We start from the raw sequence: 69634 nt of genomic DNA, 5'->3' as shown, positions 1-69634 counted from the left end.
GCCTCTCGGGATTCCTCTCCCATCGATACCGGGGCCAAAAACCTTGTGTGGAGTTAGGGCCGGAACCGAGGATTACTTTCAGGGGCTGATATGGATCTTTGGGTACTTCTGGAGTCTCCCCAGGGGAGTCAGGCCTCATCTCGAGTGTGGGCATGCACGTGCGCTTTCCTTCCAGGCTGTAACAGCAATGTCACGCTTCCCGTCGAGTGGATCAAAGGATCTGTGGTTTTCCCTCGAGGCTTTCCCTCGAGGCTTTCCCACAGGGCTGTCCCACGTGCCACCGTGGTGTGAGTCGATCCTCGGCGTGAAAGATGAGCCAGTGCAGGGCAAAGAGCTTCCTCTGGAATGGACTGAGACATCTGGGGGACTCTTGGAATGGTGGTACGACCATGGAGTTCCTCTCGCCTTTCCTGTTGAGAGTGCCTCCTCTTGAGATGCGACGGGAACGCCGGGAATTCTTTCCCGTTGAAAGCAGGGAAAGGATCCCTCATCTCGAGCTACGAGGGGGAAACGGGGCTCCTCTGGATGTGGGCGGGACTATCGTGCTTCCTCTCGAGTGGAGACGGGTATGGCGGTGAACTTCTTGAGTTGCAGCAAGGGTGTGAAAGACCCTTTCGAAGTTCCAGAGGTTAGGTGTCATTAGTCTCCAGACGCCTCATCGGAAATAGGCCTCATCTCGCCTGGAAGGGAGAACTTCCTGGATTTTCTCGAGTTGCGGCAGGTGTTCTCGAGTTACGACGGGGACCTCAGGGACCAGCCCTGGTGGCCTCAGGAGAGGCCAGTCCCCATGCGACTTGCTAGGGGCCCTCTCGGGATTCCTCTCCCGTCGATACTGGGGCCAAAAACCTTGTGTGGTGTCAGGGCCGGAACCGAGGATTTCTCTCAGGGGCTGACATGGATCTTTGGGTACTTCTGGAGTCTCCCCAGGGGAGTCAGGCCTTGTCTCGAGTCGGGGCATGCACGTGCGCTTTCCTTCCAGGCTGTAGCAGCAATGTCACGCTACCCATCGCGTGGATCAAAGGATCTGTGGTTTTCCCTCGAGGCTTTCCCACAGTTCTGTCCCACGTGCCACCGTGGTGTGAGTCGATCCTCGGCGTGAAAGATGAGCCAGTGCAGGGCAAAGAGGTTCCTCTGGAATGGACTGAGACATCTGGGGGACTCTTGGAATGGTGGTACGACCATGGAGTTCCTCTCGCCTTTCCTGTTGAGAGTGCCTCCTCTTGAGATGCGACGGGAACGCCGGGAATTTTTTCCCGTTGAAAGCAGGGAAAGGATCGCTCATCTCGAGCTAGGAGGGGGAAACGGGGCTCCTCTGGATGTGGGCGGGACCATCGTGCTTCCTCTCGAGTGGAGACGGGTATGGCGGTGAACTTCTTGAGTTGCAGCAAGGGTGTGAAAGACCCTTTCGAAGTTCCAGAGGTTAGGTGTCATTAGTCTCCAGACGCCTCATCGGAAATAGGCCTCACCTCGCCTGGAAGGGAGAACTTCCTGGATTTTCTCGAGTTGCGGCAGGTGTTCTCGAGTTACGACGGGGACCTCAGGGACCCGCCCTGGTGGCCTCAGAAGAGGCCAGTCCCCATGCGAGTTGATAGGGGGCCTCTCGGTATTCCTCTCCCATCGATACCGGGGCCAAAAACCTTGTGTGGAGTTAGGGCCGGAACCGAGGATTCCTTTCAGTGGCTGATATGGATCTTTGGGTACTTCTGGAGTCTCGCCAGGGGAGACAGGCCTCATCTCGAGTGGGGGCATGCACGTGCGCTTTCCTTCCAGGCTGTAGCAGCAATGTCACGCTTCCCATCGCGTGGATCAAAGGATCTGTGGTTTTCCCTCGAGGCTTTCCCTCGAGGCTTTCCCACAGGGCTGTACCACGTGCCACCGTGGTGTGAGTCGATCCTCGGCGTGAAAGATGAGCCAGTGCAGGGCAAAGAGGTTCCTCTGGAATGGACTGAGACATCTGGGGGACTCTTGAAATGGTGGTACGACCATGCAGTTCCTGTCGCCTTTCTTGTTGAGAGTGCCTCCTCTTGAGATGCGACGGGAACGCCGGGAATTCTTTCCCGTTGAAAGCAGGGAAAGGATCCCTCATCTCGAGCTACGAGGGGGAAACGGGGCTCCTCTGGATGTGGGCGGGACCATCGTGCTTCCTCTCGAGTGGAGACGGGTATGGCGGTGAACTTCTTGAGTTGCAGCAAGGGTGTGAAAAACCCTTTCGAAGTTCCAGAGCTTAGGTGTCATTAGTCTCCAGACGCCTGATCGGAAATAGGCCTCATCTCGCCTGGAAGGGAGAAATTCCTGGATTTTCTCGAGTTGCGGCAGGTGTTCTCGAGTTACGACGGGGACCACAGGGACCCGCCCTGATGGCCTCAGGAGAGGCCAGTCCCCATGCGAGTTGCTAGGGGGCCTCTCGGGATTCCTCTCCCGTCGATACCGGGGCCAAAAACCTTGTGTGGAGTCAGGGCCGGAACCGAGGATTCCTCTCAGGGGCTGACATGGATGTTTGGGTACTTCTGGAGTCTCCCCAGGGGAGTCAGGCCTCGGCTCGAGTGGGGGCATGCACGTGCGCTTTCCTTCCAGGCTGTAGCAGCAATGTCACGCTTCCCGTGGCGTGGATCAAAGGATCTGTGGTTTTCCCTCGAGGCTTTCCCTCGAGGCTTTTCCACTGGGCTGTCCCACGTGCCACCGTGGTGTGAGTCGATCCTCGGCGTGAAAGATGAGCCAGTGCAGGGCAAAGAGGTTCCTCTGGAATGGACTGAGACATCTGGGGGACTCTTGGAATGGTGGTAAGACCATGGAGTTCCTCTCGCCTTTCCTGTTGAGAGTGCCTCCTCTTGAGATGCGACGGGAACGCCGGGAATTCTTTCCCGTTGAAAGCAGGGAAAGGATCGCTCATCCCGAGCTAGGAGGGGGAAAGGGGGCTCCTCTGGATGTGGGCGGGACGATCGTGCTTCCTCTCGAGTGGAGACGGGTATGGCGGTGAACTTCTTGAGTTGCAGCAAGGGTGTGAAAGACCCTTTCGAAGTTCCAGAGTTTAGGTGTCATTAGTCTCCAGACGCCTCATCGGAAATAGGACTCATCTCGCCTGGAAGGGAGAACTTCCTGGATTTTCGCGAGTTGCGGCAGGTGTTCTCGAGTTACGACGGGGACATCAGGGAACCGCCCTGGTGGCCTCAGGAGAGGCCAGTCCCCAGGCGAGTTGCTAGGGGGCCTCTCGGGATTCCTCTCCCGTCGATACCGGGGCCAAAATCCTTGTGTGGAGTCAGGGCCGGAAACGAGGATTCCTCTCAGGGGCTGACATGGATCTTTGGGTACTTCTGGAGTCTCCCCAGGGGAGTCAGGCCTCGGCTCGAGTGGGGCCATGCACGTGCGCTTTCCTTCCAGGCTGTAGCAGCAATGTCACGCTTCCCATCGCGTGGATCAAAGGATCTGTGGTTTTCCCTCGAGGCTTTCCCTCGAGTCTTTCCCACAGGGCTGTCCCATGTGCCACCGTGGTGTGAGTCGATCCTCGGCGTGAAAGATGAGCCAGTGCAGGGCAAAGAGGTTCCTCTGGAATGGACTGAGACATCTGGGGGACTCTTGGAATGGTGGTACGACCATGGAGTTCCTCTCGCCTTTTCTGTTGAGAGTGCCTCCTCTTGAGAAGCGACGGGAACGCCTGGAATTCTTTCCCGTTGAAAGCAGGGAAAGGATCGCTCATCTCGAGCTACGAGGGGGAAACGGGGCTCCTCTGGATGTGGGCGGGACCATCGTGCTTCCTCTAGAGTGGAGACGGGTATGGCGGTGAACTTCTTGAGTTGCAGCAAGGGTGTGAAAGACCCTTTCGAAGTTCCAGAGTTTAGGTGTCATTAGTCTCCAGACGCCTGATCGGAAATAGGCCTCATCTCGCCTGGAAGGGAGAACTTCCTGGATTTTCTCGAGTTGCGGCAGGTGTTCTCGAGTTACGACGGGGACCTCAGGGACCCGCCCTGGTGGCCTCAGGAGAGGCCAGTCCCCATGCGAGTTGCTAGGGGGCCTCTCGGGATTACTCTCCCGTCGATACCGCGGCCAAAAACCTTGTGTGGAGTCAGGGCCGGAACCGAGGATTCCTCTCAGGGGCTGACATGGATCTTTGGGTACTTCTGGAGTCTCCCCAGGGGAGTCAGGCCTCGTCTCGTGTCGGGGCATGCACGTGCACTTTCCTTCCAGGCTGTAGCAGCAATGTCACGCTTCCCGTGGCGTGGATCAAAGGATCTGTGGTTTTCCCTCGAGGCTTTCCCTCGAGGCTTTCCCACAGGGCTGTCCCACGTGCCACCGTGGTGTGAGTCGATCCTCGGCGTGAAAGATGAGCCAGTGCAGGGCAAAGAGGTTCCTCTGGAATGGACTGAGACAACTGGGGGACTCTTGGAATGGTGGTACGACCATGGAGTTCCTCTCGCCTTTCCTGTTGAGAGTGCCTCCGCTTGAGATGCGACGGGAACGCCGGGAATTCTTTCCCATTGAAAGCAGGGAAAGGATTCCTCATCTCGAGCAACGAGGGGGAAAGGGGGCTCCTCTGGATGTGGGCGGGACGATCGTGCTTCCTCTCGAGTGGAGACGGGTATGGCGGTGAACTTCTTGAGTTGCAGCAAGGGTGTGAAAGACCCTTTCGAAGTTCCAGAGGTTAGGTGTCATTAGTCTCCAGACGCCTCATCGGAAATAGGCCTCATCTCGCCTGGAAGGGAGAACTTCCTGGATTTTCTCGAGTTGCGGCAGGTGTTCTCGAGTTACGACGGGGACCTCAGGGACCCGCCCTGGTGGCCTCCGGAGAGGCCAGTCCCCATGCGAGTTGCTAGGGGGCCTCTCGGTATTCCTCTCCCGTCGATACCCGGGCCAAAAACCTTGTGTGGAGTCAGGGCCGGAACCGAGGATTCCTCTCACGGGCTGATATGGATCTTTGGGTACTTCTGGAGTCTCGCCAGGGGAGACAGGCCTTATCTCGAGTGGGTGCATGCACGTGCGCTTTCCTTCCAGGCTGTAGCAGCAATGTCACGCTTCCCATCGCCTGGATCAAAGGATCTGTGGTTTTCCCTCGAGGCTTTCCCTCGAGGCTTTCCCACAGGGATGTCCCACGTGCCACCGTGGTGTGAGTCGATCCTCGGCGTGAAAGATGAGCCAGTGCAGGGCAAAGAGGTTCCTCTGAAATGGACTGAGACATCTGGGGGACTCTTGGAATGGTGGTACGACCATGGAGTTCCTCTCGCCTTTCCTGTTGAGAGTGCCTCCTCTTGAGATGCGACGGGAACGCCGGGAATTCTTTCCCGTTGAAAGCAGGGAAAGGATCGCTCATCTCGAGCTAGGAGGGGGAAACGGGGCTCCTCTGGATGTGGGCGGGACCATCGTGCTTCCTCTAGAGTGGAGACGGGTATGGCGGTGAACTTCTTGAGTTGCAGCAAGGGTGTGAAAGACCCTTTCGAAGTTCCAGAGGTTAGGTGTCATTAGTCTCCAGACGCCTCATCGGAAATAGGCCTCATCTCGCCTGGAAGGGAGAACTTCCTGGATTTTCTCGAGTTGCGGCAGGTGTTCTCGAGTTACGACGGGGACCTAAGGGACCCGCCCTGGTGGCCTCAGGAGAGGCCAGTCCCCATGCGAGTTGCTAGGGGGCCTCTCGGGATTCCTCTCCCGTCGATACCGGGGCCAAAAACCTTGTGTGGAGTCACGGCCGGAACCGAGGATTCCTCTCAGGGGCTGACATGGATCTTTGGGTACTTCTGGAGTCTCCCCATGGGAGTATGGCCTCGTCTCGAGTGGGGGCATGCACGTGCGCTTTCCTTCCAGGCTGTAGCAGCAATGTCACGCTTCCCGTGGCGTGGATCAAAGGATCTGTGGTTTTCCCTCGAAGCTTTCCCTCGAGGCTTTCCCACAGGGCTGTCCCACGTGCCACCGTGGTGTGAGTCGATCCTCGGCGTGAAAGATGAGCCAGTGCAGGGCAAAGAGGTTCCTCTGGAATGGACTGAGACATCTGGGGGACTCTTGGAATGGTGGTACGACCATGGAGTTCCCCTCGCCTTTCCTGTTGAGAGTGCCTCCTCTTGAGATGCGACGGGAACGCCAGGAATTCTTTCCCGTTGAAAGTAGGGAAAGGATCCCTCATCTCGAGCTACGAGGGGGAAACGGGGCTCCTCTGGATGTGGGCGGGACCATCGTGCTTCCTCTCGAGTGGAGACGGGTGTGGCGGTGAACTTCTTGAGTTGCAGCAAGGGTGTGAAAGACCCTTTCGAAGTTCCAGAGGTTAGGTGTCATTAGTCTCCAGACGCCTCATCGGAAATAGGCCTCATCTCGCCTGGAAGGGGGAACTTCCTGGAATATCTCGAGTTGTGGCAGGTGTTCTCGAGTTACGACGGGGGCCTCAGGGACCCGCCCTGGTGGCCTCAGGAGAGGCCAGTCCCCATGCGAGTTGCTAGGGGGCCTCTCGGGATTCCTCTCCCGTCGATACCGGGGCAAAAACCTTGTGTGGAGTCAGGGCCGGAACCGAGGATTCCTCTCAGGGGCTGACATGGATCTTTGGGTACTTCTGGAGTCTCCCCAGGGGAGTCAGGCCTCGTCTCGAGTCGGGGCATGCACGTGCACTTTCCTTCCCGGCTGTAGCATCAATGTCACGCTTCCCGTGGCGTGGATCAAAGGATCTGTGGTTTTCCCTCGAGGCTTTCCCTCGAGGCTTTCCCACAGGGCTGTCCCACGTGCCACCGTGGTGTGAGTCGATCCTCGGCGTGAAAGATGAGCCAGTGCAGGGCAAAGAGTTTCCTCTGGAATGGACTGAGACATCTGGGGGACTCTTGGAATGGTTGTACGACCATGGAGTTCCTCTCGCCTTTCCTGTTGAGAGTGCCTCCGCTTGAGATGCGACGGGAACGCCGGGAATTCTTTCCCGTTGAAAGCAGGGAAAGGATCGCTCATTTCAAGCTAGGAGGGGGAAACGGGGCTCCTCTGGATGTGGGCGGGACCATCGTGCTTCCTCTAGAGTGGAGACGGGTATGGCGGTGAAATTCTTGAGTTGCAGCAAGGTTGTGAAAGACCCTTTCGAAGTTCCAGAGTTTAGGTGTCATTAGTCTCCAGACGCCTCATCGGAAATAGGCCTCATCTCGCCTGGAAGGGAGAACTTCCTGGATTTTCTCGAGTTGTGGCAGGTGTTCTCGAGTTACGACGGGGACCTCAGGGACCCGCCCTGGTGGCCTCAGGAGAGGCCAGTCCCCATGCGAGTTGCTAGGGGCCCTCTCGGGATTCCTCTCCCGTCGATACTGGGGCCAAAAACCTTGTGTGGTGTCAAGGCCGGAACCGAGGATTTCTCTCAGGGGCTGACATGGATCTTTGGGTACTTCTGGAGTCTCCCCAGGGGAGTGAGGCCTTGTCTCGAGTCGGGGCATGCACGTGCGCTTTCCTTCCAGGCTGTAGCAGCAATGTCACGCTTCCCGTCGCGTGGATCAAAGGATCTGTGGTTTTCCCTCGAGGCTTTCCCTCGAGGCTTTCCTACAGGGCTGTCCCACGTGCCACCGTGGTGTGAGTCGATCCTCGGCGTGAAAGATGAGCCAGTGTAGGGCAAAGAGCTTCCTCTGGAATGGACTGAGACATCTGGGGGCTCTTGGAATGGTGGTACGACCATGGAGTTCCTCTCGCCTTTTCTGTTGAGAGTGCCTCCTCTTGAGAAGCGACGGGAACGCCGGGAATTCTTTCCCGTTGAAAGCAGGGAAAGGATCGCACATCTCGAGCTACGAGGGGGAAACGGGGCTCCTCTGGATGTGGGCGGGACCATCGTCCTTCCTCTGGAGTGGAGACGGGTATGGCGGTGAACTTCTTGAGTTGCAGCAAGGGTGTGAAAGACCCTTTCGAAGTTCCAGAGTTTAGGTGTCATTAGTCTCCAGACGCCTGATCGGAAATAGGCCTCATCTCGCCTGGAAGGGAGAACTTCCTGGATTTTCTCGAGTTGCGGCAGGTGTTCTCGAGTTACGACGGGGACCTCAGGGACCCGCCCTGGTGGCCTCAGGAGAGGCCAGTCCCCATGCGAGTTGCTAGGGGCCCTCTCGGGATTCCTCTCCCGTCGATACTGGGGCCAAAAACCTTGTGTGGTGTCAAGGCCGGAACCGAGGATTTCTCTCAGGGGCTGACATGGATCTTTGGGTACTTCTGGAGTCTCCCCAGGGGAGTCAGGCCTTGTCTCGAGTCGGGGCATGCACGTGCGCTTTCCTTCCAGGCTGTAGCAGCAATGTCCCGCTTCCCGTCGCGTGGATCAAAGGATCTGTGGTTTTCCCTCGAGGCTTTCCCTCGAGGCTTTCCCACAGGGCTGTCCCACGTGCCACCGTGGTGTGAGTCGATCCTCGGCGTGAAAGATGAGCCAGTGTAGGGCAAAGAGGTTCCTCTGGAATGGACTGAGACATCTGGGGGACTCTTGGAATGGTGGTACGACCATGGAGTTCCTCTCGCCTTTCCTGTTGAGAGTGTCTCCTCTTGAGATGCGACGGGAACGCCGGGAATTCTTTCCCGATGAAAGCAGGGAAAGGATCCCTCATCTCGAGCTACGAGGGGAAACGGGGCTCCTCTGGATGTGGGCGGGACTATCGTGCTTCCTCTCGAGTGGAGACGGGTATGGCGGTGAACTTCTTGAGTTGCAGCAAGGGTGTGAAAGACCCTTTCGAAGTTCCAGAGGTTAGGTGTCATTAGTCTCCAGACGCCTCATCGGAAATAGGCCTCATCTCGCCTGGAAGGGAGCACTTCCTGGATTTTCTCGAGTTGCGGCAGGTGTTCTCGAGTTACGACGGGGACCTCAGGGACCCGCCCTGGTGGCCTCAGAAGAGGCCAGTCCCCATGCGAGTTGCTAGGGGGCCTCTCGGTATTCCTCTCCGATCGATACCGGGGCCAAAAACCTTGTGTGGAGTTAGGGCCCGAACCGAGGATTCCTTTCAGTGGCTGATATGGATCTTTGGGTACTTCTGGAGACTCGCCAGGGGAGACAGGCCTCATCTCGAGTGGGGGCATGCACGTGCGTTTTCCTTCCAGGCTGTAGCAGCAATGTCACGCTTCCCATCGCGTGGATCAAAGGATCTGTGGTTTTCCCTCGAGGCTTTCCCACAGGGCTGTCCCACGTGCCACCGTGGTGTGAGTCGATCCTCGGCGTGAAAGATGAGCCAGTGCAGGGCAAAGAGGTTCCTCTGGAATGGACTGAGACATCTGGGGGACTCTTGAAATGGTGGTACGACCATGCAGTTCCTCTCGCCTTTCTTGTTGAGAGTGCCTCCTCTTGAGATGCGACGGGAACGCCGGGAATTCTTTCCCGTTGAAAGCAGGGAAAGGATCCCTCATCTCGAGCTACGAGGGGGAAACGGGGCTCCTCTGGATGTGGGCGGGACCATCGTGCTTCCTCTCGAGTGGAGACGGGTATGGCGGTGAACTTCTTGAGTTGCAGCAAGGGTGTGAAAGACCCTTTCGAAGTTCCAGAGGTTAGGTGTCATTAGTCACCAGACGCCTCATCGGAAATAGGCCTCATCTCGCCTGGAAGGGAGAACTTCCTGGATTTTCTCGAGTTGCGGCAGGTGTTCTCGAGTTACGACGGGGACCTCAGGGACCCGCCCTGGTGGCCTCAGGAGAGGCCAGTCCCCATGCGAGTTGCTAGGGGGCCTCTCGGGATTCCTCTCCCGTCGATACCGGGGCCAAAAACCTTGTGTGGAGTCACGGCCGGAACGGAGGATTCCTCTCAGGGGCTGACATGGCTCTTTGGGTACTTCTGGAGTCTCCCCATGGGAGTATGGCCTCGTCTCGAGTGGGAGCATGCACGTGCGCTTTCCTTCCAGGCTGTAGCAGCAATGTCACGCTTCCCGTGGCGTGGATCAAAGGATCTGTGGTTTTCCCTCGAGGCTTTCCCTCGAGGCTTTCCCACAGGGCTGTCCCACGTGCCACCGTGGTGTGAGTCGATCCTCGGCGTGAAAGATGAGCCAGTGCAGGGCAAAGAGGTTCCTCGGGAATGGACTGAGACATCTGGGGGACTCTTGGAATGGTGGTACGACCATGGAGTTCCCCTCGCCTTTCCTGTTGAGAGTGCCTCCTCTTGAGATGCGACGGGAACGCCAGGAATTCTTTCCCGTTGAAAGCAGGGAAAGGATCCCTCATCTCGAGCTACGAGGGGGAAACGGGGCTCCTCTGGATGTGGGCGGGACCATCGTGCTTCCTCTCGAGTGGAGACGGGTGTGGCGATGAACTTCTTGAGTTGCAGCAAGGGTGTGAAAGACCCTTTCGAAGTTCCAGAGGTTAGGTGTCATTAGTCTCCAGATGCCTCATCGGAAATAGGCCTCATCTCGCCTGGAAGGGGGAACTTCCTGGAATTTCTCGAGTTGTGGCAGGTGTTCTCGAGTTACGACGGGGACCTCAGGGACCCGCCCTGGTGGCCTCAGGAGAGGCCAGTCCCCATGCAAGTTGCTAGGGGGCCTCTCGGGATTCCTCTCCCGTCGATACCGGGGCAAAAACCTTGTGTGGAGTCAGGGCCGGAACTGAGGATTCCTCTCAGGGGCTGACATGGATCTTTGGGTACTTCTGGAGTCTCCCCAGGGGAGTCAGGCCTCGTCTCGAGTCGGGGCATGCACGTGCACTTTCCTTCCAGGCTGTAGCAGCAATGTCACGCTTCCCGTGGCGTGGATCAAAGGATCTGTGGTTTTCCCTCGAGGCTTTCCCACAGGGCTGTCCCACGTGCCACCGTGGTGTGAGTCGATCCTCGGCGTGAAAGATGAGCCAGTGCAGGGCAAAGAGGTTCCTCTGGAATGGACTGAGACATCTGGGGGACTCTTGAAATGGTGGTACGACCATGCAGTTCCTCTCGCCTTTCTTGTTGAGAGTGCCTCCTCTTGAGATGCGACGGGAACGCCGGGAATTCTTTCCCGTTGAAAGCAGGGAAAGGATCCCTCATCTCGAGCTACGAGGGGGAAACGGGGCTCCCCTGGATGTGGGCGGGACCATCGTGCTTCCTCTCGAGTGGAGACGGGTATGGCGGTGAACTTCTTGAGTGGCAGAAAGTGTGTGAAAGACCCTTTCGAAGTTCCAGAGGTTAGGTGTCATTAGTCCCTAGACGCCTGATCGGAAATAGCCCTCATCTCGCCTGGAAGGGAGAAATTCCTGGATTTTCTCGAGTTGCGGCAGGTGTTCTCGAGTTACGACGGGGACCACAGGGACCCGCCCTGATGGCCTCAGGAGAGGCCAGTCCCCATGCGAGTTGCTAGGGGGCCTCTCGGGATTCCTCTCCCGTCGATACCGGGGCCAAAAACCTTGTGTGGAGTCAGGGCCGGAACCGAGGATTCCTCTCAGGGGCTGACATGGATGTTTGGGTACTTCTGGAGTCTCCCCAGGGGAGTCAGGCCCCGGCTCGAGTGGGGGCATGCACGTGCGCTTTCCTTCCAGGCTGTAGCAGCAATGTCACGCTTCCCGTGGCGTGGATCAAAGGATCTGTGGTTTTCCCTCGAGGCTTTCCCTCGAGGCTTTCCCACTGGGCTGTCCCACGTGCCACCGTGGTGTGAGTCGATCCTCGGCGTGAAAGATGAGCCAGTGCAGGGCAAAGAGGTTCCTCTGGAATGGACTGAGACATCTGGGGGACTCTTGGAATGGTGGTACGACCATGGAGTTCCTCTCGCCTTTCCTGTTGAGAGTGCCTCCTCTTGAGATGCGACGGGAACGCCGGGAATTCTTTCCCGTTGAAAGCAGGGAAAGGATCGCTCATCTCGAGCTAGGAGGGGGAAAGGGGGCTCCTCTGGATGTGGGCGGGACGATCGTGCTTCCTCTCGAGTGGAGACGGGTATGGCGGTGAACATCTTGAGTTGCAGCAAGGGTGTGAAAGACCCTTTCGAAGTTCCAGAGTTTAGGTGTCATTAGTCTCCAGACGCCTCATCGGATATAGGACTCATCTCGCCTGGAAGGGAGAACTTCCTGGATTTTCTCGAGTTGCGGCAGGTGTTCTCGAGTTACGACGGGGACATCAGGGACCCGCCCTGGTGGTCTCAGGAGAGGCCAGTCCCCAGGCGAGTTGCTAGGGGGCCTCTCGGGATTCCTCTCCCGTCGATACCGGGGCCAAAATCCTTGTGTGGAGTCAGGGCCGGAAACGAGGATTCCTCTCAGGGGCTGACATGGATCTTTGGGTACTTCTGGAGTCTCCCCAGGGGAGTCAGGCCTCGGGTCGAGTGGGGCCATGCACGTGCGATTTCCTTCCAGGCTGTAGCAGCAATGTCACGCTTCCCATCGCGTGGATCAAAGGATCTGTGGTTTTCCCTCGAGGCTTTCCCTCGAGGCTTTCCCACAGGGCTGTCCCACGTGCCACCGTGGTGTGAGTCGATCCTCGGCGTGAAAGATGAGCCAGTGCAGGGCAAAGAGGTTCCTCTGGAATGGACTGAGACATCTGGGGGACTCTTGGAATGGTGGTACGACCATGGAGTTCCTCTCGCCTTTTCTGTTGAAAGTGCCTCCACTTGAGAAGCGACGGGAACGCCGGGAATTCTTTCCCGTTGAAAGCAGGGAAAGGATCGCTCATCTCGAGCTACGAGGGGGAAACGGGGCTCCTCTGGATGTGGGCGGGACCATCGTGCTTCCTCTGGAGTGGAGACGGGTATGGCGGTGAACTTTTTGAGTTGCAGCAAGGGTGTGAAAGACCCTTTCGAAGTTCCAGAGGTTAGGTGTCATTAGTCTCCAGACGCCTGATCGGAAATAGGCCTCATCTCGCCTGGAAGGGAGAACTTCCTGGATTTTCTCGAGTTGCGGCAGGTGTTCTCGAGTTACGACGGGGACCTCAGGGACCCGCCCTGGTGGCCTCAGGAGAGGCCAGTGCCCATGCGAGTTGCTAGGGGGCCTCTCGGGATTCCTCTCCCGTCGATACCGGGGCCAAAAACCTTGTGTGGAGTCAGGGCCGGAAACGAGGATTCCTCTCAGGGGCTGACATGGATCTTTGGGTACTTCTGGAGTCTCCCCAGGGGAGTCAGGCCTCGGGTCGAGTGGGGCCATGCACGTGCGATTTCCTTCCAGGCTGTAGCAGCAATGTCACGCTTCCCATCGCGTGGATCAAAGGATCTGTGGTTTTCCCTCGAGGCTTTCCCTCGAGGCTTTCCCACAGGGCTGTCCCACGTGCCACCGTGGTGTGAGTCGATCCTCGGCGTGAAAGATGAGCCAGTGCAGGGCAAAGAGGTTCCTCTGGAATGGACTGAGACATCTGGGGGACTCTTGGAATGGTGGTACGACCATGGAGTTCCTCTCGCCTTTTCTGTTGAAAGTGCCTCCACTTGAGAAGCGACGGGAACGCCGGGAATTCTTTCCCGTTGAAAGCAGGGAAAGGATCGCTCATCTCGAGCTACGAGGGGGAAACGGGGCTCCTCTGGATGTGGGCGGGACCATCGTGCTTCCTCTGGAGTGGAGACGGGTATGGCGGTGAACTTTTTGAGTTGCAGCAAGGGTGTGAAAGACCCTTTCGAAGTTCCAGAGGTTAGGTGTCATTAGTCTCCAGACGCCTGATCGGAAATAGGCCTCATCTCGCCTGGAAGGGAGAACTTCCTGGATTTTCTCGAGTTGCGGCAGGTGTTCTCGAGTTACGACGGGGACCTCAGGGACCCGCCCTGGTGGCCTCAGGAGAGGCCAGTGCCCATGCGAGTTGCTAGGGGGCCTCTCGGGATTTCTCTCCCGTCGATACCGGGGCCAAAAACCTTGTGTGGAGTCAGGGCCGGAACCGAGGATTCCTCTCAGGGGCTGACATGGATGTTTGGGTACTTCTGGAGTCTCCCCAGGGGAGTCAGGCCTCGTCTCGTGTCGGGGCATGCACGTGCACTTTCCTTCCAGGCTGTAGCAGCAATGTCACGCTTCCCGTGGCGTGGATCAAAGGATCTGTGGTTTTCCCTCGAGGCTTTCCCTCGAGGCTTTCCCACAGGGCTGTCCCACGTGCCACCGTGGTGTGAGTCGATCCTCGGCGTGAAAGATGAGCCAGTGCAGGGCAAAGAGGTTCCTCTGGAATGGACTGAGACATCTGGGGGACTCTTGTAATGGTGGTACGACCATCGAGTTCCTCTCGCCTTTCCTGTTGAGAGTGCCTCCGCTTGAGATGCGACGGGAACGCCGGGAATTCTTTCCCATTGAAAGCAGGGAAAGGATTCCTCATCTCGAGCTATGAGGGGGAAAGGGGGCTCCTCTGGATGTGGGCGGGACGATCGTGCTTCCTCTCGAGTGGAGACGGGTATGGCGGTGAACTTCTTGAGCTGCAGCAAGGGTGTGAAAGACCCTTTCGAAGTTCCAGAGGTTAGGTGTCATTAGTCTCCAGACGCCTCATCGGAAATAGGCCTCATCTCGCCTGGAAGGGGGAACTTCCTGGAATTTCTCGAGTTGCGGCAGGTGTTCTCGAGTTACGACGGGGACCTCAGGGACCCGCCGTGGTGGCCTCAGGAGAGGCCAGTCCCCATGCGAATTGCTAGGGGGCCTCTCGGGATTCCTCTCCCGTCGATACCCGGGCCAAAAACCTTGTGTGGAGTCAGGGCCGGAACCGAGGATTTCTCTCACGGGCTGATATGGATCTTTGGGTACTTCTGGAGTCTCGCCAGGGGAGACAGGCCTCATCTCGAGTGGGGGCATGCTCGTGCGCTTTCCTTCCAGGCTGTAGCAGCAATGTCACGCTTCCCATCGCGTGGATCAAAGGATCTGTGGTTTTCCCTCGAGGCTTTCCCTCGAGGCTTTCCCACAGGGCTGTCCCACGTGCCACCGTGGTGTGAGTCGATCCTCGGCGTGAAAGATGAGCCAGTGTAGGGCAAAGAGGTTCCTCTGGAATGGACTGAGACATCTGGGGGACTCTTGGAATGGTGGTACGACCATGGAGTTCCTCTCGCCTTTCCTGTTGAGAGTGTCTCCTCTTGAGATGCGACGGGAACGCCGGGAATTCTTTCCCGATGAAAGCAGGGAAAGGATCCCTCATCTCGAGCTACGAGGGGAAACGGGGCTCCTCTGGATGTGGGCGGGACTATCGTGCTTCCTCTCGAGTGGAGACGGGTATGGCGGTGAACTTCTTGAGTTGCAGCAAGGGTGTGAAAGACCCTTTCGAAGTTCCAGAGGTTCGGTGTCATTAGTCTCCAGACGCCTCATCGGAAATAGGCCTCATCTCGCCTGGAAGGGAGCACTTCCTGGATTTTCTCGAGTTGCGGCAGGTGTTCTCGAGTTACGACGGGGACCTCAGGGACCCGCCCTGGTGGCCTCAGAAGAGGCCAGTCCCCATGCGAGTTGCTAGGGGGCCTCTCGGTATTCCTCTCCCATCGATACCGGGGCCAAAAACCTTGTGTGGAGTTAGGGCCGGAACCGAGGATTCCTTTCAGTGGCTGATATGGATCTTTGGGTACTTCTGGAGTCTCGCCAGGGGAGACAGGCCTCATCTCGAGTGGGGGCATGCACGTGCGCTTTCCTTCCAGGCTGTAGCAGCAATGTCACGCTTCCCATCGCGTGGATCAAAGGATCTGTGGTTTTCCCTCGAGGCTTTCCCACAGGGCTGTCCCACGTTCCACCGTGGTGTGAGTCGATCCTCGGCGTGAAAGATGAGCCAGTGCAGGGCAAAGAGGTTCCTCTGGAATGGACTGAGACATCTGGGGGACTCTTGAAATGGTGGTACGACCATGCAGTTCCTCTCGCCTTTCTTGTTGAGAGTGCCTCCTCTTGAGATGCGACGGGAACGCCGGGAATTCTTTCCCGTTGAAAGCAGGGAAAGGATCCCTCATCTCGAGCTACGAGGGGGAAACGGGGCTCCTCTGGATGTGGGCGGGACCATCGTGTTTCCTCTCGAGTGGAGACGGGTATGGCGGTGAACTTCTTGAGTTGCAGCAAGGGTGTGAAAGACCCTTTCGAAGTTCCAGAGGTTAGGTGTCATTAGTCACCAGACGCCTCATCGGAAATAGGCCTCATCTCGCCTGGAAGGGAGAACTTCCTGGATTTTCTCGAGTTGCGGCAGGTGTTCTCGAGTTACGACGGGGACCTCAGGGACCCGCCCTGGTGGCCTCAGGAGAGGCCAGTCCCCATGCGAGTTGCTAGGGGGCCTCTCGGGATTCCTCTCCCGTCGATACCGGGGCCAAAAACCTTGTGTGGAGTCACGGCCGGAACGGAGGATTCCTCTCAGGGGCTGACATGGCTCTTTGGGTACTTCTGGAGTCTCCCCATGGGAGTATGGCCTCGTCTCGAGTGGGGGCATGCACGTGCGCTTTCCTTCCAGGCTGTAGCAGCAATGTCACGCTTCCCGTGGCGTGGATCAAAGGATCTGTGGTTTTCCCTCGAGGCTTTCCCTCGAGGCTTTCCCACAGGGCTGTCCCACGTGCCACCGTGGTGTGAGTCGATCCTCGGCGTGAAAGATGAGCCAGTGCAGGGCAAAGAGGTTCCTCTGGAATGGACTGAGACATCTGGGGGACTCTTGGAATGGTGGTACGACCATGGAGTTCCCCTCGCCTTTCCTGTTGAGAGTGCCTCCTTTTGAGAAGCGACGGGAACGCCAGGAATTCTTTCCCGTTGAAAGCAGGGAAAGGATCCCTCATCTCGAGGTACGAGGGGGAAACGGGGCTCCTCTGGATGTGGGCGGGACCATCGTGCTTCCTCTCGAGTGGAGACGGGTGTGGCGGTGAACTTCTTGAGTTGCAGCAAGGGTGTGAAAGACCCTTTCGAAGTTCCAGAGGTTAAGTGTCATTAGTCTCCAGACGCCTCATCGGAAATAGGCCTCATCTCGCCTGGAAGGGGGAACTTCCTGGAATTTCTCGAGTTGTGGCAGGTGTTCTCGAGTTACGACGGGGACCTCAGGGACCCGCCCTGGTGGCCTCAGGAGAGGCCAGTCCCCATGCAAGTTGCTAGGGGGCCTCTCGGGATTCCTCTCCCGTCGATACCGGGGCAAAAACCTTGTGTGGAGTCAGGGCCGGAACTGAGGATTCCTCTCAGTGGCTGACATGGATCTTTGGGTACTTCTGGAGTCTCCCCAGGGGAGTCAGGCCTCGTCTCGAGTCGGGGCATGCACGTGCACTTTCCTTCCAGGCTGTAGCAGCAATGTCACGCTTCCCGTGGCGTGGATCAAAGGATCTGTGGTTTTCCCTCGAGGCTTTCCCACAGGGCTGTCCCACGTGCCACTGTGGTGTGAGTCGACTTCTCCGTGAAAGATGAGCCAGTGCAGGGCAAAGAGGTTCCTCTGGAATGGAAAGAGACATCTGGGGGACTCTTGGAATGGTGGTACGGCCATGGAGTTCCTCTCGCCTTTCCTGTTGAGAGTGCCTCCTCTTGAGATGCGACGGGAACGCAGGAATTCTTTCCCGTTGAAAGCAGGGAAAGGATCCCTCATCTCGATCTCCGAGGGGGAAACGGGGCTCCTCTGGATGGGGGCGGGACCATCGTTCTTCCTCTCGAGTGGAGATGGGTATGGCGGTGAACTTCTTGAGTTGCAGCAAGGGTGTGAAAGACCCTTTCGAAGTTCCAGAGGTTAGGTGTCATTAGTCTCCAGACGCCTCATCGGAAATAGGCCTCATCTCGCTGGAAGGGAGAACTTCCTGGATTTTCTCGAGTTGCGGCAGGTGTTCTCGAGTTACGACGGGGACCTCAGGGACCCGCCCTGGTGGCCTCAGGAGAGGCCAGTCCCCATGCGAGTTGCTAGGGGGCCTCTCGGGATTCCTCTCCCGTCGATACCCGGGCCAAAAACCTTGTGTGGAGTCTGGGCCGGAACCGAGGATTCCTCTCACGGGCTGTTATGGATCTTTGGGTACTTCTGGAGTCTCGCCAGGGGAGAAAGGCCTCATCTCGAGTGGGGGCATGCACGTGCCCTTTCCTTCCAGGCTGTAGCAGCAATGTCACGCTTCCCATCGCGTGGATCAAAGGATCTGTGGTTTTCCCTCGAGGCTTTCCCACGAGGCTTTCCCACAGGGCTGTCCCACGTGCCACCGTGGTGTGAGTCGATCCTCGGCGTGAAAGATGAGCCAGTGCAGGGCAAAGAGGTTCCTCTGGAATGGACTGAGACATCTGGGGGACTCTTGGAATGGTGGTACGACCATGGAGTTCCTCTCGCCTTTCCTGTTGAGAGTGCCTCCTCTTGAGATGCGACGAGAACGCCGGGAATTCTTTCCCGTTGAAAGCAGGGAAAGGATCGCTCATCTCGAGCTAGGAGGGGGAAACGGGGCTCCTCTGGATGTGGGCGGGACCATCGTGCTTCCTCTAGAGTGGAGACGGGTATGGCGGTGAACTTCTTGATTTGCAGCAAGGGTGTGAAAGACCCTTTCGAAGTTCCAGAGTTTAGGTGTCATTAGTCTCCAGACGCCTCATCGGAAATAGGCCTCATTTCGCCTGGAAGGGAGAACTTCCTGGATTTTCTCGAGTTGCGGCAGGTGTTCTCGAGTTACGACGGGGACCTCAGGGACCCGCCCTGGTGGCCTCAGGAGAGGCCAGTCCCCATGCGAGTTGCTAGGGGGCCTCTCGGGATTCCTCTCCCGTCGATACCGGGGCCAAAAACCTTGTGTGGAGTCAGGGCCGGAACCGAGGATTCCTCTCAGGGGCTGACATGGATCTTTGGGTACTTCTGGAGTCTCCCCAGGGGAGTCAGGCCTCGTCTCGAGTGGGGGCATGCACGTGCGCTTTCCTTCAAGGCTGTAGCAGCAATGTCACGCTTCCCGTGGCGTGAATCAAACGATCTGTGGTATTCCCTCGAGGCTTTCCCTCGAGGCTTTCCCACAGGGCTGTCCCACGTGCCACCGTGGTGTGAGTCGATCCTCGGCGTGAAAGATGAGCCAGTGCAGGGCAAAGAGGTTCCTCTGGAATGGACTGAGACATCAGGGGGACTCTTGAAATGGTGGTACGACCATGCAGTTCCTCACGCCTTTCTTGTTGAGAGTGCCTCCTCTTGAGATGCGACGGGAACGCCGGGAATTCTTTCCCGTTGAAAGCAGGGAAAGGATCCCTCATCTCGAGCTACGAGGGGGAAACGGGGCTCCTCTGGATGTGGGCGGGACCATCGTGCTTCCTCTCGAGTGGAGACGGGTATGGCGGTGAACTTCTTGAGTTGCAGCAAGGGTGTGAAAGACCCTTTCGAAGTTCCAGAGGTTAGGTGTCATTAGTCTCCAGACGCCTCATCGGAAATAGGCCTCATCTCGCCTGGAAGGGAGAAATTCCTGGATTTTCTCGAGTTGCGGCAGGTGTTCTCGAGTTACGACGGGAACCACAGGGACCCGCCCTGATGGCCTCAGGAGAGGCCAGTCCCCATGCGAGTTGCTAGGGGGCCTCTCGGGATTCCTCTACCGTCGATACCGGCGCCAAAAACCTTGTGTGGAGTCAGGGCCGGAACCGAGGATTCCTCTCAGGGGCTGACATGGATCTTTGGGTACTTCTGGAGTCTCCCCAGGGGAGTCAGGCCTTGTCTGGAGTCGGGGCATGCACGTGCGCTTTCCTTCCAGGCTGTAGCAGCAATGTCACGCTTCCCGTCGCGTGGATCAAAGGATCTGTGGTTTTCCCTCGAGGCTTTCCCTCGAGGCTTTCCCACATGGCTGTCCCACGTGCCACCGTGGTGTGAGTCGATCCTCGGCATGAAAGATGAGCCAGTGTAGGGCAAAGAGGTTCCTCTGGAATGGACTGAGACATCTGGGGGACTCTTGGAATGGTGGTACGACCATGGAGTTCCTCTCGCCTTTCCTGTTGAGAGTGTCTCCTCTTGAGATGCGACGGGAACGCCGGGAATTCTTTCCCGATGAAAGCAGGGAAAGGATCCCTCATCTCGAGCTACGAGGGGAAACGGGGCTCCTCTGGATGTGGGCGGGACTATCGTGCTTCCTCTCGAGTGGAGACGGGTATGGCGGTGAACTTCTTGAGTTGCAGCAAGGGTGTGAAAGACCCTTTCGAAGTTCCAGAGGTTCGGTGTCATTAGTCTCCAGACGCCTCATCGGAAATAGGCCTCATCTCGCCTGGAAGGGAGCACTTCCTGGATTTTCTCGAGTTGCGGCAGGTGTTCTCGAGTTACGACGGGGACCTCAGGGACCCGCCCTGGTGGCCTCAGAAGAGGCCAGTCCCCATGCGAGTTGCTAGGGGGCCTCTCGGTATTCCTCTCCCATCGATACCGGGGCCAAAAACCTTGTGTGGAGTTAGGGCCGGAACCGAGGATTCCTTTCAGTGGCTGATATGGATCTTTGGGTACATCTGGAGTCTCGCCAGGGGAGACAGGCCTCATCTCGAGTGGGGGCATGCACGTGCGCTTTCCTTCCAGGCTGTAGCAGCAATGTCACGCTTCCCATCGCGTGGATCAAAGGATCTGTGGTTTTCCCTCGAGGCTTTCCCACAGGGCTGTCCCACGTGCCACCGTGGTGTGAGTCGATCCTCGGCGTGAAAGATGAGCCAGTGCAGGGCAAAGAGGTTCCTCTGGAATGGACTGAGACATCTGGGGGACTCTTGGAATGGTGGTACGACCATGGAGTTCCCCTCGCCTTTCCTGTTGAGAGTGCCTCCTCTTGAGATGCGACGGGAACGCCAGGAATTCTTTCCCGTTGAAAGCAGGGAAAGGATCCCTCATCTCGAGCTACGAGGGGGAAACGGGGCTCCTCTGGATGTGGGCGGGACCATCGTGCTTCCTCTCGAGTGGAGACGGGTGTGGCGGTGAACTTCTTGAGTTGCAGCAAGGGTGTGAAAGACCCTTTCGAAGTTCCAGAGGTTAGGTGTCATTAGTCTCCAGACGCCTCATCGGAAATAGGCCTCATCTCGCCTGGAAGGGGGAACTTCCTGGAATTTCTCGAGTTGTGGCAGGTGTTCTCGAGTTACGACGGGGACCTCAGGGACCCGCCCTGGTGGCCTCAGGAGAGGCCAGTCCCCATGCAAGTTGCTAGGGGGCCTCTCGGGATTCCTCTCCCGTCGATACCGGGGCAAAAACCTTGTGTGGAGTCAGGGCCGGAACTGAGGATTCCTCTCAGGGGCTGACATGGATCTTTGGGTACTTCTGGAGTCTCCCCAGGGGAGTCAGGCCTCGTCTCGAGTCGGGGCAAGCACGTGCACTTTCCTTCCAGGCTGTAGCAGCAATGTCACGCTTCCCGTGGCGTGGATCAAAGGATCTGTGGTTTTCCCTCGAGGCTTTCCCACAGGGCTGTCCCACGTGCCACTGTGGTGTGAGTCGACTTCTCCGTGAAAGATGAGCCAGTGCAGGGCAAAGAGGTTCCTCTGGAATGGAAAGAGACATCTGGGGGACTCTTGGAATGGTGGTACGGCCATGGAGTTCCTCTCGCCTTTCCTGTTGAGAGTGCCTCCTCTTGAGATGCGACGGGAACGCAGGAATTCTTTCCCGTTGAAAGCAGGGAAAGGATCCCACATCTCGATCTCCGAGGGGGAAACGGGGCTCCTCTGGATGGGGGCGGGACCATCGTTCTTCCTCTCGAGTGGAGATGGGTATGGCGGTGAACTTCTTGAGTTGCAGCAAGGGTGTGAAAGACCCTTTCGAAGTTCCAGAGGTTAGGTGTCATTAGTCTCCAGACGCCTCATCGGAAATAGGCCTCATCTCGCTGGAAGGGAGAACTTCCTGGATTTTCTCGAGTTGCGGCAGGTGTTCTCGAGTTACGACGGGGACCTCAGGGACCCGCCCTGGTGGCCTCAGGAGAGGCCAGTCCCCATGCGAGTTGCTAGGGGGCCTCTCGGGATTCCTCTCCCGTCGATACCCGGGCCAAAAACCTTGTGTGGAGTCTGGGCCGGAACCGAGGATTCCTCTCACGGGCTGTTATGGATCTTTGGGTACTTCTGGAGTCTCGCCAGGGGAGAAAGGCCTCATCTCGAGTGGGGGCATGCACGTGCACTTTCCTTCCAGGCTGTAGCAGCAATGTCACGCTTCCCATCGCGTGGATCAAAGGATCTGTGGTTTTCCCTCGAGGCTTTCCCACGAGGCTTTCCCACAGGGCTGTCCCACGTGCCACCGTGGTGTGATCGATCCTCGACGTGAAAGATGAGCCAGTGCAGGGCAAAGAGTTTCCTCTGGAATGGACTGAGACATCTGGGGGACTCTTGGAATGGTGGTACGACCATGGAGTTCCTCTCGCCTTTCCTGTTGAGAGTGCCTCCTCTTGAGATGCGACGAGAACGCCGGGAATTCTTTCCCGTTGAAAGCAGGGAAAGGATCGCTCATCTCGAGCTAGGAGGGGGAAACGGGGCTCCTCTGGATGTGGGCGGGACCATCGTGCTTCCTCTAGAGTGGAGACGGGTATGGCGGTGAACTTCTTGATTTGCAGCAAGGGTGTGAAAGACCCTTTCGAAGTTCCAGAGTTTAGGTGTCATTAGTCTCCAGACGCCTCATCGGAAATAGGCCTCATCTCGCCTGGAAGGGAGAACTTCCTGGATTTTCTCGAGTTGCGGCAGGTGTTCTCGAGTTACGACGGGGACCTCAGGGACCCGCCCTGGTGGCCTCAGGAGAGGCCAGTCCCCATGCGAGTTGCTAGGGGGCCTCTCGGGATTCCTCTCCCGTCGATACCGGGGCCAAAAACCTTTTGTGGAGTCAGGGCCGGAACCGAGGATTCCTCTCAGTGGCTGACATGGATCTTTGGGTACTTCTGGAGTCTCCCCAGGGGAGTCAGGCCTCGTCTCGAGTGGGGGCATGCACGTGCGCTTTCCTTCAAGGCTGTAGCAGCAATGTCACGCTTCCCGTGGCGTGAATCAAACGATCTGTGATATTCCCTCGAGGTTTTCCCTCGAGGCTTTCCCACAGGGCTGTCCCACGTGCCACCGTGGTGTGAGTCGATCCTCGGCGTGAAAGATGAGCCAGTGCAGGGCAAAGAGGTTCCTCTGGAATGGACTGAGACATCAGGGGGACTCTTGAAATGGTGGTACGACCATGCAGTTCCTCACGCCTTTCTTGTTGAGAGTGCCTCCTCTTGAGATGCGACGGGAACGCCGGGAATTCTTTCCCGTTGAAAGCAGGGAAAGGATCCCTCATCTCGAGCTACGAGGGGGAAACGGGGCTCCTCTGGATGTGGGCGGGACCATCGTGCTTCCTCTCGAGTGGAGACGGGTATGGCGGTGAACTTCTTGAGTTGCAGCAAGGGTGTGAAAGACCCTTTCGAAGTTCCAGAGGTTAGGTGTCATTAGTCTCCAGACGTCTCATCGGAAATAGGCCTCATCTCGCCTGGAAGGGAGAAATTCCTGGATTTTCTCGAGTTGCGGCAGGTGTTCTCGAGTTACGACGGGAACCACAGGGACCCGCCCTGATGGCCTCAGGAGAGGCCAGTCCCCATGCGAGTTGCTAGGGGGCCTCTCGGGATTCCTCTACCGTCGATACCGGCGCCAAAAACCTTGTGTGGAGTCAGGGCCGGAACCGAGGATTCCTCTCAGGTGCTGACATGGATGTTTGGGTACTTCTGGAGTCTCCCCAGGGGAGTCAGGCCTCGGCTCGAGTGGGGGCATGCACGTGCGCTTTCCTTCCAGGCTGTAGCAGCAATGTCACGCGTCCCATCGCGTGGATCAAAGGATCTGTGGTTTTCCCTCGAGGCTTTCCCTCGAGTCTTTCCCACAGGGCTGTCCCACGTGCCACCGTGGTGTGAGTCGATCCTCGGCGTGAAAGATGAGCCAGTGCAGGGCAAAGAGGTTTCTCTGGAATGGACTGAGACATCTGGGGGACTCTTGGAATGGTGGTACGACAATGGAGTTCCTCTCGCCTTTCCTGTTGAGAGTGCCTCCTCTTGAGAAGCGACGGGAACGCCTGGAATTCTTTCCCGTTGAAAGCAGGGAATGGATCGCTCATCTCGAGCTACGAGGGGGAAACGGGGCTCCTCTGGATGTGGGCGGGACCATCGTGCTTCCTCTAGAGTGGAGACGGGTATGGCGGTGAACTTCTTGAGTTGCAGCAAGGGTGTGAAAGACCCTTTCGAAGTTCCAGAGTTTAGGTGTCATTAGTCTCCAGACGCCTGATCGGAAATAGGCCTCATCTCGCCTGGAAGGGAGAACTTCCTGGATTTTCTCGAGTTGCGGCAGGTGTTCTCGAGTTACGACGGGGACCTCAGGGACCCGCCCTGGTGGCCTCAGGAGAGGCCAGTCCCCATGCGAGTTGCTAGGGGGCCTCTCGGGATTACTCTCCCGTCGATACCGGGGCCAAAAACCTTGCGTGGAGTCAGGGCCGGAACCGACGATTCCTCTCAGGGGCTGACATGGATCTTTGGGTACTTCTGGAGTCTCCCCAGGGGAGTCAGGCCTCGTCTCGTGTCGGGGCATGCACGTGCACTTTCCTTCCAGCCTGTAGCAGCAATGTCACGCTTCCCGTGGCGTGGATCAAAGGATCTGTGGTTTTCCCTCGAGGCTTTCCCACAGGGCTGTCCCACGTGCCACTGTGGTGTGAGTCGACTTCTCCGTGAAAGATGAGCCAGTGCAGGGCAAAGAGGTTCCTCTGGAATGGAAAGAGACATCTGGGGGACTCTTGGAATGGTGGTACGGCCATGGAGTTCCTCTCGCCTTTCCTGTTGAGAGTGCCTCCTCTTGAGATGCGAAGGGAACGCAGGAATTCTTTCCCGTTGAAAGCAGGGAAAGGATCCCTCATCTCGATCTCCGAGGGGGAAACGGGGCTCCTCTGGATGGGGGCGGGACCATCGTTCTTCCTCTCGAGTGGAGATGGGTATGGCGGTGAACTTCTTGAGTTGCAGCAAGGGTGTGAAAGACCCTTTCGAAGTTCCAGAGGTTAGGTGTCATTAGTCTCCAGACGCCTCATCGGAAATAGGCCTCATCTCGCTGGAAGGGAGAACTTCCTGGATTTTCTCGAGTTGCGGCAGGTGTTCTCGAGTTACGACGGGGACCTCAGGGACCCGCCCTGGTGGCCTCAAGAGAGGCCAGTCCCCATGCGAGTTGCTAGGGGGCCTCTCGGGATTCCTCTCCCGTCGATACCCGGGCCAAAAACCTTGTGTGGAGTCTGGGCCGGAACCGAGGATTCCTCTCACGGGCTGATATGGAACTTTGGGTACTTCTGGAGTCTCGCCAGGGGAGAAAGGCCTCATCTCGAGTGGGGGCATGCACGTGCACTTTCCTTCCAGGCTGTAGCAGCAATGTCATGCTTCCCATCGCGTGGATCAAAGGATCTGTGGTTTTCCCTCGAGGCTTTCCCTCGAGGCTTTCCCACAGGGCTGTCCCACGTGCCACCGTGGTGTGAGTCGATCCTCGGCGTGAAAGATGAGCCAGTGCAGGGCAAAGAGGTTCCTCTGGAATGGACTGAGACATCTGGGGGACTCTTGGAATGGTGGTACGACCATGGAGTTCCTCTCGCCTTTCCTGTTGAGAGTGCCTCCTCTTGAGATGCGATGAGAACGCCGGGAATTCTTTCCCGTTTAAAGCAGGGAAAGGATCGCTCATCTTGAGCTAGGAGGGGGAAACGGGGCTCCTCTGGATGTGGGCGGGACCATCGTGCTTCCTCTAGAGTGGAGACGGGTATGGCGGTGAACTTCTTGATTTGCAGCAAGGGTGTGAAAGACCCTTTCGAAGTTCCAGAGTTTAGGTGTCATTAGTCTCCAGACGCCTCATCGGAAATAGTCCTCATCTCGCCTGGAAGGGAGAACTTCCTGGATTTTCTCGAGTTGCGGCAGGTGTTCTCGAGTTACGACGGGGACCTCAGGGACCCGCCCTGGTGGCCTCAGGAGAGGCCAGTCCCCATGCGAGTTGCTAGGGGGCCTCTCGGGATTCCTCTCCCGTCGATACCGGGGCCACAAACCTTGTGTGGAGTCAGGGCCGGACCCGAGGATTCCTCTCAGTGGCTGACATGGATGTTTGGGTACTTCTGGAGTCTCCCCAGGGGAGTCAGGCCTCGTCTCGAGTGGGGGCATGCACGTGCGCTTTCCTTCAAGGCTGTAGCAGCAATGTCACGCTTCCCGTGGCGTGAATCAAACGATCTGTGGTTTTCCCTCGAGGCTTTCCCTCGAGGATTTCCCACAGGGCTGTCCCACGTGCCACCGTGGTGTGAGTCGATCCTCGGCGTGAAAGATGAGCCAGTGCAGGGCAAAGAGGTTCCTCTGGAATGGACTGAGACATCTGGGGGACTCTTGAAATGGTGGTACGACCATGCAGTTCCTCACGCCTTTCTTGTTGAGAGTGCCTCCTCTTGAGATGCGACGGGAACGCCGGGAATTCTTTCCCGTTGAAAGCAGGGAAAGGATCCCTCATCTCGAGCTACGAGGGGGAAACGGGGCTCCTCTGGATGTGGGCGGGACCATCGTGCTTCCTCTCGAGTGGAGACGGGTATGGCGGTGAACTTCTTGAGTTGCAGCAAGGGTGTGAAAGACCCTTTCGAAGTTCCAGAGGTTAGGTGTCATTAGTCTCCAGACGCCTCATCGGAAATAGGCCTCATCTCGCCTGGAAGGGAGAAATTCCTGGATTTTCTCGAGTTGCGGCAGGTGTTCTCGAGTTACGACGGGAACCACAGGGACCCGCCCTGATGGCCTCAGGAGAGGCCAGTCCCCATGCGAGTTGCTAGGGGGCCTCTCGGGATTCCTCTACCGTCGATACCGGCGCCAAAAACCTTGTGTGGAGTCAGGGCCGGAACCGAGGATTCCTCTCAGGGGCTGACATGGATGTTTGGGTACTTCTGGAGTCTCCCCAGGGGAGTCAGGCCTCGGCTCGAGTGGGGGCATGCACGTGCGCTTTCCTTCCAGGCTGTAGCAGCAATGTCACGCTTCCCATCGAGTGGATCAAAGGATCTGTGGTTTTCCCTCGAGGCTTTCCCTCGAGTCTTTCCCACAGGGCTGTCCCACGTGCCACCGGGGTGTGAGTCGATCCTCGGCGTGAAAGATGAGCCAGTGCAGGGCAAAGAGGTTCCTCTGGAATGGACTGAGACATCTGGGGGACTCTTGGAATGGTGGTACGACAATGGAGTTCCTCTCGCCTTTTCTGTTGAGAGTGCCTCCTCTTGAGAAGCGAAGGGAACGCCTGGAATTCTTTCCCGTTGAAAGCAGGGAAAGGATCGCTTATCTCGAGCTACGAGAGGGAAACGGGGCTCCTCTGGATGTGGGCGGGACCATCGTGCTTCCTCTAGAGTGGAGACGGGTATGGCGGTGAACTTCTTGAGTTGCAGCAAGGGTGTGAAAGACCCTTTCGAAGTTCCAGAGTTTAGGTGTCATTAGTCTCCAGACGCCTCATCGGAAATAGGCCTCATCTCGCCTGGAAGGGAGAACTTCCTGGATTTTCTCGAGTTGCGGCAGGTGTTCTCGAGTTACGACGGGGACCTCAGGGACCCGCCCTGGTGGCCTCAGGAGAGGCCAGTCCCCATGCGAGTTGCTAGGGGGCCTCTCGGGATTCCTCTCCCGTCGATACCGGGGCCAAAAACCTTGTGTGGAGTCAGGGCCGGAACCGAGGATTCCTCTCAGTGGCTGACATGGATCTTTGGGTACTTCTGGAGTCTCCCCAGGGGAGTCAGGCCTCGTCTCGAGTGGGGGCATGCACGTGCGCTTTCCTTCAAAGCTGTAGCAGCAATGTCACGCTTCCCGTGGCGTGAATCAAACGATCTGTGGTATTCCCTCGAGGCTTTCCCTCGAGGCTTTCCCACAGGGCTGTCCCACGTGCCACCGTGGTGTGAGTCGATCCTCGGCGTGAAAGATGAGCCAGTGCAGGGCAAAGAGGTTCCTCTGGAATGGACTGAGACATCTGGGGGACTCTTGAAATGGTGGTACGACCATGCAGTTCCTCACGCCTTTCTTGTTGAGAGTGCCTCCTCTTGAGATGCGACGGGAACGCCGGGAATTCTTTCCCGTTGAAAGCAGGGAAAGGATCCCTCATCTCGAGCTACGAGGGGGAAACGGGGCTCCTCTGGATGTGGGCGGGACCATCGTGCTTCCTCTCGAGTGGAGACGGGTATGGCGGTGAACTTCTTGAGTTGCAGCAAGGGTGTGAAAGACCCTTTCGAAGTTCCAGAGTTTAGGTGTCATTAGTCTCCAGACGCCTCATCGGAAATAGGCCTCATCTCGCCTGGAAGGGAGAACTTCCTGGATTTTCTCGAGTTGCGGCAGGTGTTCTCGAGTTACGACGGGGACCTCAGGGACCCGCCCTGGTGGCCTCAGGAGAGGCCAGTCCCCATGCGAGTTGCTAGGGGGCCTCTCGGGATTCCTCTCCCGTCGATACCGGGGCCAAAAACCTTGTGTGGAGTCAGGGCCGGAACCGAGGATTCCTCTCAGTGGCTGACATGGATGTTTGGGTACTTCTGGAGTCTCCCCAGGGGAGTCAGGCCTCGTCTCGAGTGGGGGCATGCACGTGCGCTTTCCTTCAAGGCTGTAGCAGCAATGTCACGCTTCCCGTGGCGTGAATCAAACGATCTGTGGTTTTCCCTCGAGGCTTTCCCTCGAGGATTTCCCACAGGGCTGTCCCACGTGCCACCGTGGTGTGAGTCGATCCTCGGCGTGAAAGATGGGCCAGTGCAGGGCAAAGAGGTTCCTCTGGAATGGACTGAGACATCTGGGGGACTCTTGAAATGGTGGTACGACCATGCAGTTCCTCACGCCTTTCTTGTTGAGAGTGCCTCCTCTTGAGATGCGACGGGAACGCCGGGAATTCTTTCCCGTTGAAAGCAGGGAAAGGATCCCTCATCTCGAGCTACGAGGGGGAAACGGGGCTCCTCTGGATGTGGGCGGGACCATCGTGCTTCCTCTCGAGTGGAGACGGGTATGGCGGTGAACTTCTTGAGTTGCAGCAAGGGTGTGAAAGACCCTTTCGAAGTTCCAGAGGTTAGGTGTCATTAGTCTCCAGACGCCTCATCGGAAATAGGCCTCATCTCGCCTGGAAGGGAGAAATTACTGGATTTTCTCGAGTTGCGGCAGGTGTTCTCGAGTTACGACGGGAACCACAGGGACCCGCCCTGATGGCCTCAGGTGAGGCCAGTCCCCATGCGAGTTGCTAGGGGGCCTCTCGGGATTCCTCTACCGTCGATACCGGCGCCAAAAACCTTGTGTGGAGTCAGGGCCGGAACCGAGGATTCCTCTCAGGGGCTGACATGGATGTTTGGGTACTTCTGGAGTCTCCCCAGGGGAGTCAGGCCTCGGCTCGAGTGGGGGCATGCACGTGCGCTTTCCTTCCAGGCTGTAGCAGCAATGTCACGCTTCCCATCGAGTGGATCAAAGGATCTGTGGTTTTCCCTCGAGGCTTTCCCTCGAGTCTTTCCCACAGGGCTGTCCCACGTGCCACCGTGGTGTGAGTCGATCCTCGGCGTGAAAAATGAGCCAGTGCAGGGCAAAGAGGTTCCTCTGGAATGGACTGAGACATCTGGGGGACTCTTGGAATGGTGGTACGACAATGGAGTTCCTCTCGCCTTTTCTGTTGAGAGTGCCTCCTCTTGAGAAGCGACGGGAACGCCTGGAATTCTTTCCCGTTGAAAGCAGGGAAAGGATCGCTCATCTCGAGCTACGAGGGGGAAACGGGGCTCCTCTGGATGTGGGCGGGACCATCGTGCTTCCTCTAGAGTGGAGACGGGTATGGCGGTGAACTTCTTGAGTTGCAGCAAGGGTGTGAAATACCCTTTCGAAGTTCCAGAGTTTAGGTGTCATTAGTCTCCAGACGCCTGATCGGAAATAGGCCTCATCTCGCCTGGAAGGGAGAACTTCCTGGATTTTCTCGAGTTGCGGCAGGTGTTCTCGAATTACGACGGGGACCTCAGGGACCCGCCCTGGTGGCCTCAGGAGAGGCCAGTCCCTATGCGAGTTGCTAGGGGGCCTCTCGGGATTCCTCTCCCGTCGATACCGGGGCCAAAAACCTTGTGTGGAGTCAGGGCCGGAACCGACGATTCCTCTCAGTGGCTGACATGGATCTTTGGGTACTTCTGGAGTCTCCCCAGGGGAGTCAGGCCTCGTCTCGAGTGGGGGCATGCACGTGCGCTTTCCTTCAAAGCTGTAGCAGCAATGTCACGCTTCCCGTGGCGTGAATCAAACGATCTGTGGTATTCCCTCGAGGCTTTCCCTCGAGGCTTTTCCACAGGGCTGTCCCACGTGCCACCGTGGTGTGAGTCGATCCTCGGCGTGAAAGATGAGCCAGTGCAGGGCAAAGAGGTTCCTCTGGAATGGACTGAGACATCTGGGGGACTCTTGAAATGGTGGTACGACCATGCAGTTCCTCACGCCTTTCTTGTTGAGAGTGCCTCCTCTTGAGATGCGACGGGAACGCCGGGAATTCTTTCCCGTTGAAAGCAGGGAAAGGATCCCTCATCTCGAGCTACGAGGGGGAAACGGGGCTCCTCTGGATGTGGGCGGGACCATCGTGCTTCCTCTCGAGTGGAGACGGGTATGGCGGTGAACTTCTTGAGTTGCAGCAAGGGTGTGAAAGACCCTTTCGAAGTTCCAGAGGTTAGGTGTCATTAGTCTCCAGACGCCTCATCGGAAATAGGCCTCATCTCGCCTGGAGGGGAGAAATTCCTGGATTTTCTCGAGTTGCGGCAGGTGTTCTCGAGTTACGACGGGAACCACAGGGACCCGCCCTGATGGCTTCAGGAGAGGCCAGTCCCCATGCGAGTTGCTAGGGGGCCTCTCGGGATTCCTCTACCGTCGATACCGGCGCCAAAAACCTTGTGTGGAGTCAGGGCCGGAACCGAGGATTCCTCTCAGGGGCTGACATGGATCTTTGGGTACTTCTGGAGTCTCCCCAGGGGAGTCAGGCCTCGGCTCGAGTGGGGGCATGCACGTGCGCTTTCCTTCCAGGCTGTAGCAGCAATGTTACGCTTCCCATCGCGTGGATCAAAGGATCTGTGGTTTTCCCTCGAGGCTTTCCCTCGAGTCTTTCCCACAGGGCTGTCCCACGTGCCACCGTGGTGTGAGTCGATCCTCGGCGTGAAAGATGAGCCAGTGCAGGGCAAAGAGGTTCCTCTGGAATGGACTGAGACATCTGGGGGACTCTTGGAATGGTGGTACGACAATGGAGTTCCTCTCGCCTTTTCTGTTGAGAGTGCCTCCTCTTGAGAAGCGACGGGAACGCCGGGAATTCTTTCCCATTGAAAGCAGGGAAAGGATTCCTCATCTCGAGCTACGAGGGGGAAAGGGGGATCCTCTGGATGTGGGCGGGACGATCGTGCTTCCTCTCGAGTGGAGACGGGTATGGCGGTGAACTTCTTGAGTTGCAGCAAGGGTGTGAAAGACCCTTTCGAAGTTCCAGAGGTTAGGTGTCATTAGTCTCCAGACGCCTCATCGGAAATAGGCCTCATCTCGCTGGAAGGGAGAACATCCTGGATTTTCTCGAGTTGCGGGAGGTGTTCTCGAGATACGACGGGGACCTCAGGGACCCGCCCTGGTGGCCTCAGGAGAGGCCAGTCCCCATGCGAGTTGCTAGGGGGCCTCTCGGGATTCCTCTCCCGTCGATACCGGGGCCAAAAACCTTGTGTGGAGTCAGGGCCGGAACCGAGGATTCCTCTCACGGGCTGATATGGATCTTTGGGTACTTCTGGAGTCTCGCCAGGGGAGACAGGCCTTATCTCGAGTGGGTGCATGCACGTGCGCTTTCCTTCCAGGCTGTAGCAGCAATGTCACGCTTCCCATCGCGTGGATCAAAGGATCTGTGGTTTTCCCTCGAGGCTTTCCCTCGAGGCTTTCCCACAGTGCTGTCCCACGTGCCACCGTGGTGTGAGTCGATCCTCGGCGTGAAAGATGAGCCAGTGCAGGGCAAAGAGGTTCCTCTGAAATGGACTGAGACATCTGGGGGACTCTTGGAATGGTGGTACGACCATGGAGTTCCTCTCGCCTTTCCTGTTGAGAGTGCCTCCTCTTGAGATGCGACGGGAACGCCGGGAATTCTTTCCCGTTGAAAGCAGGGAAAGGATCCCTCATCTCGAGCTCCGAGGGGGAAACGGGGCTCCTCTGGATGTGGGCGGGACCATCGTGCTTCCTCTCGAGTGGAGACGGGTATGGCGGTGAACTTCTTGAGTTGCAGCAAGGGTGTGAAAGACCCTTTCGAAGTTCCAGAGGTTAGGTGTCATTAGTCACCAGACGCCTCATCGGAAATAGGCCTCATCTCGCCTGGAAGGGAGAACTTCCTGGATTTTCTCGAGTTGCGGCAGGTGTTCTCGAGTTACGACGGGGACCTCAGGGACCCGCCCTGGTGGCCTCAGGAGAGGCCAGTCCCCATGCGAGTTGCTAGGGGGCCTCTCGGGATTCCTCTCCCGTCGATACCGGGGCCAAAAACCTTGTGTGGAGTCACGGCCGGAACGGAGGATTCCTCTCAGGGGCTGACATGGATCTTTGGGTACTTCTGGAGTCTCCCCATGGGAGTATGGCCTCGTCTCGAGTGGGGGCATGCACGTGCGCTTTCCTTCCAGGCTGTAGCAGCAATGTCACGCTTCCCGGGGCGTGGATCAAAGGATCTGTGGTTTTCCCTCGAGGCTTTCCCTCGAGGCTTTCCCACAGGGCTGTCCCACGTGCCACCGTGGTGTGATTCGATCCTCGGCGTGAAAGATGAGCCAGTGCAGGGCAAAGAGGTTCCTCTGGAATGGACTGAGACATCTGGGGGACTCTTGGAATGGTGGTACGACCATGGAGTTCCCCTCGCCTTTCCTGTTGAGAGTGCCTCCTCTTGAGATGCGACGGGAACGCCAGGAATTCTTTCCCGTTGAAAGCAGGGAAAGGATCCCTCATCTCGAGCTACGAGGGGGAAACGGGGCTCCTCTGGATGTGGGCGGGACCATCGTGCTTCCTCTCGAGTGGAGACGGGTGTGGCGGTGAACTTCTTGAGTTGCAGCAAGGGTGTGAAAGACCCTTTCGAAGTTCCAGAGGTTAGGTGTCATTAGTCTCCAGACGCCTCATCGGAAATAGGCCTCATCTCGCCTGGAAGGGGGAACTTCCTGGAATTTCTCGAGTTGTGGCAGGTGTTCTCGAGTTACGACGGGGACCTCAGGGACCCGCCCTGGTGGCCTCAGGAGAGGCCAGTCCCCATGCGAGTTGCTAGGGGGCCTCTCGGGATTCCTCTCCCGTCGATACCGGGGCAAAAACCTTGTGTGGAGTCAGGGCCGGAACCGAGGATTCCTCTCAGGGGCTGACATGGATCTTTGGGTACTTCTGGAGTCTCCCCAGGGGAGTCAGGCCTCGTCTCGAGTGGGGGCATGCACGTGTGCATTCCTTCCAGGCTGTAGCAGCAATGTCACGCTTCCCGTGGCGTGGATCAAAGGATCTGTGGTTTTCCCTCGAGGCTTTCCCACAGGGCTGTCCCACGTGCCACTGTGGTGTGAGTCGACTTCTCCGTGAAAGATGAGCCAGTGCAGGGCAAAGAGGTTCCTCTGGAATGGAATGAGACATCTGGGGGACTCTTGGAATGGTGGTACGGCCATGGAGTTCCTCTCGCCTTTCCTGTTGAGAGTGCCTCCTCTTGAGATGCGACGGGAACGCAGGAATTCTTTCCCGTTGAAAGCAGGGAAAGGATCCCTCATCTCGATCTCCGAGGGGGAAACGGGGCTCCTCTGGATGGGGGCGGGACCATCGTTCTTCCTCTCGAGTGGAGACGGGTATGGCGGTGAACTTCTTGAGTAGCAGCAAGGGTGTGAAAGACCCTTTCGAAGTTCCAGAGGTTAGGTGTCATTAGTCTCCAGACGCCTCATCGGAAATAGGCCTCATCTCGCTGGAAGGGAGAACTTCCTGGATTTTCTCGAGTTGCGGCAGGTGTTCTCGAGTTACGACGGGGACCTCAGGGACCCGCCCTGGTGGCCTCAGGAGAGGCCAGTCCCCATGCGAGTTGCTAGGGGGCCTCTCGAGATTCCTCTCCCGTCGATACCGGGGCCAAAAACCTTGTGTGGAGTCAGGGCCAGAACCGAGGATTCCTCTCAGGGGCTGACATGGATCTTTGGGTACTTCTGGAGACTCCCCAGGGGAGTCAGGCCTCGTCTCGAGTGGGGGCATGCACGTGCGCTTTCCTTCCAGTCTGTAGCAGCAATGTCACGCTTCCCGTCGCGTGGATCAAAGGATCTGTGGTTTTCCTTCGAGGCTTTCCCTCGAGGCTTTCCCACAGGGCTGTCCCACGTGCCACCGTGGTGTGAGTCGATCCTCGGCGTGAAAGATGAGCCAGTGCAGGGCAAAGAGGTTCCTCTGGAATGGACTGAGACATCTGGGGGACTCTTGGAATGGTGGTACGACCATGGAGTTCCTCTCGCCTTTCCTGTTGAGAGTGCCTCCTCTTGAGATGTGACGGGAAGGCCGGGAATTCTTTGCGTTGAAAGCAGGGAAAGAATCCCTCATCTCGAGCTTCGAGGGGGAAACGGGGCTCCTCTGGATGTGGGCGGGACCATCGTGCTTCCTCTCGAGTGGAGACGGGTATGGCGGTGAACTTCTTGATTTGCAGCAAGGGTGTGAAAGACCCTTTCGAAGTTCCAGAGTTTAGGTGTCATTAGTCTCCAGACGCCTCATCGGAAATAGGCCTCATCTCGCCTGGAAGGGAGAACTTCCTGGATATTCTCGAGTTGCGGCAGGTGTTCTCGAGTTACGACGGGGACCTCAGGGTCCCGCCCTGGTGGCCTCAGGAGAGGCCAGTCCCCATGCGAGTTGCTAGGGGGCCTCTCGGGATTCCTCTCCCGTCGATACCGGGGCCAAAAACCTTGTGTGGAGTCAGGGCCGGAACCGAGGATTCCTCTCAGGGGCTGACATGGATCTTTGGGTACTTCTGGAGTCTCCCCAGGGGAGTCAGGCCTCGTCTCAGTGGGGGCATGCACGTGCGCTTTCCTTCAAGGCTGTAGCAGCAATGTCACGCTTCCCGTGGCGTGAATCAAACGATCTGTGGTTTTCCCTCGAGGCTTTCCCTCGAGGCTTTCCCACAGGGCTGTCCCACGTGCCACCGTGGTGTGAGTCGATCCTCGGCGTGAAAGATGAGCCAGTGCAGGGCAAAGAGGTTCCTCTGGAATGGACTGAGACATCTGGGGGACTCTTGAAATGGTGGTACGACCATGCAGTTCCTCACGCCTTTCTTGTTGAGAGTGCCTCCTCTTGAGATGCGACGGGAACGCCGGGAATTCTTTCCCGTTGAAAGCAGGGAAAGGATCCCTCATCTCGAGCTACGAGGGGGAAACGGGGCTCCTCTGGATGTGGGCGGGACCATCGTGCTTCCTCTCGAGTGGAGACGGGTATGGCGGTGAACTTCTTGAGTTGCAGCAAGGGTGTGAAAGACCCTTTCGAAGTTCCAGAGGTTAGGTGTCATTAGTCTCCAGACGCCTCATCGGAAATAGGCCTCATCTCGCCTGGAAGGGAGAAATTCCTGGATTTTCTCGAGTTGCGGCAGGTGTTCTCGAGTTACGACGGGAACCACAGGGACCCGCCCTGATGGCCTCAGGAGAGGCCAGTCCCCATGCGAGTTGCTAGGGGGCCTCTCGGGATTCCTCTACCGTCGATACCAGCGCCAAAAACCTTGTGTGGAGTCAGGGCCGGAACCGAGGATTCCTCTCAGGGGCTAACATGGATGTTTGGGTACTTCTGGAGTCTCCCCAGGGGAGTCAGGCCTCGGCTCGAGTGGGGGCATGCACGTGCGCTTTCCTTCCAGGCTGTAGCAGCAATGTCACGCTTCCCGTGGCGTGGATCAAAGGATCTGTGGTTTTCCCTCGAGGCTTTCCCTCGAGGCTTTCCCACAGGGCTGTCCCACGTGCCACCGTGGTGTGAGTCGATCCTCGGCGTGAAAGATGAGCCAGTGTACGGCAAAGAGGTTCCTCTGGAATGGACTGAGACATCTGGGGGACTCTTGGAATGGTGGTACGACCATGGAGTTCCTCTCGCCTTTCCTGTTGAGAGTGCCTCCTCTTGAGATGTGACGGGAAGGCCGGGAATTCTTTGCGTTGAAAGCAGGGAAAGAATTCCTCATCTCGAGCTTCGAGGGGGAAACGGGGCTCCTCTGGATGTGGGCGGGACCATCGTGCTTCCTCTTGAGTGGAGACGGGTATGGCGGTGAACTTCTTGAGTTGCAGCAAGGGTGTGAAAGACCCTTTCGAAGTTCCAGAGGTTAGGTGTCATTCGTCTCCAGACGCATCATCGGAAATAGGCCTCATCTCGCCTGGAAGGGAGAACTTCCTGGATATTCTCGAGTTGTGGCAGGTGTTCTCGAGTTATGACGGGGACCTCAGGGACCCGCCCTGGTGTCCTCAGTAAAGGCCAGTCCCCATGCGAGTTGCTAGGTGGCCTCTCGGGATTCCTCTCCCGTCGATACCGGGGCCAAAAACCTTGTGTGGAGTCAGGGCCGGAACCGAGGATTCCTCTCAGGGGCTGACATGGATCTTTGGGTATTTCTGGAGTCTCCCCAGGGGAGTCAGACCTCGTCTCGAGTGGGGGCATGCACGTGTGCTTTCCTTCCAGGCTGTAGCAGCAATGTCACGCTTCCCGTGGCGTGGATCAAAGGATCTGTGGTTTTCCCTCGAGGCTTTCCCACAGGGCTGTCCCACGTGCCACTGTGGTGTGAGTCGATCCTCGGCGTGAAAGATGAGCCAGTGCAGGGCAAGGAGGTTCCTCTGGAATGGACTGAGACATCTGGGGGACTCTTGGAATGGTGGTACGACCATGGAGTTCCTCTCGCCTTTCCTGTTGAGAGTGCCTCCTCTTGAGATGCGACGGGAACGCCGGGAATTCTTTCCCGTTGAAAGCAGGGAAAGGATCGCTCATCTCGCGCTAGGAGGGGGAAACGGGGCTCCTCTGGATGTGGGCGGGACCATCGTGCTTCCTCTAGAGTGGAGACGGGTATGGCGGTGAACTTCTTGATTTGCAGCAAGGGTGTGAAAGACCCTTTCGAAGTTCCAGAGATTAGGTGTCATTAGTCTCCAGACGCCTCATCGGAAATAGGCCTCATCTCGCCTGCAAGGGAGAACTTCCTGGATTTTCTCGAGTTGCGGCAGGTGTTCTCGAGTTACGACGGGGACCTCAGGGTCCCGCCCTGGTGGCCTCAGGAGAGGCCAGTCCCCATGCGAGTTGCTAGGGGGCCTCTCGGGATTCCTCTCCCGTCGATACCGGGGCCAAAAACCTTGTGTGGAGTCAGGGCCGGAACCGAGGATTCCTCTCAGGGGCTGACATGGATCTTTGGGTACTTCTGGAGTCTCCCCAGGGGAGTCAGGCCTCGTCTCGAGTGGGGGCATGCACGTGCGCTTTCCTTCAAGGCTGTAGCAGCAATGTCACGCTTCCCGTTGCCTGAATCAAACGATCTGTGGTTTTCCCTCGAGGCTTTCCCTCGAGGCTTTCCCACAGGGCTGTCCCACGTGCCACTGTGGTGTGAGTCGACTTCTCCGTGAAAGATGAGCCAGTGCAGGGCAAAGAGGTTCCTCTAGAATGGAATGAGACATCTGGGGGACTCTTGGAATGGTGGTACGGCCATGGAGTTCCTCTCGCCTTTCCTGTTGAGAGTGCCTCCTCTTGAGATGCGACGGGAACGCAGGAATTCTTTCCCGTTGAAAGCAGGGAAAGGATCCCTCATCTCGATCTCCGAGGGGGAAACGGGGCTCCTCTGGATGGGGGCGGGACCATCGTTCTTCCTCTCGAGTGGAGACGGGTATGGCGGTGAACTTCTTGAGTAGCAGCAAGGGTGTGAAAGACCCTTTCGAAGTTCCAGAGGTTAGGTGTCATTAGTCTCCAGACGCCTCATCGGAAATAGGCCTCATCTCGCTGGAAGGGAGAACTTCCTGGATTTTCTCGAGTTGCGGCAGGTGTTCTCGAGTTACGACGGGGACCTCAGGGACCCGCCCTGGTGGCCTCAGGAGAGGCCAGTCCCCATGCGAGTTGCTAGGGGGCCTCTCGAGATTCCTCTCCCGTCGATACCGGGGCCAAAAACCTTGTGTGGAGTCAGGGCCAGAACCGAGGATTCCTCTCAGGGGCTGACATGGATCTTTGGGTACTTCTGGAGACTCCCCAGGGGAGTCAGGCCTCGTCTCGAGTGGGGGCATGCACGTGCGCTTTCCTTCCAGTCTGTAGCAGCAATGTCACGCTTCCCGTCGCGTGGATCAAAGGATCTGTGGTTTTCCCTCGAGGCTTTCCCTCGAGGCTTTCCCACAGGGCTGTCCCACGTGCCACCGTGGTGTGAGTCGATCCTCGGCGTGAAAGATGAGCCAGTGCAGGGCAAAGAGGTTCCTCTGGAATGGACTGAGACATCTGGGGGACTCTTGGAATGGTGGTACGACCATGGAGTTCCTCTCGCCTTTCCTGTTGAGAGTGCCTCCTCTTGAGATGTGACGGGAAGGCCGGGAATTCTTTGCGTTGAAAGCAGGGAAAGAATCCCTCATCTCGAGCTTCGAGGGGGAAACGGGGCTCCTCTGGATGTGGGCGGGACCATCGTGCTTCCTCTCGAGTGGAGACGGGTATGGCGGTGAACTTCTTGATTTGCAGCAAGGGTGTGAAAGACCCTTTCGAAGTTCCAGAGTTTAGGTGTCATTAGTCTCCAGACGCCTCATCGGAAATAGGCCTCATCTCGCCTGGAAGGGAGAACTTCCTGGATTTTCTCGAGTTGCGGCAGGTGTTCTCGAGTTACGACGGGGACCTCAGGGTCCCGCCCTGGTGGCCTCAGGAGAGGCCAGTCCCCATGCGAGTTGCTAGGGGGCCTCTCGGGATTCCTCTCCCGTCGATACCGGGGCCAAAAACCTTGTGTGGAGTCAGGGCCGGAACCGAGGATTCCTCTCAGGGGCTGACATGGATCTTTGGGTACTTCTGGAGTCTCCCCAGGGGAGTCAGGCCTCGTCTCAGTGGGGGCATGCACGTGCGCTTTCCTTCAAGGCTGTAGCAGCAATGTCACGCTTCCCGTGGCGTGAATCAAACGATCTGTGGTTTTCCCTCGAGGCTTTCCCTCGAGGCTTTCCCACAGGGCTGTCCCACGTGCCACCGTGGTGTGAGTCGATCCTCGGCGTGAAAGATGAGCCAGTGCAGGGCAAAGAGGTTCCTCTGGAATGGACTGAGACATCTGGGGGACTCTTGAAATGGTGGTACGACCATGCAGTTCCTCACGCCTTTCTTGTTGAGAGTGCCTCCTCTTGAGATGCGACGGGAACGCCGGGAATTCTTTCCCGTTGAAAGCAGGGAAAGGATCCCTCATCTCGAGCTACGAGGGGGAAACGGGGCTCCTCTGGATGTGGGCGGGACCATCGTGCTTCCTCTCGAGTGGAGACGGGTATGGCGGTGAACTTCTTGAGTTGCAGCAAGGGTGTGAAAGACCCTTTCGAAGTTCCAGAGGTTAGGTGTCATTAGTCTCCAGACGCCTCATCGGAAATAGGCCTCATCTCGCCTGGAAGGGAGAAATTCCTGGATTTTCTCGAGTTGCGGCAGGTGTTCTCGAGTTACGACGGGAACCACAGGGACCCGCCCTGATGGCCTCAGGAGAGGCCAGTCCCCATGCGAGTTGCTAGGGGGCCTCTCGGGATTCCTCTACCGTCGATACCAGCGCCAAAAACCTTGTGTGGAGTCAGGGCCGGAACCGAGGATTCCTCTCAGGGGCTAACATGGATGTTTGGGTACTTCTGGAGTCTCCCCAGGGGAGTCAGGCCTCGGCTCGAGTGGGGGCATGCACGTGCGCTTTCCTTCCAGGCTGTAGCAGCAATGTCACGCTTCCCGTGGCGTGGATCAAAGGATCTGTGGTTTTCCCTCGAGGCTTTCCCTCGAGGCTTTCCCACAGGGCTGTCCCACGTGCCACCGTGGTGTGAGTCGATCCTCGGCGTGAAAGATGAGCCAGTGTACGGCAAAGAGGTTCCTCTGGAATGGACTGAGACATCTGGGGGACTCTTGGAATGGTGGTATGACCATGGAGTTCCTCTCGCCTTTCCTGTTGAGAGTGCCTCCTCTTGAGATGTGACGGGAAGGCCGGGAATTCTTTGCGTTGAAAGCAGGGAAAGAATTCCTCATCTCGAGCTTCGAGGGGGAAACGGGGCTCCTCTGGATGTGGGCGGGACCATCGTGCTTCCTCTTGAGTGGAGACGGGTATGGCGGTGAACTTCTTGAGTTGCAGCAAGGGTGTGAAAGACCCTTTCGAAGTTCCAGAGGTTAGGTGTCATTCGTCTCCAGACGCATCATCGGAAATAGGCCTCATCTCGCCTGGAAGGGAGAACTTCCTGGATATTCTCGAGTTGTGGCAGGTGTTCTCGAGTTATGACGGGGACCTCAGGGACCCGCCCTGGTGTCCTCAGTAAAGGCCAGTCCCCATGCGAGTTGCTAGGTGGCCTCTCGGGATTCCTCTCCCGTCGATACCGGGGCCAAAAACCTTGTCTGGAGTCAGGGCCGGAACCGAGGATTCCTCTCAGGGGCTGACATGGATCTTTGGGTATTTCTGGAGTCTCCCCAGGGGAGTCAGACCTCGTCTCGAGTGGGGGCATGCACGTGTGCTTTCCTTCCAGGCTGTAGCAGCAATGTCACGCTTCCCGTGGCGTGGATCAAAGGATCTGTGGTTTTCCCTCGAGGCTTTCCCACAGGGCTGTCCCACGTGCCACTGTGGTGTGAGTCGATCCTCGGCGTGAAAGATGAGCCAGTGCAGGGCAAGGAGGTTCCTCTGGAATGGACTGAGACATCTGGGGGACTCTTGGAATGGTGGTACGACCATGGAGTTCCTCTCGCCTTTCCTGTTGAGAGTGCCTCCTCTTGAGATGCGACGGGAACGCCGGGAATTCTTTCCCGTTGAAAGCAGGGAAAGGATCGCTCATCTCGCGCTAGGAGGGGGAAACGGGGCTCCTCTGGATGTGGGCGGGACCATCGTGCTTCCTCTAGAGTGGAGACGGGTATGGCGGTGAACTTCTTGACTTGCAGCAAGGGTGTGAAAGACCCTTTCGAAGTTCCAGAGATTAGGTGTCATTAGTCTCCAGACGCCTCATCGGAAATAGGCCTCATCTCGCCTGGAAGGGAGAACTTCCTGGATTTTCTCGAGTTGCGGCAGGTGTTCTCGAGTTACGACGGGGACCTCAGGGTCCCGCCCTGGTGGCCTCAGGAGAGGCCAGTCCCCATGCGAGTTGCTAGGGGGCCTCTCGGGATTCCTCTCCCGTCGATACCGGGGCCAAAAACCTTGTGTGGAGTCAGGGCCGGAACCGAGGATTCCTCTCAGGGGCTGACATGGATCTTTGGGTACTTCTGGAGTCTCCCCAGGGGAGTCAGGCCTCGTCTCGAGTGGGGGCATGCACGTGCGCTTTCCTTCAAGGCTGTAGCAGCAATGTCACGCTTCCCGTTGCCTGAATCAAACGATCTGTGGTTTTCCCTCGAGGCTTTCCCTCGAGGCTTTCCCACAGGGCTGTCCCACGTGCCACCGTGGTGTGAGTCGATCCTCGGCGTGAAAGATGAGCCAGTGCAGGGCAAAGAGGTTCCTCTGGAATGGACTGAGACATCTGGGGGACTCTTGAAATGGTGGTACGACCATGCAGTTCCTCACGCCTTTCTTGTTGAGAGTGCCTCCCCTTGAGATGCGACGGGAACGCCGGGAATTCTTTCCCGTTGAAAGCAGGGAAAGGATCCCTCATCTCGAGCTACGAGGGGGAAACGGGGCTCCTCTGGATGTGGGCGGGACCATCGTGCTTCCTCTCGAGTGGAGACGGGTATGGCGGTGAACTTCTTGAGTTGCAGCAAGGGTGTGAAAGACCCTTTCGAAGTTCCAGAGGTTAGGTGTCATTAGTCTCCAGACGCCTCATCGGAAATAGGCCTCATCTCGCCTGGAAGGGAGAAATTCCTGGATTTTCTCGAGTTGCGGCAGGTGTTCTCGAGTTACGACGGGAACCACAGGGACCCGCCCTGATGGCCTCAGGAGAGGCCAGTCCCCATGCGAGTTGCTAGGGGGCCTCTCGGGATTCCTCTACCGTCGATACCAGCGCCAAAAACGTTGTGTGGAGTCAGGGCCGGAACCGAGGATTCCTCTCAGGGGCTGACATGGATGTTTGGGTACGTCTGGAGTCTCCCCAGGGGAGTCAGGCCTCGGCTCGAGTGGGGGCATGCACGTGCGCTTTCCTTCCAGGCTGTAGCAGCAATGTCACGCTTCCCGTGGCGTGGATCAAAGGATCTGTGGTTTTCCCTCGAGGCTTTCCCTCGAGGCTTTCCCACAGGGCTGTCCCACGTGCCACCGTGGTGTGAGTCGATCCTCGGCGTGAAAGATGAGCCAGTGTACGGCAAAGAGGTTCCTCTGGAATGGACTGAGACATCTGGGGGACTCTTGGAATGGTGGTACGACCATGGAGTTCCTCTCGCCTTTCCTGTTGAGAGTGCCTCCTCTTGAGTTGTGACGGGAAGGCCGGGAATTCTTTGCGTTGAAAGCAGGGAAAGAATCCCTCATCTCGAGCTTCGAGGGGGAAACGGGGCTCCTCTGGATGTGGGCGGGACCATCGTGCTTCCTCTCGAGTGGAGACGGGTATGGCGGTGAACTTCTTGATTTGCAGCAAGGGTGTGAAAGACCCTTTCGAAGTTCCAGAGTTTAGGTGTCATTAGTCTCCAGACGCCTCATCGGAAATAGGCCTCATCTCGCCTGGAAGGGAGAACTTCCTGGATTTTCTCGAGTTGCGGCAGGTGTTCTCGAGTTACGACGGGGACCTCAGGGTCCCGCCCTGGTGGCCTCAGGAGAGGCCAGTCCCCATGCGAGTTGCTAGGGGGCCTCTCGGGATTCCTCTCCCGTCGATACCGGGGCCAAAAACCTTGTGTGGAGTCAGGGCCGGAACCGAGGATTCCTCTCAGGGGCTGACATGGATCTTTGGGTACTTCTGGAGTCTCCCCAGGGGAGTCAGGCCTCGTCTCGAGTGGGGGCATGCACGTGCGCTTTCCTTCAAGGCTGTAGCAGCAATGTCACGCTTCCCGTGGCGTGAATCAAACGATCTGTGGTTTTCCCTCGAGGCTTTCCCTCGAGGCTTTCCCACAGGGCTGTCCCACGTGCCACCGTGGTGTGAGTCGATCCTCGGCGTGAAAGATGAGCCTGTGCAGGGCAAAGAGGTTCCTCTGGAATGGACTGAGGCATCTGGGGGACTCTTGAAATGGTGGTACGACCATGCAGTTCCTCACGCCTTTCTTGTTGAGAGTGCCTCCTCTTGAGATGCGACGGGAATGCCGGGAATTCTTTCCCGTTGAAAGCAGGGAAAGGATCCCTCATCTCGAGCTACGAGGGGGAAACGGGGCTCCTCTGGATGTGGGCGGGACCATCGTGCTTCCTCTCGAGTGGAGACGGGTATGGCGGTGAACTTCTTGAGTTGCAGCAAGGGTGTGAAAGACCCTTTCGAAGTTCCAGAGGTTAGGTGTCATTAGTCTCCAGACGCCTCATCGGAAATAGGCCTCATCTCGCCTGGAAGGGAGAAATTCCTGGATTTTCTCGAGTTGCGGCAGGTGTTCTCGAGTTACGACGGGAACCACAGGGACCCGCCCTGATGGCCTCCGGAGAGGCCAGTCCCCATGCGAGTTGCTAAGGGGCCTCTCGGGATTCCTCTACCGTCGATACCAGCGCCAAAAACCTTGTGTGGAGTCAGGGCCGGAACCGAGGATTCCTCTCAGGGGCTGACATGGATGTTTGGGTACTTCTGGAGTCTCCCCAGGGGAGTCAGGCCTCGGCTCGAGTGGGGGCATGCACGTGCGCTTTCCTTCCAGGCTGTAGCAGCAATGTCACGCTTCCCGTGGCGTGGATCAAAGGATCTGTGGTTTTCCCTCGAGGCTTTCCCTCGAGGCTTTCCCACAGGGCTGTCCCACGTGCCACCGTGATGTGAGTCGATCCTCAGCGTGAAAGATGAGCCAGTGTACGGCAAAGAGGTTCCTCTGGAATGGACTGAGACATCTGGGGGACTCTTGGAATGGTGGTACGACCATGGAGTTCCTCTCGCCTTTCCTGTTGAGAGTGCCTCCTCTTGAGATGTGACGGGAAGGCCGGGAATTCTTTGCGTTGAAAGCAGGGAAAGAATTCCTCATCTCGAGCTTCGAGGGGGAAACGGGGCTCCTCTGGATGTGGGCGGGACCATCGTCCTTTCTCTCGAGTGGAGACGGGTATGGCGGTGAACTTCTTGAGTTGCAGCAAGGGTGTGAAAGACCCTTTCGAAGTTCCAGAGGTTAGGTGTCATTCGTCTCCAGACGCATCATCGGAAATAGGCCTCATCTCGCCTAGAAGGGAGAACTTCCTGGATATTCTCGAGTTGTGGCAGGTGTTCTCGAGTTATGACGGGGACCTCAGGGACCCGCCCTGGTGGCCTCAGTAAAGGCCAGTCCCCATGCGAGTTGCTAGGGGGCCTCTCGGGATTCCTCTCCCGTCGATACCGGGGCCAAAAACCTTGTGTGGAGTCAGGGCCGGAACCGAGGATTCCTCTCAGGGGCTGACATGGATCTTTGGGTATTTCTGGAGTCTCCCCAGGGGAGTCAGGCCTCGTCTCGAGTGGGGGCATGCACGTGTGCTTTCCTTCCAGGCTGTAGCAGCAATGTCACGCTTCCCGTGGCGTGGATCAAAGGATCTGTGGTTTTCCCTCGAGGCTTTCCCACAGGGCTGTCCCACGTGCCACTGTGGTGTGAGTCGACTTCTCCGTGAAAGATGAGCCAGTGTAGGGCAAAGAGGTTCCTCTGGAATGGAATGAGACATCTGGGGGACTCTTGGAATGGTGGTACGGCCATGGAGTTCCTCTCGCCTTTCCTGTTGAGAGTGCCTCCTCTTGAGATGCGACGGGAACGCAGGAATTCTTTCCCGTTGAAAGCAGGGAAAGGATCCCTCATCTCGATCTCCGAGGGGGAAACGGGGCTCCTCTGGATGGGGGCGGGACCATCGTTCTTCCTCTCGAGTGGAGACGGGTATGGCGGTGAACTTCTTGAGTTGCAGCAAGGGTGTGAAAGACCCTTTCGAAGTTCCAGAGGTTAGGTGTCATTAGTCTCCAGACGCCTCATCGGAAATAGGCCTCATCTCGCTGGAAGGGAGAACTTCCTGGATTTTCTCGAGTTGCGGCAGGTGTTCTCGAGTTACGACGGGGACCTCAGGGACCCGCCCTGGTGGCCTCAGGAGAGGCCAGTCCCCATGCGAGTTGCTAGGGGGCCTCTCGAGATTCCTCTCCCGTCGATACCGGGGCCAAAAACCTTGTGTGGAGTCAGGGCCGGAACCGAGGATTCTTCTCAGGGGCTGACATGGATCTTTGGGTACTTCTGGAGTCTCCCCAGGGGAGTCAGGCCTCGTCTCGAGTGGGGGCATGCACGTGCGCTTTCCTTCCAGGCTGTAGCAGCAATGTCACGCTTCCCGTCGCGTGGATCAAAGGATCTGTGGTTTTCCCTCGAGGCTTTCCCTCGAGGCTTTCCCACAGGGCTGTCCCACGTGCCACCGTGGTGTGAGTCGATCCTCGGCGTGAAAGATGAGCCAGTGCAGGGCAAAGAGGTTCCTCTGGAATGGACTGAGACATCTGGGGGACTCTTGGAATGGTGGTACGACCATGGAGTTCCTCTCGCCTTTCCTGTTGAGAGTGCCTCCTCTTGAGATGTGACGGGAAGGCCGGGAATTCTTTGCGTTGAAAGCAGGGAAAGAATTCCTCATCTCGAGCTTCGAGGGGGAAACGGGGCTCCTCTGGATGTGGGCGGGACCATCGTCCTTTCTCTCGAGTGGAGACGGGTATGGCGGTGAACTTCTTGAGTTGCAGCAAGGGTGTGAAAGACCCTTTCGAAGTTCCAGAGGTTAGGTGTCATTCGTCTCCAGACGCATCATCGGAAATAGGCCTCATCTCGCCTAGAAGGGAGAACTTCCTGGATATTCTCGAGTTGTGGCAGGTGTTCTCGAGTTATGACGGGGACCTCAGGGACCCGCCCTGGTGGCCTCAGTAAAGGCCAGTCCCCATGCGAGTTGCTAGGGGGCCTCTCGTGATTCCTCTCCCGTCGATACCGGGGCCAAAAACCTTGTGTGGAGTCAGGGCCGGAACCGAGGATTCCTCTCAGGGGCTGACATGGATCTTTGGGTATTTCTGGAGTCTCCCCAGGGGAGTCAGGCCTCGTCTCGAGTGGGGGCATGCACGTGTGCTTTCCTTCCAGGCTGTAGCAGCAATGTCACGCTTCCCGTGGCGTGGATCAAAGGATCTGTGGTTTTCCCTCGAGGCTTTCCCACAGGGCTGTCCCACGTGCCACTGTGGTGTGAGTCGACTTCTCCGTGAAAGATGAGCCAGTGTAGGGCAAAGAGGTTCCTCTGGAATGGAATGAGACATCTGGGGGACTCTTGGAATGGTGGTACGGCCATGGAGTTCCTCTCGCCTTTCCTGTTGAGAGTGCCTCCTCTTGAGATGCGACGGGAACGCAGGAATTCTTTCCCGTTGAAAGCAGGGAAAGGATCCCTCATCTCGATCTCCGAGGGGGAAACGGGGCTCCTCTGGATGGGGGCGGGACCATCGTTCTTCCTCTCGAGTGGAGACGGGTATGGCGGTGAACTTCTTGAGTTGCAGCAAGGGTGTGAAAGACCCTTTCGAAGTTCCAGAGGTTAGGTGTCATTAGTCTCCAGACGCCTCATCGGAAATAGGCCTCATCTCGCTGGAAGGGAGAACTTCCTGGATTTTCTCGAGTTGCGGCAGGTGTTCTCGAGTTACGACGGGGACCTCAGGGACCCGCCCTGGTGGCCTCAGGAGAGGCCAGTCCCCATGCGAGTTGCTAGGGGGCCTCTCGAGATTCCTCTCCCGTCGATACCGGGGCCAAAAACCTTGTGTGGAGTCAGGGCCAGAACCGAGGATTCTTCTCAGGGGCTGACATGGATCTTTGGGTACTTCTGGAGTCTCCCCAGGGGAGTCAGGCCTCGTCTCGAGTGGGGGCATGCACGTGCGCTTTCCTTCCAGGCTGTAGCAGCAATGTCACGCTTCCCGTCGCGTGGATCAAAGGATCTGTGGTTTTCCCTCGAGGCTTTCCCTCGAGGCTTTCCCACAGGGCTGTCCCACGTGCCACCGTGGTGTGAGTCGATCCTCGGCGTGAAAGATGAGCCAGTGCAGGGCAAAGAGGTTCCTCTGGAATGGACTGAGACATCTGGGGGACTCTTGGAATGGTGGTACGACCATGGAGTTCCTCTCGCCTTTCCTGTTGAGAGTGCCTCCTCTTGAGATGTGACGGGAAGGCCGGGAATTCTTTGCGTTGAAAGCAGGGAAAGAATTCCTCATCTCGAGCTTCGAGGGGGAAACGGGGCTCCTCTGGATGTGGGCGGGACCATCGTCCTTTCTCTCGAGTGGAGACGGGTATGGCGGTGAACTTCTTGAGTTGCAGCAAGGGTGTGAAAGACCCTTTCGAAGTTCCAGAGGTTAGGTGTCATTCGTCTCCAGACGCATCATCGGAAATAGGCCTCATCTCGCCTAGAAGGGAGAACTTCCTGGATATTCTCGAGTTGTGGCAGGTGTTCTCGAGTTATGACGGGGACCTCAGGGACCCGCCCTGGTGGCCTCAGTAAAGGCCAGTCCCCATGCGAGTTGCTAGGGGGCCTCTCGGGATTCCTCTCCCGTCGATACCGGGGCCAAAAACCTTGTGTGGAGTCAGGGCCGGAACCGAGGATTCCTCTCAGGGGCTGACATGGATCTTTGGGTATTTCTGGAGTCTCCCCAGGGGAGTCAGGCCTCGTCTCGAGTGGGGGCATGCACGTGTGCTTTCCTTCCAGGCTGTAGCAGCAATGTCACGCTTCCCGTGGCGTGGATCAAAGGATCTGTGGTTTTCCCTCGAGGCTTTCCCACAGGGCTGTCCCACGTGCCACTGTGGTGTGAGTCGACTTCTCCGTGAAAGATGAGCCAGTGTAGGGCAAAGAGGTTCCTCTGGAATGGAATGAGACATCTGGGGGACTCTTGGAATGGTGGTACGGCCATGGAGTTCCTCTCGCCTTTCCTGTTGAGAGTGCCTCCTCTTGAGATGCGACGGGAACGCAGGAATTCTTTCCCGTTGAAAGCAGGGAAAGGATCCCTCATCTCGATCTCCGAGGGGGAAACGGGGCTCCTCTGGATGGGGGCGGGACCATCGTTCTTCCTCTCGAGTGGAGACGGGTATGGCGGTGAACTTCTTGAGTTGCAGCAAGGGTGTGAAAGACCCTTTCGAAGTTCCAGAGGTTAGGTGTCATTAGTCTCCAGACGCCTCATCGGAAATAGGCCTCATCTCGCTGGAAGGGAGAACTTCCTGGATTTTCTCGAGTTGCGGCAGGTGTTCTCGAGTTACGACGGGGACCTCAGGGACCCGCCCTGGTGGCCTCAGGAGAGGCCAGTCCCCATGCGAGTTGCTAGGGGGCCTCTCGAGATTCCTCTCCCGTCGATACCGGGGCCAAAAACCTTGTGTGGAGTCAGGGCCAGAACCGAGGATTCTTCTCAGGGGCTGACATGGATGTTTGGGTACTTCTGGAGTCTCCCCAGGGGAGTCAGGCCTCGTCTCGAGTGGGGGCATGCAAGTGCGCTTTCCTTCCAGGCTGTAGCAGCAATGTCACGCTTCCCGTCGCGTGGATCAAAGGATCTGTGGTTTTCCCTCGAGGCTTTCCCTCGAGGCTTTCCCACAGGGCTGTCCCACGTGCCACCGTGTTGTGAGTCGTTCCTCGGCGTGAAAGATGAGCCAGTGCAGGGCAAAGAGGTTCCTCTGGAATGGACTGAGACATCTGGGGGACTCTTGTAATGGTGGTACGACCATGGAGTTCCTCTCGCCTTTCCTGTTGAGAGTGCCTCCTCTTGAGATGCGACGGGAACGCCGGGAATTCTTTCCCGTTGAAACCAGGGAAAGGATCCCTCATCTCGAGCTACGAGGGGGAAACGGGGCTCCTCTGGATGTGGGCGGGACCATCGTGCTTCCTCTCGAGTGGAGACGGGTATGGCGGTGAACTTCTTGAGTTGCAGCAAGGGTGTGAAAGACCCTTTCGAAGTTCCAGAGGTTAGGTGTCATTAGTCTCCAGACGCCTCATCGGAAATAGGCCTCATCTCGCCTGGAAGGGAGAACTTCCTGGATTTTCTCGAGTTGCGGCAGGTGTTCTCGAGTTACGACGGGGACCTCAGGGACCCGCCCTGGTGGCCTCAATAGAGAACAGTCCCCATGCGTCTTGCTAGGTGGCCTCTCGTGATTCTTCTCCCGTCGATACCGGGGCCAAAAAACTTGTGTGGAGTCAGGGCCGGAACCGAGGATTCCTCTCAGGGGCTGACATGGATCTTTGGGTACTTCTGGAGTCTCCCCAGCTGAGTAAGGCCTCGTCTCGAGTGGGGTCATGCACGTGCACTTTCCTTCGAGGCTGTAGCAGCAATGTCACGCTTCCCGTCGCGTGCATCAAAGGATCTGTGGTTTTCCCTCGAGGCTTTCCCTCGAGGCTTTCCCACAGGGCTGTCCCACGTGCCACCGTGGTGTGAGTCGATCCTCGGCGTGAAAGATGAGCCAGTGCAGGGCAAAGAGGTTCGTCTGGAATGGACTGAGACATCTGGGGGACTCTTGGAATGGTGGTACGACCATGGAGTTCCTCTCGCCTTTCCTGTTGAGAGTGCCTCCTCTTGAGATGTGATGGGAACGCCGGGAATTCTTTCCCGTTGAATGCAGGGAAAGGATCACTCATCTCGAGCTACGAGGGGGAAACGGGGCTCCTCTGGATGTGGGCGGGACCGTCGTGCTTCCTCTGGAGTGGAGATGGGTATGGCGGTGAACTTCTTGAGTTGCAGCAAGGGTGTGAAAGACCCTTTCGAAGTTCCAGAGGTTAGGTGTCATTAGTCTCCAGACGCCTCATCGGAAATAGGCCTCATCTGGCCTGTAAGGGAGAACTTCCTGGATTTTCTTGAGTTCCGGCAGGTGTTCTCGAGTTACGACGGGGAACTCAGGGACCCGCCCTGATGGCCTCAGGAGAGGCCAGGTCCATGCGAGTTGCTAGGTGGCCTCTCGGGATTCCTCTCCTGTCGATACCGGGGCCAAAAATCTTGTGTGGAGTCAGGGCCGGAACCGAGGATTCCTCTCAGGGGTGACATGGATCTTTGGGTACTTCTGGAGTCTCCCCAGGGGAGTCAGGCCTCGTCTCGAGCGGGGGCATGCACGTGCGCTTTCCTTCCAGGCTGTAGCAGCAATGTGACGCTTCCCGTCGCGTGGATCAAAGGATCTGTGGTTTTCCCTCGAGGCATTCCCTCGAGGCTTTCCCACAGGGCTGTCCCACGTGCCACCGTGGTGTGAGTCGATCCTCGGCGTGAAAGATGAGCCAGTGCAGGGCAAAGAGGTTCCTCTGGAATGGACTGAGATATCTGGGGGACTCTTGGAATGGTGGTACGACCATGGAGTTCCTCTCGCCTTTCCTGTTGAGAGTGCCTCCTCTTGAGATGCGACGGGAACGCCGGGAATTCTTTCCCGTTGAAAGCAGGGAAAGGATCCCTCATCTCGAGCTACGAGGGGGAAACGGGGCTCCTCTTGATGTGGGCGAGACCATCGTGCTTCCTCTCGAGTGGAGACGGTTATGGCGGTGAACTTCTTGAGTTGCAGCAAGGGTGTGAAAGACCCTTTCGAAGTTCCAGAGGTTAGGTGTCATTAGTCTCCAGACGCCTCATCGGAAATAGGCCTCATCTTGCCTGGAAGGGAGAACTTCCTGGATTTTCTCGAGTTGCGGGAGGTGTTCTCGAGTTAAGACGGGGACCTCAGGGACCCGTCCTGGTGGCCTCAGCAAAGGCCAGTCCCCATGCGAGTTGCTAGGGGGCCTCTCGGGATTCCTCTCCCGTCGATTCCGGGGCCAAAAACCTTGTGTGGAGTCAGGGCCGGAACCGAGGATTCCTCTCAGGGGTGACATGGTTCTCTGGGTACTTCTGGAGACTCCCCAGGGGAGTCAGGCCTCGTCTCGAGTGGGGGCATGCACGTGCGCTTTCCTTCCAGGCTGTAGCAGCAATGTCACGCTTCCCGTCGCGTGGATCAAAGGATCTGTGGTTTTCCCTCGAGGCTTTCCCTCGAGGCTTTCCCACAGGACTGTCCCACGTGCCACCGTGGTGTGAGTCGATCCTCGGCGTGAAAGATGAGCCAGTACAGGTCAAAGAGGTTCCTCTTGAATGGACTGAGACATCTGGGGGACTCTTGGAATGGTGGTACGACCATGGAGTTCCTCTCGCCTTTTCTGTTGAGAGTGCCTCCTCTTGAGATGCGACGGGAACGCAGGGAATTCTTTCCCGTTGAAAGCAGGGAAAGGATCCCTCATCTCGAGCTACGAGGGGGAAACGGGGCTCCTCTGGATGTGGGCGGGACCATCGTGCTTCCTCTAGAGTGGAGACGGGTATGGCGGTGAACTTCTTGAGTTGCAGCAAGGGTGTGAAAGACCCTTTCGAAGTTCCAGAGGTTAGGTGTCATTAGTCTCCAGACGCCTCATCGGAAATAGGCCTCATCTCGCCTGGAAGGGAGAACTTCCTGGATTTTCTCGAGTTGCGGGAGGTGTTCTCGAGTTACGACGGGGACCTCAGGGACCCGCCCTGGTGGCCTCAATAGAGAACAGTCCCCATGCGTCTTGCTAGGTGGCCTCTCGTGATTCTTCTCCCGTCGATACCGGGGCCAAAAAACTTGTGTGGAGTCAGGGCCGGAACCGAGGATTCCTCTCAGGGGCTGACATGGATCTTTGGGTACTTCTGGAGTCTCCCCAGGGGAGTCAGGCCTCGTCTCGAGTGGGGGCATGCACGTGCGCTTTACTTCCAGGCTGTAGCAGCAATGTCATTCTTCCCGTCGCATTTATGAAAGGATCTGTGGCTTTCCCTCGAGGCTTTCCCTCGAGGCTTTCCCACAGGGCTGTCCCACGTGGCACCGTGGTGTGAGTCGATCCTCGGCGTGAAAGATGAGCCAGTGCAGGTCAAAGAGGTTCCTCTGGAATGGACTGAGACATCTAGTGGACTCTAGGAATGGTGGTACGACCATGGAGTTCCTCTCGCCTTTCCTGTTGAGATTGCCTCCTCTTGAGATGCGACGGGAATGATGGGAATTTTTTCCCGTTGAAAGCAGGGAAACGATCCCTCATCTCGAGCTCCGAGGGGGAAACGGGGCTCCTCTGGATGAGGGCGGGACCATCGTGCTTCCTCTCGACTGGAGACTGGTATGGCGGTGAACTTCTTGAGTTGCAGCAAGGGTGTGAAAGACCCTTTCGAAGTTCCAGAGGTTAGGTGTCATTAGTCTCCAGACGCCTCATCGGAAATAGGCCTCATCTCGCCTGGAAGGGAGAACTTCCTGGATTTTCTCGAGTTGCGGCAGGTGTTCTCGAGTTACGACGGGGACCTCAGGGACCCGCCCTGGTGGCCTAAGGAACGGAGAGTCCCCATGGGAGTTGCTAGGGGGCCTCTCGGGATTCCTCTCCCGTCGATACTGGGGCCAAAAACCTTGTGTGGAGTCAGGGCCGGAACCGAGGATTCCTCTCAGGGGCTGACATGGATCTTTGGGTACTTCTGGAGTCTCCCCAGGGGAGTCAGGCCTCGTCTCGAGTGGGGGCATGCACGTGCGCTTTCCTTCCAGGCTGTAGCAGCAATGTCACGTTTCCTGTCGCGTGGATCAAAGGATCTGTGGTTTTCCCTCGAGGCTTTCCCTCGAGGCTTTCCCACAGGGCTGTCCCACGTGCCACTGTGGTGTGAGTCAATCCTCGGCGTGAAAGATGAGCCAGTGCAGGGCAAAGAGGTTCCTCTGGAATGTACTGAGACATCTGGGGGACTCTTGGAATGGTGGTACGACCATGGAGTTCCTCTCGCCTTTCCTGTTGAGAGTGCCTCCTCTTGAGATGCGACGGGAACGCCAGGAATTCTTTTCCGTTGAAAGCAGGGAAAGGATCCCTCATCTCGAGCTCCGAGGGGGAAACGGGGCTCCTCTGGATGTGGGCGGGACCATCGTGCTTCCTCCCGAGTGGAGACGGGTATGGCGGTGAAATTCTTGAGTTGCAGCAAGGTTGTGAATGACCCTTTCGAAGTTCCAGAGGTTAGGTGTCATTAGGCTCCAGACGCCTCATCGGAAATAGGCCTCATCTCGCCTGGAAGGGAGAACTTCCTGGATTTTCTCGAGTTGCGGCAGGTGTTCTCGAGTTACGACGGGGACCTCAGGGACCCGCCCTGGTGGCCTCAGGAGAGGCCAGTCCCCATGCGAGTTGCTAGGGGGCCTCTCGGGATTCCTCTCCCGTCGATACCGGGGCCAAAAACCTTCTGTGGAGTCAGGCCCGGAACCGAGGATTCCTGTCAGGGGCTGACATGGATCTTTTGGTACTTCTGGAGTCTCCCCAGGGGAGTCAGGCCTCGTCTTGAATGGGAGCATGCACGTGCGCTTTCCTTCCAGGCTGTAGCAGCAATGTCACGCTTCCCGTCGCGTGGATCAAAGGATCTGTGGTTTTCCCTCGAGGCTTTCCCTCGAGGCTTTCCCACAGGGCTGTCCCACGTGCCACCGTGGTGTGAGTCGATCCTCGGCGTGAAAGATGAGCCAGTGCAGGGCAAAGAGGTTCCTCTGGAATGGACTGAGACATCTGGGGGACTCTTGGAATGGTGGTACGACCATGGAGTTCCTCTCGCCTTTCCTGTTGAGAGTGCCTCCTCTTGAGATGCGACGGGAACGCCGGGAATTCTTTCCCGTTGAAAGCAGGGAAAGGATCCCTCATCTCGAGCTAAGAGGGGGAAACGGGGCTCCTCTGGATGTGGGCGGGACCATCGTGCTTCCTCCCGAGTGGAGACGGGTATGGCGGTGAACTTCTTGAGTTGCAGCAAGGGTGTGAATGACCCTTTCGAAGTTCCAGAGGTTAGGTGTCATTAGGCTCCAGACGCCTCATCGGAAATAGGCCTCATCTCGCCTGGAAGGGAGAACTTCCTGGATTTTCTCGAGTTGCGGGAGGTGTTCTCGAGTTAAGACGGGGACCTCAGGGACCCGTCCTGGTGGCCTCAGCAAAGGCCAGTCCCCATGCGAGTTGCTAGGGGGCCTCTCGGGATTCCTCTCCCGTCGATACCGGGGCCAAAAACCTTGTGTGGAGTCAGGGCCGGAACCGAGGATTCCTCTCAGGGGTGACATGGTTCTCTGGGTACTTCTGGAGACTCCCCAGGGGAGTCAGGCCTCGTTTCGAGTGGGGGCATGCACGTGCGCTTTCCTTCCAGGCTGTAGCAGCAATGTCACGCTTCCTGTCGCGTGGATCAAAGGATCTGTGGTTTTCCCTCGAGGCTTTCCCTCGAGGCTTTCCCACAGGACTGTCCCACGTGCCACCGTGGTGTGAGTCGATCCTCGGCGTGAAAGATGAGCCAGTACAGGTCAAAGAGGTTCCTCTTGAATGGACTGAGACATCTGGGGGACTCTTGGAATGGTGGTACGACCATGGAGTTCCTCTCGCCTTTTCTGTTGAGAGTGCCTCCTCTTGAGATGCGACGGGAACGCTGGGAATTCTTTCCCGTTGAAAGCAGGGAAAGGATCCCTCATCTCGAGCTACGAGGGGGAAACGGGGCTCCTCTGGATGTGGGCGGGACCATCGTGCTTCCTCTAGAGTGGAGACGGGTATGGCGGTGAACTTCTTGAGTTGCAGCAAGGGTGTGAAAGACCCTTTCGAAGTTCCAGAGGTTAGGTGTCATTAGTCTCCAGACGCCTCATCGGAAATAGGCCTCATCTCGCCTGGAAGGGAGAACTTCCTGGATTTTCTCGAGTTGCGGGAGGTGTTCTAGAGTTAAGACGGGGACCTCAGGGACCCGCCCTGGTGGCCTCAATAGAGAACAGTCCCCATGCGTCTTGCTAGGTGGCCTCTCGTGATTCTTCTCCCGTCGATACTGGGGCCAAAAAACTTGTGTGGAGTCAGGGCCGGAACCGAGGATTCCTCTCAGGGGCTGACATGGATCTTTGGGTACTTCTGGAGTCTCCCCAGGGGAGTCAGGCCTCGTCTCGAGTGGGGGCATGCACGTGCACTTTCCTTCCAGGCTGCAGCAGCAATGTCACGCTTCCCGTCGCGTGGATCAAAGGATCTGTGGTTTTCCCTCGAGGCTTTCCCTCGAGGCTTTCCCACAAGGCTTTCCCACGTGCCACCGTGGTGTGAGTCGATCCTCGGCGTGAAAGATGAGCCAGTGCAGGGCAAAAGGTTCCTCTGGAATGGACTGAGACATCTGGGGGACTCTTGGAATGGTGGTACGACCATGGAGTTCCTCTCGCCTTTCCTGTTGAGAGTGCCTCCTCTTGAGATGCGACGGGAACGCTGGGAATTCTTTCCCGTTGAAAGCAGGGAAAGGATCCCTCATCTCGAGCTACGAGGGGGAAACGGGGCTCCTCTGGATGTGGGCGGGACCATCGTGCTTCCTCTCGAGTGGAGACGGGTATGGCGGTGAACTTCTTGAGTTGCAGCAAGGATGTGAAAGACTCTTTCGAAGTTCCAGAGTTTAGGTGTCATTAGTCTCCAGACGCCTCATCGGAAATAGGCCTCATCTCGCCTGGAAGGGAGAACTTCCTGGATTTTCTCGAGTTGCGGCAGGTGTTCTCGAGTTACGACGGGGACCTCAGGGACCCGCCCTGGTGGCCTCAGGAGAGGCCAGTCCCCATGCGAGTTGCTAGGGGGCCTCTCGGGATTCCTCTCCCGTCGATACCGGGGCCAAAAACCTTGTGTGGAGTCAGGGCCGGGACCGAGGATTCCTCTCAGGGGCTGACATGGATCTTTGGGTACTTCTGGAGTCTCCCCACGGGAGTCAGGCCTCGTCTCGAGTGGGGGCATGCACGTGCGCTTTCCTTCCAGGCTGTAGCAGCAATGTCACGATTCCCGTCGCATTTATCAAAGGATCTGTGGCTTTCCCTCGAGGCTTTCCCTCGAGGCTTTCCCACAGGGCTGTCCCACGTGCCACCGTGTTGTGAGTCGATCCTCGGCGTGAAAGATGAGCCAGTGCAGGGCAAAGAGTTTCCTCTGGAATGGACTGAGACATCTGGGGGAGTCTTGGAATGGTGGTACGACCATGGAGTTCCTCTCGCCTTTCCTGTTGAGAGTGCCTCCTCTTGAGATGCCACGGGAACGCCGGGAATTCTTTCCCGTTGAAAGCAGGGAAAGGATCCCTCATCTCGAGCTACGAGGGGGAAACGGGGCTCCTCTGGATGTGGGCGGGACCATCGTGCTTCCTCTCGAGTGGAGACGGGTATGGCGGTGAACTTCTTGAGTTGCAGCAAGGGTGTGAAAGACCCTTTCGAAGTTCCAGAGGTTAGGTGTCATTAGTCTCCAGACGCCTCATCGGAAATAGGCCTCATCTCGCCTGCAAGGGAGAACTTCCTGGATTTTCTCGAGTTGCGGCAGGTGTTCTCGAGTTACGACGGGGACCTCAGGGACCCGCCCTGGTGGCCTCAGGAGAGGCCAGTCCCCATGCGAGTTGATAGGGGGCCTCTCGGGATTCCTCTCCCGTCTATACCGGGGACAAAAACCTTGTGTGGAGTCAGGGCCGGAACCGAGGATTCCTCTCAGGGGTGACATGTATCTTTGGGTACTTCTGGAGTCTCCAAAGGGGAGTCAGGCCTCGTCTCGAGTGGGGGCATGCACGTGCGCTTTCCTTCCAGGCTGTAGCAGCAATGTCACGATTCCCGTCGCATTTATCAAAGGGTCTGTGGCTTTCCCTCGAGTCTTTCCCTCGAGGCTTTCCCACAGGGCTGTCCCACGTGCGACCGTGGTGTGAATCGATCCTCGGCGTGAAAGATGAGCCAGTGCAGGTCAAAGAGGTTCCTCTGGAATGGACTGAGACATCTAGGGGACTCTAGGAATGGTGGTACGACCATGGAGTTCCTCTCGCCTTTCCTGTTGAGAGTGCCTCTTCTTGAGATGCGACAGGAACGCCGGGAATTCTTTCCCGTTGAAAGCAGGGAAAGGATCCCTCATCTCGAGCTACGAGGGGGAAACGGGGCTCCTCTGGATGTGGGCGGGACCATCGTGCTTCCTCTCGAGTGGAGACGGGTATGGCGGTGAACTTCTTGAGTTGCAGCAAGGGTGTGAAAGACCCTTTCGAAGTTGCAGAGGTTAGGTGTCATTAGTCTCGAGACGCCTCATCGGAAATAGGCCTCATCTCGCCTGGAAGGGAGAACTTCCTGGATTTTCTCGAGTTGCGGCAGGTGTTCTCGAGTTACGACGGGGACCTCAGGGACCCGCCCTGGTGGCCTCAGGAGAGGCCAGTCCCCATGCGAGTTGCAAGGGGGCCTCTCGGGATTCCTCTCCCGTCGATACCGGGGACAAAAACCTTGTGTGGAGTCAGGGCCGGAACCGAGGATTCCTCTCAGGGGTGACATGTATCTTTGGGTACTTCTGGAGTCTCCAAAGGGGAGTCAGGCCTCGTCTCGAGTGGGGGCATGCACGTGCGCTTTCCTTCCAGGCTGTAGCAGCAATGTCACGCTTCCCGTCGCGTGGATCAAAGGATCTGTGGTTTTCCCTCGAGGTTTTCCCTCCAGGCTTTCCCACAGGGCTGTCCCACGTGCCACCGTGGTGTGAGTCGATCCTCGGCGTGAAAGATGAGCCAGTGCAGGGCAAAGAGGTTCCTCTGGAATGGACTGAGACATCTGGGGGACTCTTGGAATGGTGGTACGACCATGGAGTTCCTCTCGCCTTTCCTGTTGAGAGTGCCTCCTCTTGAGATGCGACGGGAACGCCGGGAATTCTTTCCCGTTGAAAGCAGGGAAAGGATCCCTCATCTCGAGCTACGAGGGGGAAACGGGGCTCCTCTGGATGTGGGCGGGACCATCGTGCTTCCTCTCGAGTGGAGACGGGTATGGCGGTGAACTTCTTGAGTTGCAGCAAGGGTGTGAAAGACCCTTTCGAAGTTCCAGAGGTTAGGTGTCATTAGTCTCCAGACGCCTCATCGGAAATAGGCCTCATCTCGCCTGCAAGGGAGAACTTCCTGGATTTTCTCGAGTTGCGGCAGGTGTTCTCGAGTTACGACGGGGACCTCAGGGACCCGCCCTGGTTGCCTCAGGAGAGGCCATTCCCCATGCGAGTTGCTAGGGGGCCTCTCGGGATTCCTCTCCCGTCGATACCGGGGCCAAAAACCTTGTGTGGAGTCAGGGCCGGAACCGAGGATTACTCTCAGGGGTGACATGTATCTTTGGGTACTTCTGGAGTCTCCCCAGGGGAGTCAGGACTCGTCTCGAGTGGGGGCATGCACGTGCGCTTTCCTTCCAGGCTGCAGCAGCAATGTCACGCTTCCCGTCGCGTGGATCAAAGGATCTGTGGTTTTCCCTCGAGGCTTTCCCTCGAGGCTTTCCCACAAGGCTTTCCCACGTGCCACCGTGGTGTGAGTCGATCCTCGGCGTGAAAGATGAGCCAGTGCAGGGCAAAAGGTTCCTCTGGAATGGACTGAGACATCTGGGGGACTCTTGGAATGGTGGTACGACCATGGAGTTCCTCTCGCCTTTCCTGTTGAGAGTGCCTCCTCTTGAGATGCGACGGGAACGCTGGGAATTCTTTCCCGTTGAATGCAGGGAAAGGATCCCTAATCTCGAGCTACGAGGGGGAAACGGGGCTCCTCTGGATGTGGGCGGGACCATCGTGCTTCCTCTCGAGTGGAGACGGGTATGGCGGTGAACTTCTTGAGTTGCAGCAAGGGTGTGAAAGACCCTTTCGAAGTTCCAGAGGTTAGGTGTCATTCGTCTCCAGACGCCTCATCGGAAATAGGCCTCATCTCGCCTGGAAGGGAGAACTTCCTGGATTTTCTCGAGTTGCGGCAGGTGTTCTCGAGTTACGACGGGGACCTCAGGGACCCGCCCTGGTGGCCTCAGGAGAGGCCAGTCCCCATGCGATTTGCTAGGGGGCCTCTCGGGATTCCTCTCCCGTCGATACCGGGGCCAAAAACCTTGTGTGGAGTCAGGGCCGGGACCGAGGATTCCTCTCAGGGGCTGACATGGATCTTTGGGTACTTCTGGAGTCTCCCCACGGGAGTCAGGCCTCGTCTCGAGTGGGGGCATGCACGTGCGCTTTCCTTCCAGGCTGTAGCAGCAATGTCACGATTCCCGTCGCATTTATCAAAGGATCTGTGGCTTTCCCTCGAGGCTTTCCCTCGAGGCTTTCCCACAGGGCTGTCCCACGTGCCACCGTGTTGTGAGTCGATCCTCGGCGTGAAAGATGAGCCAGTGCAGGGCAAAGAGTTTCCTCTGGAATGGACTGAGACATCTGGGGGAGTCTTGGAATGGTGGTACGACCATGGAGTTCCTCTCGCCTTTCCTGTTGAGAGTGCCTCCTCTTGAGATGCCACGGGAACGCCGGGAATTCTTTCCCGTTGAAAGCAGGGAAAGGATCCCTCATCTCGAGCTACGAGGGGGAAACGGGGCTCCTCTGGATGTGGGCGGGACCATCGTGCTTCCTCTCGAGTGGAGACGGGTATGGCGGTGAACTTCTTGAGTTGCAGCAAGGGTGTGAAAGACCCTTTCGAAGTTCCAGAGGTTAGGTGTCATTAGTCTCCAGACGCCTCATCGGAAATAGGCCTCATCTCGCCTGCAAGGGAGAAATTCCTGGATTTTCTCGAGTTGCGGCAGGTGTTCTCGAGTTACGACGGGGACCTCAGGGACCCGCCCTGGTGGCCTCAGGAGAGGCCAGTCCCCATGCGAGTTGATAGGGGGCCTCTCGGGATTCCTCTCCCGTCTATACCGGGGACAAAAACCTTGTGTGGAGTCAGGGCCGGAACCGAGGATTCCTCTCAGGGGTGACATGTATCTTTGGGTACTTCTGGAGTCTCCAAAGGGGAGTCAGGCCTCGTCTCGAGTGGGGGCATGCACGTGCGCTTTCCTTCCAGGCTGTAGCAGCAATGTCACGATTCCCGTCGCATTTATCAAAGGGTCTGTGGCTTTCCCTCGAGTCTTTCCCTCGAGGCTTTCCCACAGGGCTGTCCCACGTGCGACCGTGGTGTGAATCGATCCTCGGCGTGAAAGATGAGCCAGTGCAGGTCAAAGAGGTTCCTCTGGAATGGACTGAGACATCTAGGGGACTCTAGGAATGGTGGTACGACCATGGAGTTCCTCTCGCCTTTCCTGTTGAGAGTGCCTCTTCTTGAGATGCGACAGGAACGCCGGGAATTCTTTCCCGTTGAAAGCAGGGAAAGGATCCCTCATCTCGAGCTACGAGGGGGAAACGGGGCTCCTCTGGATGTGGGCGGGACCATCGTGCTTCCTCTCGAGTGGAGACGGGTATGGCGGTGAACTTCTTGAGTTGCAGCAAGGGTGTGAAAGACCCTTTCGAAGTTGCAGAGGTTAGGTGTCATTAGTCTCCAGACGCCTCATCGGAAATAGGCCTCATCTCGCCTGGAAGGGAGAACTTCCTGGATTTTCTCGAGTTGCGGCAGGTGTTCTCGAGTTACGACGGGGACCTCAGGGACCCGCCCTGGTGGCCTCAGGAGAGGCCAGTCCCCATGCGAGTTGCAAGGGGGCCTCTCGGGATTCCTCTCCCGTCGATACCGGGGACAAAAACCTTGTGTGGAGTCAGGGCCGGAACCGAGGATTCCTCTCAGGGGTGACATGTATCTTTGGGTACTTCTGGAGTCTCCAAAGGGGAGTCAGGCCTCGTCTCGAGTGGGGGCATGCACGTGCGCTTTCCTTCCAGGCTGTAGCAGCAATGTCACGCTTCCCGTCGCGTGGATCAAAGGATCTGTGGTTTTCCCTCGAGGCTTTCATTCTAGGCTTTCCCACAGGGCTGTCCCACGTGCCACCGTGGTGTGAGTCGATCCTCGGCGTGAAAGATGAGCCAGTGCAGGGCAAAGAGGTTCCTCTGGAATGGACTGAGACATCTGGGCAATCCTGGAATGGTGGTACGACCATGGAGTTCCTCTCGCCTTTCCTGTTGAGAATGCCTCCTCTTGAGATGCGACGGGAACACTGGGAATTCTTTCCCGTTGAAAGCAGGGAAAGGATCCCTCATCTCGAGCTCCGAGGGGGAAACGGGGCTCCTCTGGATGTGGGCGGGACCATCGTGCTTCCTCTCGAGTGGAGACGGGTATGGCGGTGAACTTCTTGAGTTGCAGCAAGGGTGTGAAAGACCCTTTCGAAGTTCCAGAGGTTAGGTGTCATTAGTCTCCAGACGCCTCATCGGAAATAGGCCTCATCTCGCCTGCAAGGGAGAACTTCCTGGATTTTCTCGAGTTGCGGCAGGTGTTCTCGAGTTACGACGGGGACCTCAGGGACCCGCCCTGGTTGCCTCAGGAGAGGCCATTCCCCATGCGAGTTGCTAGGGGGCCTCTCGGGATTCCTCTCCCGTCGATACCGGGGCCAAAAACCTTGTGTGGAGTCAGGGCCGGAACCGAGGATTACTCTCAGGGGTGACATGTATCTTTGGGTACTTCTGGAGTCTCCCCAGGGGAGTCAGGACTCGTCTCGAGTGGGGGCATGCACGTGCGCTTTCCTTCCAGGCTGCAGCAGCAATGTCACGCTTCCCGTCGCGTGGATCAAAGGATCTGTGGTTTTCCCTCGAGGCTTTCCCTCGAGGCTTTCCCACAAGGCTTTCCCACGTGCCACCGTGGTGTGAGTCGATCCTCGGCGTGAAAGATGAGCCAGTGCAGGGCAAAAGGTTCCTCTGGAATTGACTGAGACATCTGGGGGACTCTTGGAATGGTGGTACGACCATGGAGTTCCTCTCGCCTTTCCTGTTGAGAGTGCCTCCTCTTGAGATGCGACGGGAACGCTGGGAATTCTTTCCCGTTGAAAGCAGGGAAAGGATCCCTCATCTCGAGCTACGAGGGGGAAACGGGGCTCCTCTGGATGTGGGCGGGACCATCGTGCTTCCTCTCGAGTGGAGACGGGTATGGCGGTGAACTTCTTGAGTTGCAGCAAGGGTGTGAAAGACCCTTTCGAAGTTCCAGAGTTTAGGTGTCATTAGTCTCCAGACGCCTCATCGGAAATAGGCCTCATCTCGCCTGGAAGGGAGAACTTCCTGGATTTTCTCGAGTTGCGGCAGGTGTTCTCGAGTTACGACGGGGACCTCAGGGACCCGCCCTGGTGGCCTCAGGAGAGGCCAGTCCCCATGCGAGTTGCTAGGGGGCCTCTCGGGATTCCTCTCCCGTCGATACCGGGGCCAAAAACCTTGTGTGGAGTCAGGGCCGGGACCGAGGATTCCTCTCAGGGGCTGACATGGATCTTTGGTTACTTCTGGGTCTCCCCACGGGAGTCAGGCCTCGTCTCGAGTGGGGGAATGCACGTGCGCTTTCCTTCCAGGCTGTAGCAGCAATGTCACGATTCCCGTCGCATTTATCAAAGGATCTGTGGCTTTCCCTCGAGGCTTTCCCTCTAGGCTTTCCCACAGGGCTGTCCCACGTGCCACCGTGTTGTGAGTCGATCCTCGGCGTGAAAGATGAGCCAGTGCAGGGCAAAGAGTTTCCTCTGGAATGGACTGAGACATCTGGGGGAGTGTTTGAATGGTGGTACGACCATGGAGTTCCTCTCGCCTTTCCTGTTGAGAGTGCCTCCTCTTGAGATGCGACGGGAACGCCGGGAATTCTTTCCCGTTGAAAGCAGGGAAAGGATCCCTCATCTCGAGCTACGAGGGGGAAACGGGGCTCCTCTGGATGTGGGCGGGACCTTCGTGCTTCCTCTCGTGTGGAGACGGGTATGGCGGTGAACTTCTTGAGTTGCAGCAAGGGTGTGAAAGACCCTTTCGAAGTTCCAGAGGTTAGGTGTCATTAGACTCCAGACGCCTCATTGGAAATAGGCCTCATCTCGCCTGGAAGGGAGAACTTCCTGGATTTTCTCGAGTTGCGGCAGGTGTTCTCGAGTTACGACGGGGACGTCAGGGACCCGCCCTGGTGGCCTCAGGAGAGGCCACTCCCCGTGCGAGTTGCTAGGCGGCCTCTCGGGATTCCTCTCCCGTCGATACCGGGGCCAAAAACCTTGTGTGGAGTCAGGGCCGGAACCGAGGATTCCTCTCAGGGGCTGACATGGATCTTTGGGTACTTCTTGAGTCTCCCCAGGGGAGTCAGGCCTCGTCTCGAGTGGTGGCATGAACTTGCGCTTTCCTTCCAGGCTGTAGCAGCAATGTCACGCTTCCCGTCGGGTGGATCAAAGGATCTGTGGTTTTCCCTCGAGGCTTTCCCTCGAGGCTTTCCCACAGGGCTGGCCCACGTGCCACCGTGGTGTGAGTCGATCCTCGGCGTGAAAGATGAGCCAGTGCAGGGCAAAGAGGTTCCTCTGAAATGGACTGAGACATCTGGGGGACTCTTGGAATGGTGGTACGACCATGGAGTTCCTCTCGCCTTTCCTGTTGAGAGTGCCTCCTCTTGAGATGCGACGGGAACGCCGGGAATTCTTTCCCGTTGAAAGCAGGGAAGGGATCCCTCATCTCGAGCTTCGAGGGGGAAACGGGGCTCCTCTGGATGTGGGCGGGACCATCGTGCTTCCTCTCGAGTGGAGACGGGTATGGCGGTGAACTTCTTGAGTTGCAGCAAGGGTGTGAAAGACCCTTTCGAAGTTCCAGAGGTTAGGTGTCATTAGTCTCCAGACGCCTCATCGGAAATAGGCCTCATCTCGCCTGCAAGGGAGAACTTCCTGGATTTTCTCGAGTTGCGGCAAGTGTTCTCGAGTTACGACGGGGACATCAGGGACCCGCCCTGGTTGCCTCAGGAGAGGCCAGTCCCCATGCGAGTTGATAGGGGGCCTCTCGGGATTCCTCTCCCGTCGATACCGGGGACAAAAACCTTGTGTGGAGTCAGGGCCGGAACCGAGGATTCCTCTCAGGGGTGACATGTATCTTTGGGTACTTCTGGAGTCTCCAAAGGGGAGTCAGGCCTCGTCTCGAGTGGGGGCATGCACGTGCGCTTTCCTTCCAGGCTGTAGCAGCAATGTCACGCTTCCCGTCGGGTGGATCAAAGGATCTGTGGTTTTCCCTCGAGGCTTTCCCTCGAGGCTTTCCCACAGGGCTGGCCCACGTGCCACCGTGGTGTGAGTCGATCCTCGGCGTGAAAGATGAGCCAGTGCAGGGCAAAGAGGTTCCTCTGGAATGGACTGAGACATCTGGGCAATCCTAGAATGGTGGTACGACCATGGAGTTCCTCTCGCCTTTCCTGTTGAGAATGCCTCCTCTTGAGATGCGACGGGAACACTGGGAATTCTTTCCCGTTGAAAGCAGGGAAAGGATCCCTCATCTCGAGCTACGAGGGGGAAACGGGGCTCCTCTGGATGTGGGCGGGACCATCGTGCTTCCTCTCGAGTGGAGACGGGTATGGCGGTGAACTTCTTGAGTTGCAGCAAGGGTGTGAAAGACCCTTTCGAAGTTCCAGAGGTTAGGTGTCATTAGTCTCCAGACGCCTCATCGGAAATAGGCCTCATCTCGCCTGCAAGGGAGAACTTCCTGGATTTTCTCGAGTTGCGGCAGGTGTTCTCGAGTTACGACGGGGACCTCAGGGACCCGCCCTGGTGGCCTCAGGAGAGGCCAGTCCCCATGCGAGTTGATAGGGGGCCTCTCGGGATTCCTCTCCCGTCTATACCGGGGACAAAAACCTTGTGTGGAGTCAGGGCCGGAACCGAGGATTCCTCTCAGGGGTGACATGTATCTTTGGGTACTTCTGGAGTCTCCAAAGGGGAGTCAGGCCTCGTCTCGAGTGGGGGCATGCACGTGCGCTTTCCTTCCAGGCTGTAGCAGCAATGTCACGATTCCCGTCGCATTTATCAAAGGGTCTGTGGCTTTCCCTCGAGTCTTTCCCTCGAGGCTTTCCCACAGGGCTGTCCCACGTGCGACCGTGGTGTGAATCGATCCTCGGCGTGAAAGATGAGCCAGTGCAGGTCAAAGAGGTTCCTCTGGAATGGACTGAGACATCTAGGGGACTCTAGGAATGGTGGTACGACCATGGAGTTCCTCTCGCCTTTCCTGTTGAGAGTGCCTCTTCTTGAGATGCGACAGGAACGCCGGGAATTCTTTCCCGTTGAAAGCAGGGAAAGGATCCCTCATCTCGAGCTACGAGGGGGAAACGGGGCTCCTCTGGATGTGGGCGGGACCATCGTGCTTCCTCTCGAGTGGAGACGGGTATGGCGGTGAACTTCTTGAGTTGCAGCAAGGGTGTGAAAGACCCTTTCGAAGTTGCAGAGGTTAGGTGTCATTAGTCTCCAGACGCCTCATCGGAAATAGGCCTCATCTCGCCTGGAAGGGAGAACTTCCTGGATTTTCTCGAGTTGCGGCAGGTGTTCTCGAGTTACGACGGGGACCTCAGGGACCCGCCCTGGTGGCCTCAGGAGAGGCCAGTCCCCATGCGAGTTGCAAGGGGGCCTCTCGGGATTCCTCTCCCGTCGATACCGGGGACAAAAACCTTGTGTGGAGTCAGGGCCGGAACCGAGGATTCCTCTCAGGGGTGACATGTATCTTTGGGTACTTCTGGAGTCTCCAAAGGGGAGTCAGGCCTCGTCTCGAGTGGGGGCATGCACGTGCGCTTTCCTTCCAGGCTGTAGCAGCAATGTCACGCTTCCCGTCGCGTGGATCAAAGGATCTGTGGTTTTCCCTCGAGGCTTTCATTCGAGGCTTTCCCACAGGGCTGTCCCACGTGCCACCGTGGTGTGAGTCGATCCTCGGCGTGAAAGATGAGCCAGTGCAGGGCAAAGAGTTTCCTCTGGAATGGACTGAGACATCTGGGCAATCCTGGAATGGTGGTACGACCATGGAGTTCCTCTCGCCTTTCCTGTTGAGAATGCCTCCTCTTGAGATGCGACGGGAACACTGGGAATTCTTTCCCGTTGAAAGCAGGGAAAGGATCCCTCATCTCGAGCTCCGAGGGGGAAACGGGGCTCCTCTGGATGTGGGCGGGACCATCGTGCTTCCTCTCGAGTGGAGACGGGTATGGCGGTGAACTTCTTGAGTTGCAGCAAGGGTGTGAAAGACCCTTTCGAAGTTCCAGAGGTTAGGTGTCATTAGTCTCCAGACGCCTCATCGGAAATAGGCCTCATCTCGCCTGCAAGGGAGAACTTCCTGGATTTTCTCGAGTTGCGGCAGGTGTTCTCGAGTTACGACGGGGACCTCAGGGACCCGCCCTGGTTGCCTCAGGAGAGGCCATTCCCCATGCGAGTTGCTAGGGGGCCTCTCGGGATTCCTCTCCCGTCGATACCGGGGCCAAAAACCTTGTGTGGAGTCAGGGCCGGAACCGAGGATTACTCTCAGGGGTGACATGTATCTTTGGGTACTTCTGGAGTCTCCCCAGGGGAGTCAGGACTCGTCTCGAGTGGGGGCATGCACGTGCGCTTTCCTTCCAGGCTGCAGCAGCAATGTCACGCTTCCCGTCGCGTGGATCAAAGGATCTGTGGTTTTCCCTCGAGGCTTTCCCTCGAGGCTTTCCCACAAGGCTTTCCCACGTGCCACCGTGGTGTGAGTCGATCCTCGGCGTGAAAGATGAGCCAGTGCAGGGCAAAAGGTTCCTCTGGAATTGACTGAGACATCTGGGGGACTCTTGGAATGGTGGTACGACCATGGAGTTCCTCTCGCCTTTCCTGTTGAGAGTGCCTCCTCTTGAGATGCGACGGGAACGCTGGGAATTCTTTCCCGTTGAAAGCAGGGAAAGGATCCCTCATCTCGAGCTACGAGGGGGAAACGGGGCTCCTCTGGATGTGGGCGGGACCATCGTGCTTCCTCTCGAGTGGAGACGGGTATGGCGGTGAACTTCTTGAGTTGCAGCAAGGGTGTGAAAGACCCTTTCGAAGTTCCAGAGTTTAGGTGTCATTAGTCTCCAGACGCCTCATCGGAAATAGGCCTCATCTCGCCTGGAAGGGAGAACTTCCTGGATTTTCTCGAGTTGCGGCAGGTGTTCTCGAGTTACGACGGGGACCTCAGGGACCCGCCCTGGTGGCCTCAGGAGAGGCCAGTCCCCATGCGAGTTGCTAGGGGGCCTCTCGGGATTCCTCTCCCGTCGATACCGGGGCCAAAAACCTTGTGTGGAGTCAGGGCCAGAACCGAGGATTCCTCTCAGGGGCTGACATGGATCTTTGGGTATTTCTAGAGTCTCCCGAGGGTAGTCAGGCCTCGTCTCGAGTGGGGGCATGCACGTGCGCTTTCCTTCCAGGCTGTAGCAGCAATGTCACGCTTCCCGTCACGTGCATCAAAGGATCTGTGGTTTTCCCTCGAGGCTTTCCCTCGAGGCTTTCCCACAGGGCTCTCCCACGTGCCACCGTGGTGTGAGTCGATCCTCGGCGTGAAATATGAGCCATCGCAGGGCAAAGAGGTTCCTCTGGAATGGACTGAGACATCTGGGGGACTCTTGGAATGGTGGTACGACCATGGAGTTCATCTCGCCTTTGCTGTTGAGAGTGCCTCCTCTTGAGATGCGACGGGAATGCCGGGAATTCTTTCCCGTTGAAAGCAGGGAAAGGATCCCTCATCTCGAGCTACGAGGGGGAAACGGGGCTCCTCTGGATGTGGGCGGGACCATCGTGCTTTCTCTCGTGTGGAGACGGGTATGGCGGTAAACTTCTTGAGTTGCAGCAAGGGTGTGAAAGACCCTTTCGAAGTTCCAGATGTTAGGTGTCATTAGTCTCCAACGCCTCATCGGAAATAGGCCTCATCTCGCCTGGAAGGGAGAACTTCCTGGATTTTCTCGAGGTGCGGCAGGTGTTCTCCAGTTACGACGGGTACCACAGGGACCCGCCCTGATGGCCTCAGGAGAGGCCAGTCCCCATGCGAGGTGCTAGGGGGCCTCTCGGGATTCCTCTCCCGTCGACACCGGGGCCAAAAACCTTGTGTGGAGTCAGGGCCAGAACCGAGGATTCCTCTCAGGAGCTGACATGGATCTTTGGGTACTTCTAGAGTCTCCCCAGGGGAGTCAGGCCTCGTCTCGAGTGGGGGCATGCACGTGCGCTTTCCTTCCAGGCTGTAGCAGCAATGTCACGCTTCCCGTCGCGTGGATCAAATGATCTGTTTTTTTCTCTCGAGGCTTTCCCTCGAGGCTTTCCCACAGGGCTGTCCCACGTGCCACCGTGGTGTGAGTCGATCCTCGGCGTGAAAGATGAGCCCGTGCAGGGCAAAGAGGTTCCTCTGGAATGGACTGAGACATCTGAGGGACTCTTGGAATGGTGGTACGACCATGGAGTTCCTCTCGCCTTTCCTGTTGAGAGTGCCTCCTCTTGAGATGCGACGGGAACGCCGGGAATTCTTTCCCGTTGAAAGCAGGGAAAGGATCCCTCATCTCGAGCTACCAGGGGGAAACGGGGCTCCTCTGGATGTGGGCGGGACCATCGTGCTTCCTCTCGAGTGGAGACGGGTATGGCGGTGAACTTCTTGAGTTGCAGCAAGGGTGTGAAAGACCCTTTCGAAGTTCCAGAGGTTAGGTGTCATTAGTCTCCAGACGCCTCATCGGAAATAGGCCTCATCTCGCCTGGAAGGGAGAACTTCCTGGATTTTCTCGAGTTGCGGCAGGTGTTCTCGAGTTACGACGGGGACCTCAGGGACCCGCCCTGGTGGCCTCAGGAGAGGCCAGTCCCCATGCGAGTTGCTAGGGGGCCTCTCGGGATTCCTCTCCCGTCGATACCGGGGCAAAAACCTTGTGTGGAGTCAGGGCCGGAACCGACGATTCCTCTCAGGGGCTGACATGGATCTTTGGGTACTTCTGGAGACTCCCCAGGCGAGTCAGGCCTCGTCTCGAGTGGGGGCATGCACGTGTGCTTTCCTTCCAGGCTGTAGCAGCAATGTCAAGCTTCCCGTCGCGTGCATCAAAGGATCTGTGGTTTTCCCTCGAGGCTTTCCCTCGAGGCTTTCCCACAGGGCTGTCCCACGTGCCACCGTGGTGTGAGTCGATCCTCGGCGTGAAAGATGAGCCATCGCAGGGCAAAGAGGTTCCTCTGGAATGGACTGAGACATCTGGGGGACTCTTGGAATGGTGGTACGACCATGGAGTTCCTCTCGCCTTTCCTGTTGAGAGTGCCTCCTCTTGAGATGCGACGGGAATGCCGGGAATTCTTTCCCATTGAAAGCAGGGAAAGGATCCCTCATCTCGAGCTACGAGGGGGAAACGGGGCTCCTCTGGATGTGGGCGGGACCATCATGCTTCCTCGCGAGTGGAGACGGGTATGGCGGTGAACTTCTTGAGTTGCAGCAAGGGTGTGAAAGACCCTTTCGAAGTTCCAGAGTTTAGGTGTCATTAGTCTCCAAACGCCTCATCGGAAATAGGATTCTTCTCGCCTGGAAGGGAGAACTTCCTGGATTTTCTCGAGTTGCGACAGGTGTTCTCGAGTTACGACGGAGACCTCAGGGACCCGCCCTGGTGGCCTCAGGAGAGGCCAGTCCCCATGCGAGTTGCTAGGGGGCCTCTCGGGATTCCTCTCCCGTCGATACCGGGGCCAAAAACCTTGTGTGGAGTCAGGGCCGGAACCGAGGATTCCTCTCAGGGGCTGACATGGATCTTTGGGTACTTCTGGAGTCTCCCCAGGGGAGTCAGGCCTCGGCTCGAGTGGGGGCATGCACGTGCGCTTTCCTTCCAGGCTGTAGCAGCAATGTCACGCTTCCCGTCGCGTGGATCAAAGGATCTGTGGTTTTCCCTCGAGGCTTTGCCTCGAGGCTTTCCCACAGGGCTGTCCCACGTGCCACCGTGGTGTGAGTCGATCCTCGGCGTGAAAGATGATCCAGTGCAGGGCAAAGAGGTTCCTCTGGAATGGACTGAGACATCTGGGGGACTCTTGGAATGGTGGTACGACCATGGAGATCCTCTCGCCTTTCCTGTTGAGAGTGCCTCCTCTTGAGATGCGACGGGAATGCCGGGAATTCTTTCCCGTTGAAAGCAGGGAAAGGATCCCTCATCTCGAGCTACGAGGGGGAAACGGGGCTCCTCTGGATGTGGGCGGGACCATCGTGCTTCCTCTCGAATGGACACGGGTATGGCGGTGAACTTCTTGAGTTGCAGCAAGGGTGTGAAAGACCCTTTCGAAGTTCCAGAGGTTAGGTGTCGTTAGTCTCCAGACGCCTCATCGGAAATAGGCCTCATCTCGCCTGGAAGGGAGAACTTCCTGGATTTTCTCGAGTTGTGGCAGGTGTTCTCGAGTTACGACGG

Source organism: Capricornis sumatraensis, chromosome 5 (assembly GCF_032405125.1).
Source record: "Capricornis sumatraensis isolate serow.1 chromosome 5, serow.2, whole genome shotgun sequence".
Taxonomy (NCBI): Eukaryota; Metazoa; Chordata; class Mammalia; order Artiodactyla; family Bovidae; genus Capricornis; species Capricornis sumatraensis.
This window is presented reverse-complemented; position numbering follows the sequence as displayed.